The sequence below is a fragment of the Squalius cephalus genome (assembly GCF_949319135.1).
Source record: "Squalius cephalus genome assembly, chromosome: 15".
NCBI classification, from domain to species: domain Eukaryota; kingdom Metazoa; phylum Chordata; class Actinopteri; order Cypriniformes; family Leuciscidae; genus Squalius; species Squalius cephalus.
In genome coordinates this window covers 14,855,105-14,926,004 of record NC_137136.1, presented here as the reverse complement: position 1 = coordinate 14,926,004, position 70,900 = coordinate 14,855,105, and the positions used below count along the sequence as shown (strand labels likewise).

At 36.7% G+C, this 70,900-nt stretch overlaps 5 protein-coding genes and 1 long non-coding RNA gene across 14 annotated transcripts in view; 2 read left to right on the top strand and 4 right to left on the bottom strand.

The window, feature by feature from the left end:
* abcb4 (ATP-binding cassette, sub-family B (MDR/TAP), member 4) overlaps positions 1-9,497 on the bottom strand; it is a 19,394-nt gene extending 9,897 nt beyond the window's left edge. The window contains exons 1-18 of one of the 2 annotated variants that reach the window (XM_079895020.1): positions 9,363-9,497; positions 8,604-8,740; positions 8,211-8,274; positions 7,785-7,953; positions 7,628-7,679; positions 7,320-7,511; positions 7,064-7,235; positions 6,377-6,501; positions 5,920-6,091; positions 5,573-5,686; positions 3,784-3,894; positions 3,559-3,684; positions 3,268-3,471; positions 2,990-3,160; positions 2,687-2,848; positions 2,147-2,308; positions 1,643-1,786; positions 1,415-1,519 (exon numbers count right to left, since the gene is read on the bottom strand). In XM_079895020.1, coding sequence (XP_079751146.1) covers positions 1,415-1,519; positions 1,643-1,786; positions 2,147-2,308; positions 2,687-2,848; positions 2,990-3,160; positions 3,268-3,471; positions 3,559-3,684; positions 3,784-3,894; positions 5,573-5,686; positions 5,920-6,091; positions 6,377-6,501; positions 7,064-7,235; positions 7,320-7,511; positions 7,628-7,679; positions 7,785-7,953; positions 8,211-8,274; positions 8,604-8,665 — 2,307 coding nt within the window. In that variant the 5' untranslated portion in view covers positions 8,666-8,740; positions 9,363-9,497. The remainder of the gene's footprint in view (positions 1-1,414; positions 1,520-1,642; positions 1,787-2,146; positions 2,309-2,686; positions 2,849-2,989; positions 3,161-3,267; positions 3,472-3,558; positions 3,685-3,783; positions 3,895-5,572; positions 5,687-5,919; positions 6,092-6,376; positions 6,502-7,063; positions 7,236-7,319; positions 7,512-7,627; positions 7,680-7,784; positions 7,954-8,210; positions 8,275-8,603; positions 8,741-9,362) is intronic. The other variant, XM_079895021.1, reaches the window with a different exon arrangement.
* Positions 9,498-10,540: 1,043 nt separating this feature from the next.
* adam15 (ADAM metallopeptidase domain 15) lies at positions 10,541-37,823 on the bottom strand. Of its 6 annotated transcripts, XM_079894278.1 has the most exons (25): positions 37,134-37,735; positions 35,132-35,223; positions 29,643-29,719; positions 29,491-29,569; positions 29,307-29,383; positions 28,107-28,311; positions 27,950-28,015; positions 27,659-27,730; positions 24,088-24,257; positions 23,907-23,991; positions 23,672-23,820; positions 23,408-23,585; positions 22,592-22,684; positions 22,304-22,499; positions 22,099-22,207; positions 21,662-21,857; positions 20,574-20,651; positions 20,365-20,476; positions 20,135-20,282; positions 18,257-18,365; positions 15,565-15,630; positions 15,361-15,441; positions 12,457-12,525; positions 12,139-12,293; positions 10,589-12,017 (listed from the first exon to the last, which is right to left on the bottom strand). In XM_079894278.1, the coding sequence occupies exons 1-25, from the start codon at positions 37,306-37,308 to the stop codon at positions 11,948-11,950; spliced, it is 2,907 nt and encodes a 968-aa protein (XP_079750404.1). In that variant the 5' UTR covers positions 37,309-37,735; the 3' UTR covers positions 10,589-11,947. The 6 variants fall into 6 exon arrangements, with proteins under 6 accessions (XP_079750409.1, XP_079750404.1, XP_079750406.1 ...); XM_079894280.1 differs by lacking the exon at positions 12,457-12,525; XM_079894281.1 differs by lacking the exon at positions 15,361-15,441.
* An 836-nt stretch (positions 37,824-38,659) lies between these two features.
* On the bottom strand, positions 38,660-53,732 carry dcst1 (DC-STAMP domain containing 1). Of its 2 annotated transcripts, XM_079894891.1 has the most exons (17): positions 53,666-53,732; positions 53,219-53,295; positions 53,000-53,125; positions 47,597-47,671; positions 47,305-47,433; positions 47,036-47,175; positions 46,777-46,948; positions 46,540-46,683; positions 46,321-46,442; positions 45,774-45,928; positions 43,716-43,815; positions 43,548-43,643; positions 43,018-43,144; positions 42,752-42,868; positions 41,279-41,421; positions 39,785-39,895; positions 38,660-39,078 (listed from the first exon to the last, which is right to left on the bottom strand). In XM_079894891.1, exons 2-17 carry the CDS (start codon positions 53,259-53,261, stop codon positions 38,842-38,844), a joined length of 2,037 nt encoding a protein of 678 aa, XP_079751017.1. In that variant the 5' UTR covers positions 53,262-53,295; positions 53,666-53,732; the 3' UTR covers positions 38,660-38,841. The 2 variants fall into 2 exon arrangements, with proteins under 2 accessions (XP_079751017.1, XP_079751016.1); XM_079894890.1 differs by lacking the exons at positions 47,597-47,671; positions 53,000-53,125; positions 53,219-53,295; positions 53,666-53,732 and having other exon boundaries at positions 46,624-46,683; positions 47,305-47,428.
* On the top strand, positions 52,745-64,376 carry dcst2 (DC-STAMP domain containing 2). Its single transcript, XM_079894889.1, has 16 exons — positions 52,745-52,805; positions 53,698-53,975; positions 55,374-55,544; positions 55,911-56,012; positions 56,119-56,313; positions 56,877-56,942; positions 57,091-57,304; positions 58,254-58,411; positions 59,344-59,508; positions 59,802-59,969; positions 62,439-62,539; positions 62,800-62,930; positions 63,462-63,592; positions 63,699-63,786; positions 64,025-64,120; positions 64,221-64,376. Exons 2-16 carry the CDS (start codon positions 53,699-53,701, stop codon positions 64,297-64,299), a joined length of 2,142 nt encoding a protein of 713 aa, XP_079751015.1. The 5' UTR covers positions 52,745-52,805; position 53,698; the 3' UTR covers positions 64,300-64,376.
* On the bottom strand, positions 62,449-65,518 carry LOC307172481. 2 transcript variants are annotated; one of them, XR_013823718.1, is made up of 4 exons: positions 65,246-65,518; positions 63,639-63,784; positions 63,451-63,521; positions 62,449-62,525 (listed from the first exon to the last, which is right to left on the bottom strand). It is a non-coding gene; the product is annotated as an uncharacterized lncRNA (long non-coding RNA). The 2 variants fall into 2 exon arrangements; XR_013823719.1 differs by lacking the exon at positions 65,246-65,518 and adding an exon at positions 64,739-64,813.
* s100v1 (S100 calcium binding protein V1) lies at positions 64,566-67,839 on the top strand. The gene is made up of 3 exons (XM_079894892.1): positions 64,566-64,866; positions 66,541-66,672; positions 67,111-67,839. Exons 1-3 carry the CDS (start codon positions 64,789-64,791, stop codon positions 67,282-67,284), a joined length of 384 nt encoding a protein of 127 aa, XP_079751018.1. The 5' UTR covers positions 64,566-64,788; the 3' UTR covers positions 67,285-67,839.
* Positions 67,840-70,900: the final 3,061 nt, after the last annotated feature.

Sequence of the window (70,900 nt, the reverse complement as noted above, 5' to 3'; positions counted from 1 at the left end):
TATATGAAGCTGATCCTTTTTTACAGGACTCTTTATTGTTGAGGAACTATTTTTAAATATAAAGCTTTTGCAACATATATTAATAATGTATATTATAATACACTTTTTAGTACATATAAATTTACCTTTTCTAATAATTTCTGTTCTTTTTACTTTTTTTTACTTCGACAAAAGTTAAATGTAATACTCAGCATTTCAAATCTTTAACATTGGTAGTTTGAAGAAGCAAATAATTGACAGCTATGTCTGCTATTCATTGGCGTAGACAAAGTGGTATTTCACAACAGTCATCAGCTTTTAGATAAGAAAGATCACAAGAACTTTTTACCTTCTTCATCTCTGACCTTTGAATTGAATATGTACAATATGTACAATTTTTGTAATAAAATATCCAAAAATCACTTGCACAGTGTGATATATTTCCTGCAGTTGTGTACTTACAATATCCCAAAAGTTCCCAAAGATTTTTAATTCAGAGAAATTCCAATTTTAAATAATGGCTTGTCCCTGGTCATTGTCAATGACGTAATAGCCGCTGGTTTCCGCTCGTACTGCCATAGTAACCATGGCGACAGACGTGGACAACTTGTTACGTCTAGCGGCACGCTCACACTGTTGTTGTTTCGTTCAAACATTATGGACCATGGCAAGCAGACTTTGGGACAAAAGGAGAACTAAAACTTGGATCAATATCAGCGTGGCGTTTTCGAGATGCCGAGAGCTCCACATCCGCAACTAACTTCGACTTGACAAAGATGCCACTCTGAGCAAATGTACATAAAACTAATCAATGTTATATAGCTCAACATGATGAAATGTTAGAATATGATCAGTATGTTATTCTAATGTTGATCTAGCTTACTGCTAGTCTCGTACAGATGAACTAACACATAGAATAACATTATAACTTTCAACTCACTCAAATGCAGTTTAGTGTGATAGTGTAGACCAAATGAAACAGCGCTGTATTACCTCAAGTTTAATTCGCCAAATAAACTGACCTGTGTGAGTAGTAATTCTGCAATTGTGGGTAGTTCGGTAGAATGAAATGTCCTAATTCCTTTATATCCGCGGGCGAGTGTGGCGCTGATATCTGTCTCTAATTATAATCGTGCCATTCTTTATACCAGAGTCATGTTAAAAACATCAATGTATTCACTCATCCATAAACATTATTAGATCCATTACGACAAGTTCCATAATTCCGCTTATGCGTCATCAATCTACTCCTTTGTTATTGTAAGAGGTTAGCAACCCCTAGCGGCAAAACTATTACATATTGTAGCTTTAAGATGGCACCCAAGAAATGTATTATATAGGGTGTCTTAGGCAAGTTCTACAATTTTCATTTTGTGTGAAAGTTGGTTAAAGTTCATTGTGTGTATTCAGATGTAAATATTAACACAAAACAAACCTGTAAGAACAGAGTGAAAAGGGACACAACCCCAATGCCAGCAAACAGCAGAGAGTAGAGTTCAGACCTCTGCCTTACCAAATTCTGATCTGTCTCAGCAAACACCTATAGAAGAAAGAGGAAAGAAAGAAGAGTTGGGCCATAAATGTATGAGGAGTAATGTCTCAATATTGTTGACTGTCAATAATGGTAATTATTATTGATATTTCATTTTCTTGTACAACATACAGCAATGATTTTAGAGAAAATGACTGCAAATGCGGGCTGAATGCCTCCGTTGATGGTGGCACATAAAACTCCAACCACCATGTACGGCCATTCCGGTTTATTCAGTTTCAGGACTTTCAGGAAGGAAATGTCTGGAACCTTTTCCTATAGAGAAAATGTAAAATACAAAATGCAAAAAAAATAAAACATGGAAAAAAGTATGTAAAATAATTACAATCAAATCAAATGAAGAATTTCAATTGAATCTTGATCGTAATTTGAAGTTCTTTATAAAGGAAAGAAAAAAAAATTTAATTTATGAAGATGACACTCACAGCGAAATATATGAGCAGCATATCTACATAATGTCACCAGACAGATAGATTTATGGACCTTTTTTAAACTATCCCATTTTTGTTTGATTTGAATTGAATTGGATGTATAAAAATAAAGCTATTAAAGGGAATTAAATGAATGAATTAATTGATAAATGTAGGCAATTATAGTATAGCCTCAGTTTCTTACTTCCTCTATCTGTTTCTCTTCATCCTGCTGATCTTTTTCTGAGCCACTTCTGGATTTCTGTCTGAAGAGTGTGTGATCATTTAGAGAGGTGACTGAAGGACTCTTCTCATCCATAGTCATCTCCTCTTTGTCCTCCTCTGTGTCCTCTGAGCTCTTAAACATCTGTGATGTAAATACAGGAACTCAAATTGGACCCCATTTACATTTTGAACACATTTACCTGTGTTATCATGCATCAGTATGTTATCAGGAACAGAAGTTCAAGTTATGACATTTTGATTAGAATTACAGACTCAGTGTGATGTTAATGCCGTTTCATGTTTAAAATAGGCTTTTTTAACCTTTAATGTAAACAGTAGGAGGAGAGAGGAAACACTGGGAGAATAGAGGGGGAACAGGACCTGGAAAGGACTTGAACTCGGGGTGCAGCTACACCATATGTAAGAGTGCTGCCACAAAGCTCCAGTGTTTCAACGGCAACGGGCTTCAGTTGCATATGGAGCTCAAGTGTGTACATGTGTTGTGTTATGGGTTTCTAACCTGCATAGTAACAAGAGTATGGTAGATTCCCTTTCTCTTCATCAGTTCGTCATGTGTGCCCAGTTCTGCTATTTCACCATTCTGGAATCCAGCGATGACATCAGCATTCCGAATAGTGGACAGCCGGTGAGCCACTATAATGGTAGTTCTGCCCAGCCTCACCTTTTCAGATGTAAAAAAAAAAAAAAAAAAAAAAAATTATATATATATATATATATATATATATATATATATATATATATACACACACACAATTTTCAGTGTATTTCCAGACTTTTCTGGACTGCTATATTTTTTTATTACCTTATCTAACGCTGCTTGCACGATGGTCTCACTCTCTGCATCCAGAGCAGACGTAGCCTCATCAAGAAGGAGGATTTTTGGATTGCGCACAAGTGCTCGTGCAATAGCAATACGCTGCTTTTGTCCACCACTCATCTGGGTGCCCCTGTCTCCAACCAGCGTCTCAAATTTCTGAAAATGAACAGAGATATTGGTCAGAAACAGACCTGATCAATCTTTGTTATCAGATCAAATGATCACCTTATACATAATAATTATTTTGCAACATCTTATCCTACATCAGGGAGCTTCATGATGAAGTCGTAGGCATTGGCTTCGCGTGCAGCCTGCTCAATCTCCTCTTGGGTGACATCTTGGCGACCATAGCGGATGTTTTCTGAGATGGTGGTGGCAAACAGCACTGGCTCCTGACTAACTACCCCAATCATCTCTCTCAGACTTCGAACGTTCAGAGAGCGAATATCATGACCGTCAATAGTCACCTGATGAATTAGAGGAAAAGAAAAAAGTTTGGATGAAGGACAGAAAGTTCAAAAAGTTCATACCTCTCTGCCTCTCTTTCTACTTACCGTTCCTTCTTGTGGGTCATAGAAGCGTTGTAGCAGCTGGACTGTTGTGCTTTTCCCACACCCACTGCTGCCCACCAAAGCAATGGTCTGTCCACTCATGACTTTAAGATTCATTCCATTCAAGACCTACACAGCCAAAAGAGAGCCATAGCTAGAGTCATTTCATTCTGTCAAGTTATTTTGTTCAAGTTTATTATTATTTTTTAAATCATTTGATGTTCCTACTTTAACATCCTGTCGTGACGGATATTTGAAGTGAATGTTTTTAAACTCTATGTTTCCTTTTACAACATCAAGTTTGTAACCTTCCTCTGAGAAACTGTTAATGTTGGGTTCCTGTTGGTGAAAAAAAAGGATTGTGAGATTTAAAATACAAATTCCAGTAAGGGATAGAGGTAAATTCACAATCAAACCCCATTCAGACTAATAGACGTCAGTAACACACTAATTGCTCTACACAAGAGAAAAATGATTCCCCGTGGTCTTCTATTCATTGCATCTCAGCAGGGAACCACCTCTGATCCTGAGACCTGGCCATATTTCATGCTGCTAAAACAATTAGGGGAAGTTATGCAACTTGGCTCTGGATTATTTGTGCGCACATTTTTGTCTCTGGATTTTATCTCAAAGCGGTTGTCTGCTTACCGTGTGTGTGGTGTTTGTTTAAACTTGACCATCTTAGTCTAAATAAAAGACAAGTTTAGTGCTGTGTGTATGTGTTTTGATTGTCCAGGATTTTCCTTCTTGGAAAAATGGACAGGAGTTAAATATAAAACAGTTCTGATGTTCTGTCATGTTCAAATGTTCAAAACACTAAAGTGAGCTAAATGAGCTGCACTTTCTGAAGGAGAAAGGAGACGTAGATTTACTGTACTTTCACATGGGTGGGATTGGCTGAATGATTTGTACTGTACAAGACAGGACAGGACAGCTTAAAGGATATAAAAATGGCCAGAATACATCTGGAGCTATAGCACAATAAAGTCAGGAAACAATACAATAAGCTTTAAAAGCCAGGTTTCCCAACATTTCGACAAATGGATTTTCCACAACTTTTCCAGGGATTCAAGATAGCATAAGTATCTTTTAATTCATTGGCTGCAAAGAAATGGCTGCAAATTTGTATGGCAGGTATCAATTCTTGAAATTAATAAATGTAAACATTTGTACTTATTTACACGACCCTTCAAAAGTTGGGGGTTAGTAAGATTTTTTTTTTTTTCTGTAGAAGTGAAAGTAAAGACATTTATAATGTTACAAAATATTTATATTTCAAATAAATGCTGGTCTTTTAAACGTTCTATTCATCAAAGAACCCAGAATGTTTCTTGAGCACCAAATCAACATATTAGAATGATTTCATAAGGAGCATATGACAGTACTGGCCATTGAAAATTCAGCTTTGCCATCAAAGGAATAAATTACATTTTAAAATAGAAAAACAGAAAAAAGTTATTTTAACTTGTAATAATATTTTACAGTATTACTGTTTTCACTGTATTTTTAGGAGAGACTTCTTTCAAAAACATTATAAAACCTTACCAACCACAAACTTTTTAACAGTAACACATGTACAAAATGGCCTCAGATATGAATGTGGCTCATAAACATGGGAGCTCCATTTATATTTATACCATCTTATTCTTGGCCTCAAGCCTTTTAAACGACATGGATGGATATATTATGTTAAGACAATTACTGTAGGAGAATTTAATCTGAACAAGACATGAAACGTCAAAAAGAGTTTAGAAGCTATAAAAATGCAGTGCTATTTCTTTTAAAAAGGGGAAGTGTTAGGTTTAGATCATGGGAGGAACGGTCAGAGTTCAGGTTTAAGTTTCAAGTTTTTTTTTTACTCCTTAAAGCAGAGAATAAAATATTAATATCCTGTCTAACACCCCAGGTAGCAATTATATTATGGAACTGCTTTGAGGACAATTGTTTTTTCTTCCAACATTATGAATTATAATATCCTAGAAAGAATTTATGATTAGCTAACAATGAGTTCACTCACATGATCAATGATCTGGAAAACTTTGTGGGCGGCCCCTCTTGCACTAGAGAAGGACTGGATGTTAGGAGACGTTTGACCAATGCCGAAAGCTCCAATTAGGACGGAGAAGAAAACCTGAAATAGAGGAACAGAAAATTCACTCGTGAAACAGACTCATGCATATTTAACAATCTGCTAAAGTTCCCATAAAGAAAACATAACCACTTGCTATTTATGATGTAATGTTTTTTTTATTTTTTATCATACAATATTTGACCGAATTCTGGACCAATGTGACTGTGGGCTTTAAATAGAAGACCAAAGAGTTTCTGAAGTAATGTGTTTGACATAACCCTGCTGTGACTCACCGTTAATAGTATACCGACATCATACTCATTAGCCAGGATAAGAGTGCTGCCATACCAAAAGGCCAATGCATAGGACATATAGATCATGAAGAATGTGAAGCCCATAGCAATGTTCACAATCATGGCCTTCCTTATGCCAACGTTCTTGGCATCCTCTAAGTTTTTGTGATACCTTTGAAAAACAGATAAAAAGGCACATATTTATTATCCGGATGCAAAAAACGTATGATGATCACACTGAATAGAAAATTCCCCACCATCTTCCCCATAATTTTTCCTATTCACGTTTTGGGACAAAAATAGACTAAAAATGAATAGATAAAATGAAACTTTTAGGACCAAACCATAAAGTGCTAAAACTGGTTTGGCAGGTGAGCTGGTTTAGGTTCAATTGAAATTGTTTTAGGATAAATGAGTTCATATCTGACATTCTCAACAGGATGATTTTCAAAAACACCTCTGTATCTCTTTCTTTTGTCCACCAAAGGCAAAGACAGTTCTGATGGCTGACAGCACTTCCTCAGCCACTGCTCCAGCCTTGGCATAGGCCGTCTGCTCCATCGATGTGAATGATGTCATCACCTAATGAGACAGAGATAAACTGTTGTTTTTTCATTGATTTAAAATAATATTATTAACCATTTTATTTTTAGCCCATCAACTTTATCTCTCTTTGTGACAATCACATACTTCCATGACATAAAATTTAAGCCATAAATTTTGTTTTGTATATATATATATATAGTGTTTTTGAAAGATGTCTCTTTTGCTCACCAAGGCTGCATTTATTGGGTCAAAAATGCAGTAAAAACATTAAGAATGCAAAATAATATTACAATTTTAAATAACTATTTTAACATATTTAAAATGTAATTTATTCCAGTGATGGCATTTGAAATTTAAATTCAGTATTTGAAATAGAAATCAAATAAATGCTGTTTATAACCCCCCCCCCCTCTCTCTCTCTCTCTCTCTCTCTCTCTCTCTATATATATATATATCCTTGATTGAACAAAATTAATTGTATTTTGTATTCTCTTTTCTAGCTAGTTAGAAAAGTACTATAATAAATGTACTTCAACATGAGTCATTGTGATTGTGTTGAGGGGCACCATGTGGGTCTCTATATTCCTTTTCATCCCACCTTTGCGATCATAGCGGCTGAGATCCCGAGTAAAGGGCTAACAGCGAGGATGACGAGGGTCAGTTTCCAGCCTTTGACAAAGCCAATGATGATGCCAACGAAAAAGGTGGTGAGATTCATAAGCAGCATGCCAAGCTTATCTCCAATGCCTTCATTTATTTTGTAAACATCACTGGAGAGGAAAAAAAGAAGAGTGGTATATATATGCCATTGTGTGTGTAATATCTAGGTAAATGACTTTTATTGCATGTCATACTCTGTGAGGCGTGTGTTGAGCTGTCCTGTCTCATTGACATCAAACCAGCCAATCTCTTGTTTCATGATAGAGTGGAAGAACTTCTTTCTAAGTCTCTTCACCTGACGTCCTGCTGCAAGAGTCCAAAAGGCCACCTGCATATATGCCGCAAACAAGACTACAAATCCCATGATGCTGTAGTATACAGCATGCCTGAGAAGGAGAAACACGACTATCAGACACTTTGAAAGACTTTTATATTACTTAAATTAAAAGATGAAATATGAAGGAAAATGGCAGTGTTCCAATACAAAGCACATTGGTCTTACCTTGTCATCTGCTCCCCCAAAGTCTCATTACTGGTCTGTGGGAGGGTGAAGTCTAGAGATTAAAAGACTGCATGTTATTGTTAGTTTTTATAAAAAACCTCACAGATTCCCTTTGTAACAACATTACAGTGATGAGACATACAAATTATACACTCACTGGGTGGAAGGGTGGTATTCTTTAAATTCTCTAATATCTCATTTTCCGCAAAGCTGTTTGTCATATCTCCAAATACAATAACCATGAGAGGAAGTACTGCCCCATTGGCCATGGACATGATTGTGCCAAGCAGCATCAGAAAAATATCGACACCATCTGCATAACGAAACTGACAAAAGGACACACTTCTTTGAGAACAAGTTATTCTTTGAGAGAAAATTTAATTAAATAACAAAAATTAAACAATTACATAATCAAACAAAATGAATTATCCATGCATTTTTAAGGCTTATGCAGTTCAATTGTATTGTTTGGTTGTGGTTACATATTTAGTCTTAATGTATTTAAAATTTAGTGTATACGATAGTGACATTATTATTCATTTCACAAATAATAATAACAATAATAATAACATATTCCACTCACTATCTCTAATGGTCCCACCATCTCCACCTTTTCTTTCTCCTCTTCCTTTCCATTTTTCTCACTGCTGGAAGAAAAAAACACAATTAAGTTTTAAGAATTAAAAAAGTAAACGATAAAATAAAAAATGAATTTAATTCAATTAAATTTGAAATTATATGCATGTAACTAGTTACCACATACCACAGATGTACTAGTTACAACTAGGTAGGTTTTTTTTTTTTTTTTTACTTTTTTTATACTACATAAATGATCTAGCCTACCTCTTGCGTGAGAAGATAGGACATGAGCCATAAACCATGATTAGAGCTCAAACAAATGTATTTGTAAGAACAAATGGCTGTTGAAACATCAACAAAACATCAACATAACCTTTATTATCACAAAAACATTTACCTTCCATCTCCATTTTCCTCCTTCTTGCCATTTGACAGTTTCAGTTTGGACTTCTTGCCCATTTTATCTCCGATGTTGATAGTCCGGGTAAGTGTTAATCTTAAGTGAATGGTACGGATGGGGCAGGTGGTTTTGTGCTGTTATATAAAAACACACTATAACACACTGCGCAATTACAGACAATAAAAACTCTGTAACATTTTGAGTTGACAGATTGAATACATATTAAACCTGGTGGCATACACAGTTGATTCCCTCCTATCCCATCAACAGCATTACACAAACATTTCGCTTAAATTTTAACTTCAAGGCGTTATAATTGCCTAAGGGGTCAGAGAACTGAAATTCTAAATTTCGTCGGTCCCACACTGAAATACGTGCGCTTTTAAACATTCAAAGTTGGGGAGCATTGACGAGCCTAGAAATTACTCATGTTGCTTTAAATGCTGTCGCTTTAAATAACGTTTACGACCCTTAAAACGTATCAGAATGTCTCAAATATCATAGGTAAAATCATCAAACTGATTTGTAATCTTATTGCGATAGTATACGTTATTCACATTGGAAGCTTTCAAAATGTTTGTCATTTTTGTTGAATCTTTTTTTTTATGACAGTGGCGGCTAATAGCCTACCGAGTCACCACAGGTAGGCTAAGTTAGTAGTTTAAAATAACGGTAGTCGTGACTACTATTTTGTCCGAAAACGACAGTTACTATGGTAAATTCGAGGATATGATGAGCATAATGAAAGATACATACCGCTCAGACGCTGTCGTCCCACCCTACTGTCCCACCACTGGTGCTCTGCTGAGGCGCGAGAGCGCAGAGAGGACCTTCTGCTAGAGCGCAGTCGCGCGCGCGTTTATACAGCCTTGAGTTTATTATGTTACTGCGTATTACATCATTTACAACCTCCATGTCTCATTGATGTCCTCCCTAAGATGCTTTAATGATTGAAAGGCCATTAAGATGGATGTATGAGATAATCTTCAGAATTTGTCACGTTCTACCAATACGCTGTAGCCTATAGGTCTCCAATTACGTTTTTAGTATTACAAGCACATTTTTTTGTTGTTGTTGTGAGATATATTTGTTTTATAAACTAAAATATAATATAAAATTACCCTGGCACCAACAGTAGCTAGTTTTAAACCCATTTCATGTCTGTATAACCCCCTCCCCGTATAGGGATTTTGGCCTGTCCCACGTCAGAGGTCTGACCTTCTCAAATTTTATCCAACAATTGAAGTCGTCATTATTTTGACGTGTCGTGATATAGCCTAAGTGATATCTAATGAATAATAAATATATAATTTAGAAAATAAAATATGTTATTATTAACTTATTTGAATGACAAAAGCAAAAACATTTGTGTCCCAAAATCTTGTTACCAAATGGTTCTCCTAATTACACAAAATTCATTTAATTTTATAAATTTGATCTAAAATTTAGTAATTAAACAATTTCACCTCCCTTCCCTGTTCATTTATTGAAAAAGAAGAAAAAACATTTTCTGTTTAGTTATTTTATTATTATTTACACTTTCAAGCCATTGTTTGTACTGTTTTTGAAATAAATGATATGAAGATGGCTTTCTGGTTATTGCTGAGATGGGTCATGGGTTCACTTTGGTCACTCAAAGTAAAAAAAAAAAAACGACAATACAAACTAAAAACTATTTTGCGTGGTTAGAAACCGGACTGAAAATGTCTGAGTGGTAATTTCAAATCCCTTTTTTGGTCAGATACAAGGAAGTTTATGCGAGTTGTATATGTGAATATAGTACCACGTGTTCCAGTTACATAACATGCAATAAAACTCAATAGTGGCAAAGGTGACATTACGAAGCATATATTGTCATGATTATTGTCCAGGTTTGATGCTTTTTACCATATCAGGTTGTCGTCACAACACAAAACTTGTGTTACTACCAAATGGCATATTGATATAGACGATTTTAATTTAAACATTTTTTTCTTTTTTTTACAAAACTTAATTCTTTCTTAAAAATGTTCTTTTCAAAATTAAATTCACAATGACCCTAAACACACTGAGGAGCATCAATACATTATCATCACAATAATTAACTTTATATGGCCCACACTCACCACCATAAAAGCAACACCATAAAAGGATGTGCTGTCACATACCTCTGAGATGTTATTTTACATCTTAATGTTGGTAGTTAGCAAATGGTCATACGGTCATAACCTCTGTGATGAAGCGGCATAAATAAAGGATGACAGTTCTGGATAAATACAGGAATTAAGACAATCAAATCGGCATTCAACTGTAAAAATAGATCCCATGTTTATTGCATTAAAAATACTGCATTATTTCAAAATACACTTAAATATCTTCATATACCTTCTTCAGTGCTCGAAAAGGTGATCTTCATCTTCCAATCAGCCAGCTTTGTCCCTGCAGCAGCATTTACGGTCAAAATTTGCAATCTGAGTTGTCTTGATATCGATATATAAGACATTCTATTTATATATATATAAAGACTTTACAGAGACCATATGTGTGTTTGTGTCCAATGCTGATGTCTGTACTGAGACCAGCTGATGTTAAACGGAATGTAATACACCAGAGTTTTCAGCTCTAGATAAAAATGAAGAGTTCTGAATTTCAGTTTCGGTGTGAGTGTATTAGAACCATCCTTGATGAAACGTGTGGCAAATTAATTAGGCACCGAAGAGATTCTGTAGGAAAAGATCAGATCTTCTATAGGCAGGCAAATCGAGCATGCATACAGCATCTCAGAGAAAGAAATCAGGATTCCTTCCTCAAGGCATCATCTCGTCATATCCTATTTCCATGCATTGAACTGAGCATCTGAATCACAAAAGGAATGTACAGTATATCCACTTTGTTGTTTTTTTGTCTTCAGAGTTATAATATCCTTTCACCTTCATTGGAGTCTGTAATTCCTCCGATGGCCCAATGAGCCTCATAATGAGTTCGAAGATGAAGTTCTGATCCAGATGCAGAGCAACAGAGGTCTGTACAGATGTTAATGTTCACCCTGCAGAAGCAACTCCTCACTCATGGTCAGTGCAAATAGAATTGTGCAAATCTACGTCACATAGTGTCCCAAATCTTTTTCTTAATCAGTGTTTTTGTCTTGTTTCCCAGTAAAAGTCGTTTTCGCATTTTATTACCCTATTAACAAAATGATTTATATTTAAATGTACGTATATTATCTTAATATTTATGCCATTTTTATTCTCAAATATATCTCGTTTTATAGAAATTTTTGGGAAAACCAGACAAAATACTGAGAAAAAAAGTCCAGAATTGCAGTCCAGAAATTTGCAGCCAGGCCACTGTTTCCTTCCTGACTATACTGGGTGAGGAGCATGGGGTTTCCCGTGGTACTGCTGTCTCCGTAAAGGTGGATGAGGAGCAGGTCTGTACATATAAATAAGACTTTTATCAGATTACACTTTTTCCCAAAGACAATGTTTTACTCCATTGCCTGTTGAATTTTATTCATTTGCATGAAAATGAAAAAAGCATGAAGTCCTCTCACCTGGCAGGAGCAGCAGCTGACACAGGGTTACGCGAGTAAATTGATGAAGATGCAGCAGATCCTGAATGTCCCAGCAGTGGGGATGGAGGAGGGTGGGGTGAAGGATCCACAGGCAGTGGTTTCTTGGGAACCGGAGGTTTGGGCGGAACAGGGTTCTGAAACAGGACGAGGTGATACAGAGTCAGTATGGACTTTTGTCTTATAGGTTAAATTTGCAATTTATTATAGTTCAAAATAGCACTGCACTGAGATTATTAGATACAAGAGCACATTAGTGTTGTTAATAGAGGGCTACACTTTACACGCCTGTGGTGATACCTGTCGGGTAGAGAGGACAGGGTCAGGAGGGAGGGGCTTGCTTGGTGCAGCCGGTCGCGTTCCTGTGGGCTAGACGTACAGTCGCAGATGCAGCCATGTGACAGAGAAAAGCAGGTGCTCAGTGAGACTAACTTGTTGTACAATTTTTCAAATCATTGGGAATCAAATTATTCCATCATGATTTCCCCTTGATCGCAAGAATAATTTATCTGAGACCGGACTGAATCACAGGCCATGCACTGCACAACTGATTCCTCTGATTTATTCCAACAAGATGCTGCTCAAATATTTCAGTTTTCACCTTGCAGAGAGACTGGGAGAGATAAAGCAAATACAAACTCATACATTTTGATGGGGGGAGGGAAAGGGGTCAAAGACCTCTTTACAGCACTATGATGTTTTGCCACCATCACCTATTCTTACATAATGCTAGTACACAATGCTTAGTAAGTATTTCTGCATAATGTACACACTGTAAAAAAAAAAAAAAAGTTGCTGTCTTAAATTTTTAAGTACAATCAACTTGAATGTTTAAGTCATTTCAACTTAAATTACATTAAACTGACTTTTAGTTGAATCTTGTAAAAAAGTAGAAAATTGCTTAACTTATTTTGATGAGTTAAAGCAATGTAAAAACATATGTTGTCATAACTTATTGATCATATAATTTTTTACAGTGCAGGGACTGACATTAACTTTTTTTTCAAAGATACTAGCCACTCAGAATTTTCACTGGCCACAATTTTGACATCGATACAATGGGGAAAAACTATAGATATTAACTATAGAGAAAACCATATAGATATTTTTTATATTATCATCTCATAATTTGGCAGCAGGTTAATTAGGCTGCTGTCACTTTAATACCTGATGCAAAGATGTTCACTTAAAACATAACTGACTGTGTTTACGTGAACACTTGCCAAGACCAGCATTTTGAAATTATTTTGTGTGTATTTGACTGTTTAAGCACAATAAGCATTTCATTTCAGATGCCTTTTTAAAAGACTACAATTGAAAATTGTATATGCGTTACACACCACAGTTGAAATCCACCCCCATTTGGCGGGTTGGCGGGTGTTAATGTCAAGCCTTGATAATGTATCACCAAATATTTGTATACTCCAGTTATTATTAATAGTGATGTTATTCGACTCCTTTAACTGGTCAGATTTCATCGTGGAGGGTGGTAATATATATATATATATCTTTGATATTCAAAGTTTCAATTAATCTATCTTCAGGTGTGAAAAAGTGCTTGAAACATTTATAAATAACTACAAGAAGTCATTGCTTCTAGTGTTGGTAGATTATTATAACTAGTATTGGTGAGATAATAACTCTACAGGAGCAGATTATTTTTCCACATAAGAACACTAAGATTGGTTAAAGATTTGCTGAAATTCACTGTATGTGATTTATTAATATTAATTGGGGGGGGGGGGGGGATTAAACAGGATGAATTACAAATGAATATTAATGTATCACATAAAGTAAATTGTGTCTATTGTGATACTGTCTATTGTGGTTGTATGAAAAATGTGAAAAATAAAAAACCCTAATTATTCTAAAGATATTAAGCATGAGCATTCAAGTCAACTGAACTCAATTTTATTACTAGAAATAGTACTAGGATTGTATGTTATGATGAATTAGATGTTGATGAAACTTTTTCTTTATGGTGATATTTGAAAATATTCCAGATTACATGCTCTCCCTCAGTCTGATCTCTACACACTCCATTTACTCCAGAGGAACCATCAGCCCATCCACATGCACAAAACACCAACATCTCACTGTTAAACCCAAATGACAAGGACACAAGCACAACTCCACATGCAAAACCACACAAAGACTTGGGCCCGTATCCCTAAAGAATTTTTGTGCAAAAAGTGGCTCCTAGCGGCCAAATTCTAAGAAAATTCTCAGAGTCATGACGTTTTCTTAGAATTTCCCTTAAAAGTGACACGAAAATCCCAGTTAATATAAAAGCTATTCCTCAAGATTCCTAGCGCTTAAAAGGGCTCCTAAGGCGAGATCTGCTAAGAGCAGGGAAGAGGACTTTTAGTGGCTTAGGAGTTCCTTTTTTTTCTCCATTTTCTGTGTTTGTAGGATATTTGTTAACAAGCCTTCATAAATAGACCAGCCAGCAATCACAGACATTGATAAAAGCTGAGCCGTGTTACCCTCGTTAAGACCACACTGAGTTGTAACGTTGCAATTTCTACTTCATTAAGGACAGCCCCTTGAGATAGGCCATCTTGTTTTCAATGGGGTCCATATGGGAGTGAAAGTACAAAATATGCCAGCTAGGATATTAATATGAGCAAATAAGACACAAATCATTATTTGAACAGGGTGTAATGAGCTTAAGTTTTCACATATTTTAGATTCTAATGTTAGGCTATAACCCCTACAGCTTACTATTCATTTTCCAGATATTTTCTTGAATGTGAATTGTGAAATATTATTTACAATTACAGTCTGCATAAGATTAGAGTGTATAATTATGTTTATTGATTTGAGGGTACATCCTTTGCTCATTATCACCAAAAGTTCATTTTCATCAAACTTGTAGGATCAACCAATCACGGCTTTTGAAATGATGACTCATACCTAGCAACGGGGTCAACCACACCTCCTCACTAAGATAGGATTTTCCATGCATTCCTTGCTCAGAGTTCACTGAAAATATTCTGGAATCACTTCTAAGCTAAAACTCCTGGCAAGGAATTTTTAGGTTAAGTTAGGAGCTCTCTGAGAGGATTCTCAGAATCTTTAGGGATACGGGCCCAGGACCACGACTAGGAACATGGAGTGAGTTTCTAAAGGTAGACACTTTGGGTCAAGACAAAATAACAGACAGTTAAACATGGCAGCTACAGCAGCAAGTGCTCCCTCTACCTTGCACTGCATCTTGCTCTCTGAGGGGGCAGGGTCAGGAGGGAGGGGTTTGGTGGGAGGGGCGGGCCAATGCCCTGCCAACTGAAGAACCAGAAAGAGCAATAAAACAGTAATGGTTTGTATTTATAACACACCGCTATATCCACCAGATCAGCTCTATACGTCTCTATTCCTCACAAGCTTGGTGAGCATGATGAGAGTTACCTGAGCGGGTTTAGAGACAGGATCAGGTGGAAGAGGTTTAGTTGGAGGAGCAGGCCTGTGCTGGACCTAACAAGACAAAAGTGTTGTGGAGGGGGTAGTAGAGAGGGAGTGAACTTTTACAGTACATGCACGTTATAATAAGAAAAGTTGGTTAGCTGTTTTAGGCATAACAGTAAGCCAAGAAAAAAATGTCTGGTATTGTTACGATGGCAGCAGAAGCAAAGGAGACTGGAGCTTCAGTTAACTAGTTGCTGTAAGATATTTTTGCAATTTGTGTAGGAACAAAAATTCATGCAGGGAAGGTTCGACGGAGGAGCAACATATGTTACAAACAGTCACCAAAAGCATTTGGCCTTTGGTTTTACTGCATCAAGCACATTTTTTTGTCATTCATCAGATCTTTTTTAGCGGATCGATCAAAGAGTCAACCAGACCCCTTTTGGTACCCCTCAGTAGGTCTCACCCCTCAGAAGGTTTGCTTGACCTTTCAATGGTTCTCCTTAAAGGCACAATATGTAGGATTTTTGTAATAAAATATCCAAAAACCACTTGCACAGTGTGATATATATTTATATCATCATCATATCAGTGTAGATGTAGATGGACCAAAATAAAACCATTAAAATATCAAGTAAATAAGTATTGTGATACTTGGTGCCACAGTGACACTCTTGTCCCAAAAAGTATTGCTATACCACAATACTCAATATGTTGTCCCACGGTCAGTCATTTTTCCCTGTTGCACCTACATAAAATTTGAGGGTTCCTCCACCTGCCAAATCCCACTTTAACCACTGTGTATATATAGATAGATTCCATAAGCCGCTAATGAGACATCTATGACACAGAATCTAGCACGCCACTGTTGTGTCATTCAGTCATTATGCATCACGATTATTTATTGGCGAGTAAAGAAAATCCCCAAAAAGTAAACATAGATCAAATGAGGCAAGCAGGCTTTGGGACAAATGGAGAAATAAAACAATGATCAATATCAGTGTGGCGTTTTTAAGATGGAGAGAGCTTCACGACAAACTTGGACATGACAGAGACTCCTCTCGCGTGTGTTTTAATAGACAGGTAAGCAAATATATATTAATTATTGTACACATACAGTTATACTGCACTTTCTTTGTATGTCAGTAACACTTTTAATCAAGTCTGGTGACCAAGTCTATGGCAGTGAAATTAAAAACAGTATGTGTTGCACAAAAATATTTAGCCATTACTTACATTACTTTTAGTATGATTGTTTTAAACACGTAAAACTGCGCAGCATTAACCCACCAAATCATTTGACAAATAGTTACATATCAGTAACAGGCTAATATAGCATTACATTGCACGTTCCTTGTAGCTAATTCATTATGATGACATAAAATAGTGTGATCAAACGTACAGGTAATACAAAAACTAATTCATTACCTCATCCGTGAACATGATTCGAGAATTCCATACATCTCTGGATGGGGAAAACAACATCTCCCATCGTTCCACTCTCCTTCATAGCGTCATCAAGCTTTGCCTTTGTTATTGTTTTGAAAATGCGACATCTGGCGGCGAAAACTTACATATTGTGCCTTTAACTAGGAATTTTCCTCTGTTAATAATCTACCACAAAGGACCATTGCATACATTCTAGAGCTGGAACAAATCCAGAATTTTGGCTTTGATATAATACTAGCTTTGTTATCTCAGCATTGATACCGTATCTGTACCCGAGGCAACAATTGGCAACTGATGAAATGAGACTAGGGCTGTAAATATATTCATATAATAGATTTAATAATGACAAATATTATTTAACTTATATTCACTTATTTTACCAGTTCATTAGTTAAACATTTTGAGGTTTAAATCTTTTTGTTTTAAAGTGTTGGGTTCAACAATTAATTTTTTTGCTATTATATCATTTGATTTATAGATAAATTACAGAATTTACACTACCATAGAAAAGTTTGGTCAGTACTTTTATTCAGCAATGACGCATTCAATTGATTTCAGATTTCAAAGTCTTCAAACTTTTTATTCAGAAAAAGTTCATTTAGTTTTACGCAGAAGAACTGTTTTCAACATTGATATTAACAAGAAATGTTTCTTGAGCACCAAATCATCATATTAGAATGATTTCTGACGGATCATGTGACACTGAAGACTGGAGTAATGGCTGCTGAAAATTCAGCTTTGCCATTACAGCCATAAATGACATTTTAAAATGTATTCAAATACAAAACAGTTACTTTAAATTGTAATTTAAATTGTAACTTTTTATTTACTGTATTTTTGATCATATAAATACAGCCTTTGTGAGCATAAAATACTACTTTCAAAAAGATTTCAAAAATGACTGACCCCAAACTTACAGTGGTAGTGTTTGTCAAAATCTTCATCACACGGTACTAAATGATACATTTTTTTATAGGTACCACTGTATGTTTTTTGGTACCAGTATACATACATACTGTACAACTATAATACATTTCATTGTGTGTGATCACCAGCTACCAGCAGCTTGCTCGGATATTATTTCCTCTCTGGACATAGTGACCCTCACTGGGGGCTAATTTCTCTACTTCTGACTCTCAGTAACCCTACACCACATTATAGGAGATCAAGCTCCAGTAATCGTATCATCGAATGGGCCAGATGCTCGGGAGCAGCACTGTTTTTCTGTAGAGCAGATTTACTGTACCTTGCTGATAGCCTGGGTGAGAGGGATGTCGCTCTGGGGGGGCCACTGGTACCTGAGCGGTTGCACCTGATCTCCATTTCGAGCATTTGCTAGCTCCATGGCAGGAGTTCTGTGAGGAAAATACAAGATATTCACAATATTACACACATTCATACATTTTTTTAGACACTCGATGAGAACATTGTTGGTGATCAATTTTATCTCACTATATAAATCTACTTCACATACACCAGTACTGTTGTGTAATAGGGAACTGGAGAACTGTGTGGGAAAGACAGCTAGCAGGGAAGCACTTAACATTTGAGACTAAACAAACATTTTTTCTTCCAGCAACACAGACCTCTGGTGTGTTAAAGAAATTGAAGAAACTCTTCATTGTGATTATTTTGCTGGAAGTCCCACAACACACAACCAGAGAGGAGCTTGTCAATGACAGCCAATGTTAAGCCAAGTTTTATATTCAGTTTTTCATTGCCATTCAAAGCCCTTGCTGGTGAGAGACAAATGTTCAACTAATGTTTAACCAAGTATAGCTACAGCTAACAAACTGAAGCACAACATTCACAGATACCTCCGGTTTTCCTCCTTCACACAGTATTCAATATAGGACACCGAGACCCCACTGCATCATGGGTAAAACACAGTAAAACATTATCATTAATAATTTATCATATGATCTATGACTCTTATGAAGGATCTTCTCTTTTATCTCATATTAACACTTCAGGTTGTCATTTCTGGCTGGCTGTTGTTTTTATATCACCAGTGTTTTTTACACTATGCTGATTGAGGTGGGTTTATCGAATTACAATGATGGTCTGATCATTTTTTTCCAAGGGTCAATGACAAATAAGTGTCCACAACAAAGAAAAGGAAACATCTTTTTATAATCTAGTTTAAAACACCCAAATTGTTAGAAATGGACTAATTGTATGTATGTTGGTTTCATTTGTTTAAAAAAAAAACTTTATACAGTTTTTAAGAAAAGTTTTAATATAATGACTTTTATGGTGTAACCATCAAGTAATATTAAAGGGGTCATGACATGGATTTTTTTTGTATACAGTATGTTCCTTGAAGTTCACTTATAACGTTAATAAAGTTTTTTGCACAAAAAACAAACAAACAAATATATATGGAATATATATATATACAGTATATATGTGGAAAAATGGTTATTTTCAACCCTCATTCCGTAATGATCCGTTTTTAAGGGGCGGCTCATAGTCATTGCATAGGAAACAATATCAATGTCCACTGGCTATTGCATGTGAGTATGTTTTTTGAGAACATTATATATATATATATATATATATATATATATATATATATATATATATATATATATATATATATATATATATATATATATATATATATATATAAGACTGTCATTTACAGACAAAGCATTATGACATCTCTTATGGTTTGCAATGCAGCTGCTATCAGATCCAATATAGCTGACTGCTTCATCTTTAAACAAACATTTATTTGCAAACTCTCCATTACACTTTGCCTAATTTACAAAACTATCTGCAGGCAAATTCTCCTAACTAACATATAATCCTCAATCCACACAAATCCCACAATTTCCGGAGCTTATTTAAATAAATCCCTGTTTATAAGGACTAGGATGTTTTAAGCTCTGTAACTTGCAGGATGATTTAATGGTAATGAGACCTCTTATATGTCAAAAGATCAAGGCAAATTTGAAAATAAATTGAATTTTTAATGTACTATTTAATAAATTATTATAATTATTATATCTTATGATATTGACCCTCAATGAATCATTTCGGGCATACACAGTAAAGTGAGATAAATTGCATCAATAATGTATGTCATCTCTCTGTCCCTGTGTCTTTTGATCAGTCTCACCGGCTCTGTCGGGTCTTGCTGAAGGGGGTGTGGCCGAGGTAAACAAGACCTCGTCGACAGCGGGGGAAGCGGAGTGCGACAAACAGCAGTGAGACCGGAAACACAAAAAGGAAAATGACCAGAAGAGCCACCCGCGCAGGATCTGAATCTGTATACAGACAAAAATGAGGCTAAACACAAGCACGGCAATGTAATCAATGTAATGATGTGGTAGTGTGTGTGTATAGTACCTCTGGACTCTCGAGCAGGGCCGCTGTCCACACTGCCTCCGCTTCCAGAGTATCTGCAGTCAGGAGGAGCCCAGCCCTCAGCACAGTGACAATTCTTATTACTGTTACACACCTACATATACAAAGACAAAATAGAGAAGGAAAAAGTGAAACTGCAAGTTTAAGTGACTCATCCCTCTTTGTCTGCTCCTCCCCTCCCCCCTCCTCACCCCGTGGCCATTGCACTTCCTTCGACATTCTTCAACACCAAACATGGACACGTTCCTGCATCGTTGGTCCACACATGCCTGAGAATACAATGTTACAATAAATCAAACTAATTTTTAATACATTTAAAAAAAAAATGTTTTAATAATTTTTACTAGGACATACATATATATCTATATATTATTTAATATTATTAAATATTATTACAATTTAAAATAATTGTTTGTATTTGAATATTTTTTGAAATGTAATTTATTTCTGTGATGGCAAAGGTGATTTTCCAGCAGCCATTACTCCAGTGTTCAGTGTCACATGATCCTTCAGAAATCATTCAATCAGCATTCTGCCGATTTGAAGCTCAAGAAAGCTTAATATTTTTACGAATTTTTTTAGGATTTTTTGATGAATAGCGTTTATTTGAAACAGAATTTGTTTACAACAATGTAAAATTCTTTACAGTTACTTTTAGATCCTTAATGAAAATGTATATATATAAATTGCTAGTGTAAGAAAAGCAAAAAAAATTTATCACATTGTTTAAAAAAAAAATTAAACCCACTAAATCTGTATTAAATGTATTAAAGCAACACTAAGGAACTTTTCCACTTCGGTCGCCCTACAGGTTGGAAGGGGAATTGTCCATTACCGCTGTCGTAAATAATTCCGCCGCCCACAGCCTACTGTCGCACGCACGCTCGCTGTTTATCCAGCACCGGCTTTGGAATGAACGATGTCCACAGACAAGGTAGAGTATGTTGCATGATTTCATGAAAGTATGATGTATTGCGACATCAAAAACGAAGAAAAACTAAATAATGACTATTGTAACGCTTGAAGTAAAGCAAGTCAAATTAGTAGTTTTCTTATGTCTCATTCGAACTACAGAAACGCGACCCGGTTTGGCAAACTTGCATAGTGTGGTTATAGCAGATATAGGGCTGCAAAGCAAATCCAGAAGTGCCTTTCACACTGTTACGACTTGATGAACCACTGATACGATTTTGGAAACATTATTTTAAGGTAAAAAATGTTACTTAGTATTGCTTTAAATTAACAATCCTAAAAAAGTACACATTTTATGGAGACTCACCTTGTTGGGCCCACAGGTCGTCCCCTGGGACACCATGGCTGGGTCAGAAACATCATCACCCAGATTAAAATAGGTCCCCCGGCAGGTAAAGTCACTTTGGTTCAGTATGACTGTTGTGGTCAGAATCTCAGCGTTGGAGCCCAGCAGGGGACGTTCACTTCCACCCTGACACTGGATCCTACCACAGTGCACATCCCTTAGCAAAATAGAGCACATTTTAAAACAAAGATTACAGCCATATCTTCATAAAATGCAATGTAATTAAACAACATTCCTGCAGAGTTTTTTTGCACAATTTGTTGGTAATTATGCTTATTAATTAAATGCACAAAAAAAAAATCCACAACCGGACTACTGGATACTAAACATTTTAAGAAACAATCATGATCATGTCTGTGCTTAAAAAAAAAATCTCATTCAAGGCTACAACTCCTCACCCTTTCAAACAGGGGATGTAGGATCCGTTGGGCATCTGGCCACAGTTTCCGTACTTATTGCCCTGCTTGTTCACAGATGAGAAGCAGATAGGTGGAGCGTGGGTGGAGTCTTAGAGGGGCAGAGAGAACAGAGAACGAACCACAATAAATCTAGACACTAGTTGAGAATTATCAGAATCATCATTGTGGAGTATGTGACACTCACTCGGTCCCCAGAGCATTTGGCACTGCTCGTCCAGACTGGCACACACGCCGCTATAGCAGTAGGAGGAACCGTCCTTGCATGACTCTCCATTCTGCAGAAACACATTGGGAGGACAGTAGGGGGAAGTGCCGGTGCAGTACTCTGGCAAATCACACTCTCCCAACGGCCCCCGACACACCGACCCGGCCACACGCAACTATGGGGAAAGAGATGATTGGGATGCAGTGAGAGAGTAGAATCAACGGCACATGTCTAAGTGAGTAATTATTTATAAGCAAACTTACAAACCTTGCAGTTCTCACAGCAGATGCCATCAGAAGAGCACTGGGCCCCGGGAACCAGTTTACATGTGCTGGCATTGCAGCAAGGATCGTTGCATTCCTGAACAGACACAAATGGGAAGCAGATTACAGAGGTGAAGAGCATATTACATTTTATTGTTTTACAATCCTAGAAATTATGATTAGGGGTGGGAATCATTTGAAATCTATTGATTTGATTTAATTCAAATCTTGGGGTCACCATTCTTGATTTTGAATCAAATTTTTAATTTGATATAATGTAGTAAAACTTCTCAGTTTTTTTCACGTGTTTCATTTCCGGATGATAACGTGCGGTGGGAGTCTCAATATTTTTCTAAACTTATTAAATGCATTATCATCATCTTTTATGTAAAACTCAATAAATTCGTACAGTTCTGCTATTTTTGCTCTGAAAACCTTATGTTATTAACTAACATTCAAAATTAGATTTTTGAGATTTGTGAATCGGTAGAAGATAGAATCACGATTATTTAAACCTATCTGATGATTTATTATTTGTGCCTGTAATGTTTGCTGTCAGCTTAAAGAGATAGTACACCATTTTTTCTTTTTTTACAATTATTTACTCAAAACTTTATGACTTTCTTTCTGCTCTGAAACAATAATGTAATATTTTTGTTCCACAGAAGAAAAAAAGACATGCAGGTTTGGAAAAATATAAAGGTAAGTAAATGTTAATTTTTAGATGAAATATTCTTTTAAGTTGTCACATGCACTTTGTCATAAGCCACCGGTAAATGAAGTAGAACCAGGAACCAATAGGCAGGAAGCGGTTTCTTACATCCAGCAGGCCGCAGTCACACTCTTCTCCTTTCTCCACATACAGGTTCCCACAGCGCGGACCTCCCAGAAGGCTCTCTGGCTGAGGCACATTAAACAGACACATACCGCCACCGTGCAGTAGACTGAGAGAGAGATCCCGTTCGCTGCAGCTGCTAAAGAGCTGACCGGGCATAAACCTGCACATGAGAGCATTTACTTCACACTGCATGATTTATCACTAGCGATATAATATCAAATCACAGACACACATTTTTTCACTCACCCAGTGGAGGGCTCCATGATGCAGCCCCCAAGCCGAGGCTCGTTCTGGCACTGGCAGCGCCTGTCGGCCGTATCGTGACTCATTCCCAGGTTGTGACCCAACTCATGAGCCACCGTTGATGCCACACCTAACACACTAACAAGGTGATCCTACAGTACAGGAAACACAGGTGAATACTAGAACAAGATCTAACTTATTGCATAAAGACAAAGATTAAATGAACGACTTCTCTCACCACATTCACTCCTCCTGACCGATCCTTTGAGCACATGGAGGACTGAGACGCCATGCCGACTGTCGTCCCATCAAATGGCTCACCCCTAACATATATAAGCACATATCGCAATTCTGAATTATTTCCTTGTCTATTAATACCCGTTCATACTGTGCACATATTTCTGGGAATCTCGACCTACATGATCAGCTGTGCATTGTCATGCCGCAGTCGTGGTAGTAGCTCCCTGGTCCTCCAATCCAGGAAGCGGTTTAGAGTTTCAGTGGGACTTTTATCCACTTGAATCTTGTCCTGGTCACTCCAGATCTCCAAACCCAGCAGAGCCACACGTACATTCAGCGGCCTGTAGAACTGAGACAGAGGGCCAGGCAGAGATTTAGACAGAGGCTAAGGCTATATAGGCAGTCGGCCTGCCTGTTTTGGTGGGCTGAAATGCCATTTGTCTGTGCTCAGACATGAACCAATGTCTGAACCATGAATCAATACTGAGGCTTCAGTATTCTGAGAAAAACAGAGTTTTCTCCCATTCACATCAGTAACTGACACAATGCGAAGTGAACCTTGTCTAAAGGGAATTGTTTTCTTCAATTGATTGCTTTGGCAACTAAAGAAAACTTAAAGTGTAAGTACTAAAATGACTAAAAATTAATAATTAAATTAAAGCTAAAATAACTAGGTAAATATAACTAAACTAAAAATAATAAAAATGACAAAAGCACAATGAAATTTTTTTTTTTTAAATGAAAACTCAAAATATAAAATTAAAGGCCAATTCAAAATATGAATAACTTCTACAATAGTTAACCCCTTAAGCCCTGAAGTCATTTTTAGAGTTGTTGTTTTTTTGTGTGTGACATAGACAAAAATGAAAGACTCTAGCAAGGACCCTTGCAAGGAGAAGGAGAAGGAAATTAAAGAACCTAGCAAGGAGAGTCAAAAGGTAGGACTTGTTTGATAGAACACTTTTAAACATTTTATAAAATAGAAATTACATGACATTTGGACATTCTCATGCTTATATATGACAATAAAACGACAATATATATGTGTATATATATATATATATATATATATATATATATATATATATATACATATAATGTTTTTTTTTTTTTTTTTTTTGCATATCTCTCTTATTTGACATGCAATATCTCAAGAAGTAAATAAGGTAGGAGGAAATTTTTTGGTTAAGTCCCTCTACATGTGAGCTGCATCTGAATCAAATTTTGTGGTTATAAATGGTAAATGGACTGCATTTAAATAGCGCTTTCACAGACCTATGGCCACCAAAGCGCTTTACATATAGCCTTACATTCACCCATTCACACACCGACGGCGGTGTCAGCCATGCAAGGCGCCATCCAGCTCGTCGGGCCACCGTTAGGTCATGGACATCTCGACACTTGGTCAGGTGGAACCGGGAATTGAACCACCAACCTTCCGGTTAGTAGACAACCTACATGAACCACTGAGCCACTTATAGAATAAGTAATCAAAAGTATGATATTTTTGACACATTGCAGTAATTTTTTATGATATTTTTGACACATTGCATACAGTGCTTAGCATAAGAGAACACACCCATGCTAAAGTTGACTAAAAAGAGGAATAAAAAAATCATCTTTTTGAAATTGCTCTTAATGCCTTAAAGTCTGAACCGGAAGTTGCAAACGACTTTTCTCCAGTGTTGTGACGTATTTCCAAGTGAAACGGAATAATAAACAGAGGGCAGGGTTTTACTCTAGCGCTCCTCCTCTCCATCTCTGCTCATAGCAGACTAACGGTTTGAGGGGAGTGGTTAAGCGTTTCAACCCAAGCCGTCAAACCTACATCATCAGAGAAGGAACGCCATTCCAGACCGGAAGTAACTTTTCAGATTTTGATTAAAGATTACCACGGCAAACAATTTTTTTTCTGTGTATTACCTTGCACGGATTAATTGTTCACCACAAGACTAGTAATATGCACTAACAAAGTAAATAGGATCAATTTTGATTTCACGTCGATTGGCATGGTTTTATTTCAGTTAGCCTTATAGCTGGTTTGATTTGCATTGAGAGATGATCTTATGGAAAGTACCCCATGCCAGTCTCTAGGTATGGTGAAGGCTATGTGATGATGTGGGGCTCTTTTAATTCCAAAGGCCAAGGGAATTTTATCAGGATGCATAGTATCCTGGATCCATGAAATAACTAGCCTTTAAAAATAAAAATCTGCCTGCCTCTATGGGAATTTAACATAGGGGTGTCCTGACTTACGTACCCTGTATTTTAAGGAAGAACATTTATTTATTTACGATACATTATTCATTCACAAAGAAAATTGGTGTCCTTAAAGGTTGCAGTTTTCCTCATTTTTTTAAATTAAGACATTAAGATCAATTTCCAAAAGATGATTTTTTTTATTCCTCTTTTTAGTCAACTTTAGCATGGGTGTGTTCACTTATGCTAAGCACTGTAGTACAAAAAAGTATTTCATAGATTGATTATGTATTAGTATTTCTATGTATCAGCTAATAACTCAGCACTACTTAGGACTTAATCAAATTGGCTACTCTAAGTTCAGACTCTAAGATTTCAAATGACACCTATTTTGTATTGATCAAGGCAGTAGTTTTGAAAAATATGATTATTCATTTTTTCGTAGCTAGGTGGCGCCCGCGGGCGGTACACTCCGTTTTAGAGAGACTACTCAGCACCCGTTAAGAGTTGGTCAAAAATGGTTAGATGCATTGAAAAGCTTAGTTTCTAAACCTGGGTTAGGTTTAAGGGGTTAATAAATAATACTAAAGTAACACTGTTATAGTGAAATTCGAAAAGACCACTAGTGGAAATCCTTCTATTTAGCATTTTACTAATTAAATGGGGTTTTTTTTCACTATAAATACTTTATGAGAAGCACTCAAGCTGGACTCCACAAGTTTGTGTAAAAGCTGAGGATCATGTTCTCCAGCATCATTTGAGAATTGAAGTGCTATAATGGAAGCAGGCACTTAAAGTCTGTACAAAGAGTCAAGTGATCAATGTCAACTAATTTGCTTAATTAGTGATCTAGAAGTAGAGTAGATCTGAAACATTTCTTATTCACTTTATATCAAAAAAAATAATTGCAATTAACAATTTGACATTGTTTTTAAAATTCTAAAACTTTTTGAATGTATTGGAAACTGTTTATTTCCAGGTTTACAATGCAGTGTACTGCTCTGAACGCATGCTTTGATATTTACACTACTGTTCAAATGTTTGGGGTCAGTATGATTTTTTTAAAGCAAAATTAATACTTTCCTTCAGCAAAGGAATATTAAATTGATCAAAAAGTGACAGTAAAAATGTATATTCTTATAATATTACAAAAGATTTCAAATTCAAATAGATAAGGTTCCTTTCAACGTTCTATTCATTAACGAATCCTGAAAAAAAAATATTTTCTACAATAATATTAAGCAGCACAACTGTTTTCTTCATTTAATAAGACATTTTTGAGCACTAAATCAGCATATTATAATGATTTCTGATGGATCATGTGACACTGAAGACTGGAGTAATGGCTGATGAAAATTCAGCTTTTCATTTTTTTCTATTCAACAAAATTACTGTTTTAGCTGGGTTTTTTTTGTTTTTTTTTTATCAAATTAATGCACAGTAGCCTTGGTGAGCATTAGAGACTTCTTTCAAAAACATAAAAAGATCTTACCCAACACAAACTTCTGACTGCCAGAGTACATGTACATTTAAATTAGATATAAAACTTACCCAGTCTACTTGGTTTGCCACATCCAACATGCGGTAAATCATGGTTTTATTATTCTTCTGATAATTCATATACTGTGAGGAAGACACAGAAAAAGAATAGAAACAGATTCAAAACTAAAGTCTTCAATATTCAGATATATGTAAGGTAAACCAATTAAGAGTAGATGTGATACAGTATATTCACCAGTAGAGGGCGTAAGTGTCTTATGACTGTGTGTGTGCGTGTGTGTGTGTGTGTGTGTGTGTGTGTGTGTGTGTGTATGTTCGAAAGAGATTCCTCTACTCTCTTACCTCCTTATGATCCGCCACCAACACCAGCTCAATATATTTGGTCTCTGAAAGAATGTCTCTCTTACTCTGTCACACAACAGCAGAAATGGATCATGAGAACAATCAGATAAATATGCATACCTATAAATACACATATGCACACAGCTCACATGCTCACCCTGTGTGTGTGTGGGATGATCTGAATGGGAGGAATAGAGGTGTGTGACAGTCCACAGTCTCTAGACTCAGATGTTTGCGAGTTTGTCGGGTAGATCACGTGTAGCCATCCTTCCATTTCTCCACTCCCTTCCTCATCTTTTCCATGCTCTTCTTCCTCAGGATGTAGCTCAAAGCTCAGTGTGGCGTTAATGACTATCACTCCCCTGTGGAGAGAAAAAGAAGTGTCATTACTGACTAACAAAGACTGAACATGATGTTCATACACACATCTGATACAAACATATGATAAATGTATACTCAAATTAGATGTATGGGCTATAAATACATTGCAGTTCAATAGTGGCGGTCAGTGGGATTTTTATTGAAATAAATAAAAATAAATAAATGATGCATTAAATTGACCAAAAGTCACAGTAAAACTTAAAATTGCCGCAAAAGATTTCTATTTAAAATAAATGTTGTTTTTACTGAACTTTCTTCATCAAAGAATCCTTTTTAAAAACATATCACCATTTTTACATAAATATTAAGCAGCACAACTGTTTTCAACATTGATAATAATAAGAAATGTTTCTTGAGCAGCAAATCAGCATATTAGAATGATTTCTGCTGGATCATGTGACACTGAAGACAGGAGTAATGATGCTGAAAATTCAGCTTTGCATCACAGGAATAAATTACACTCCAAAATGTACTAAAATAGAAAACATTTATTTGGAATTGTAGTAATATTTCCCAATATTAGGCTACTATTTTACTGTATATCACAGTAATGCAGCCCTTTAAAAAAATCTTACCGACCACAAACTTTTGAACAGTAGCGTATGTGGTCAATTTAGTCATTAATATGATACTAATAATAATAACATCACAAAACTGATCTCAAACCCATAAACAATCTGTACTAATAATTCTGGTTAAGGTCAACAGTCAATGATAATCTGTTAAAATATACAGATTCCCTTCTCATATTTCACCCATTGCTTTCTTTCATGCTCCTTCTGGCATACTAACAACCCCATGACCTCTGAAATATAAGATGGTCTTACAGTTTACTAATAAATTAAGCCACAGCATTGTTTAAAGTTTAGCAATGACCATAATTCAGTAGAATCTCTCAAAGGAAGTGGTCAGTGAGGTATATGACTGCAAGAAAGAAACACATCTGTATATTTGACAAAAGTAAAGCAAATATTACCGTAACCCAGAGCAGGAGCTGAGAGCCACGCGGGACTGAGGGAAACCTTCCACTGAACCGTGATAGTAGCAATGTGTCTGACAAAGGAACGGATAAAATGTAAATTAAGTTGCTTCAATAAGAGTAACATTGCAAAAGGCGCAATGAAATAAACATGCGCTTGTGTATGAAGGACTCCACTCACCACTAGGCTCTCCTTCATGGATACCCCAGTTCCATTTGGCAGATAGTAGAACACATTAGGCGGCTTTGGCAAAAGATCTCTGCAAAAAAATGTCCATATATTATGATTTTATATTCATTAGCTGCTAATTAGACTCACAGGAAATTACTTACTGGTTTTTTTCCAGGTTCAGTATATACAAGCTGCTTCCCACTTGTAAACCACACTGCAATCTGTCAGGGTGACCATTCTGGAGAGAATGAGAGAGAAAGAGAGAGATTTCATGTTATAAAAAGATTATCTGAATAGTGTATTTGTTAGATATATAACAAACTCATGAGCCTATTTATGAGTCCTACTGCTCCACCTCAGCAAATGTTACAAACAAATGTCTTTATTCAGATCAGTCCAGATATGATCATGTTTTCTTTGTGAAAGAAAACACATTTTATGTTAAACCTGCAGAACATCAGAGTATTTTTATTTATTTCTATAAATGTTTTGGCCCCTAAATCAGTAAGGCAAGTATCCCTTCTTTGAAAAAATATTATTAATTACATATTAATAGTTAAAAAAAATCATCATACTTAATTATGTAATTACATTATTTATTATTACAATAAAAAATAACTGTGAGTGGACAAATGGACATACAAGTAGCACATACATTCTGCTACTGTATGAAGGTTATTTATCTAAAATGATATCATCTATTTTATAGGTTTAACAATGTAACGTCTTCCCAAGTATCCATACGCACGGTGGTTTGGAATCACTGCATCAGCACATGACCAGAAGAAAAGATGGGTTCTCTGAGAGGACAAAATAGCTTCATTTTAGAGGGTGAACTGGGCTATAAACAGACTTCCCCCTCCTCCAGACTTTTTCTGTGCCTTTCTCTCATCTCACTTCCTATTCTAAACACCTTTTCCTGCCATTCTATCACATCCCCTTGGCTCGCACACACATTCAGCAGCCTGATGAAAAAGTGAAACGCCACTCAGCTTCCTGTTAATACCTCTGCTACCGTTTCCTGCTTTTCTCCAATGTGCTAATGGGAACAGCTCACTTTATTGACCACTCCTTCTCTCAGTCAATAAAATCAGGTCTATCTGACCATTCAGAACAGGTTTAACTGGCTGCTCTCTTTCCCTGCCAGTCAAAGCAAGTCGGCATCTCTCATAGCAAACTCACTTTAAAAGTAAAGGTTACATCTGTTCTCTCTGTTTTTCTGGAAGTCCAAGTCTTAATTCTCAAAAGCATGCAGAGCAACCATGCAGTCCAATTTAAGAAACAAATAACTCCCTTTTAATAAATCATTCAAAAAGACTCTGTTTAAAATTATCTGTTTAAAAAAAAGAAGCAATTGAACTGGACTCTAACATCTGTTTATGCAATGTACCAAGTTAGAAGGCTTTCCGTAATAATTATAGCAATAGCTGATAATGTCTTTCATATATAAAATAAATATGCACATTATAGGCTTAAATACTCAAATGAATCAGAATCGAAATGGTAATTGAATAGAGAGCTTGTGATGTTTCTTTTTAAAACTTTAAAATGATCGTTCTTTGACTTGAAGCAGCGCCGTGCAGACCGATCGGTGTATGACATCAAAGTACAGCGAGAGCGATTCACAAGCATATGGAGACGCTCTCTAATCACTATCGCGGTACTTTGATGTCATTCACCGATTGGTCTGCGCAGCGCTGTTTCAAGTCGAACACACCTATTATTGCAGTGAGCTTATTATATTGATGTAAACTGACATTAAATGACTGTTGGCTGCATCACCTACAAGCCTAAAACAATGCCGGTTTGTGTTCAGTTACTAGTTAACGTTAATTTCCGTCTACATGTGATGTCAGCTGAAAAGCTGCAGAGGTGGAGCAAGTTATTATATTTTGATGAAAGGTTAAGACGACAGACCTTTTCTTATATAACATGGACAAAGGAATTATGCACAAAAAGACCAGGAATGTGTATTAAATAAGTAAATTGCGATAGTTTTCATTTCCTGTTTCAAGTACGAGACAGTTTTGTCAAATCCGGCATAATCATAAGATAAAATGTGAAACCTCTTAAAGCTCTCTCAGATCTCATCCAACCTCTTAAAAAAAAAAAAGTCCTATAAAGATAGGGGTGAATTCAGGTTGATTGGGATACTTGGGATACTGTGGAGTTTGGTTCACCAAAAGGTCTTGAGACTGACATCACAAGAGCATCACTCTTTTTCCCACATCTAGTCATTTACCAAGCTGCACAACTATACATACACACACTTTCTTCCAGGATCGAACCACAAAAACTGAAGCCCACATTCAACCATCAGATACTGTTCCAGCATTGTTCAGGTTTCCTTCATAACCACAGACGTCTATTGTAGGCTATATGTTTATTACTATCAGATGGTTCTGGCGAGCGCTTTCATGAACTCCTGGGAACAGACTGCAATTCACTGGGAATGGGTGGATCGCTTGTCTCTGAACAACCATGGGCAAGTCAAACTAGTGTCTGAGGCAAAGATGAAAAAGAGTGTATGCGTGCATGGTCGCTGCCAGGACCCACAAAACTGGTAGGCATTTTGATTTTTTCAGGAAGACATTGTTCATTTACATTGACAAATTATTTATATAAAGATATAATGCATTGCAATGTACATTATGAAAAGTCTACCTTTATAATGCATTATGCATAAAGGCTTCAAGTAGTGTTACCGAATATTTGACTATTGACTATTCATTATTGTTATGATGTACTCTCCTTTATGTCATCCCAATCTCATGTGAGTCTTTCTTTACTAAAACTAATTTTTCCATACAATTACAATGAATGAGAAGTCAGGTTTTCAAGCTTCAATAAAAGACATGTTAAGCACCATATTAAGTCTTTGTGTGAGGAACATGAAAAACTTGTAACTGAAAATCTTGATATCTGCCCTAGCTCTTTCTGATATGTTCATGAGAAAAGACTAATTTGTGAACGAATTATTCTTTTGAGTCAAATATTTTAATAAAACCAGTATGAATGATCTGTTTACTGATCTAGATATTCAAAAGACTTGGAAAATACAATTTCAGGACCACTTTTTTGAAACTGTTATGGTGCTTTTTGAAGCTTTAAACCATCCGTCCTTTTCAAGACTAATTGCATTAAATGAGCCATTTGTGTTCTCCAGAAGAAACAAAATCACAGTAAATCATTACAGAATTTTCTTCTTTCTTTTTGGTGAATTATCCCTTTAACCACTCCATCCCTGAATACCCATATCTGCTTCTCTCTTTCCCCTCTTTCTCTCTCTGCCTCAGCCAATCTGTTCTCCTGTTTCCTCTTTTTCCCTCTATTCTGTTATTGCCTTCTGCTCTGGCCTCTCTTATAAGCGTCTCTTTCTGTCTGAGGTAATGTCCCTGAGCACATGCAGTATGCAGCGCGATGACCTCAGCAGCAGATGAATGCTGGGTGGGGTACTTTTACTGAGGCTAGCTGAGGGTGGAGAAAAAAATAGTGCGTAAGGGAAGGGGAGAATGGGTGGAGGATGAGGATTGTGCCAGATATCACTGTTTGCATGGGCCTTAACTGCTCATATGGTTATTATTATTATTCATTTCTAGATGTTTCTAAAATTATTCTAATGATAAGTGTGTTCATTTAATTGATTTATCCTTTATTTTTTGCACAATTCCACCGACAAACTGTTTAATGTATATCTTTAACTACAGCATTAGTTCTTGGATCATGGAGTCGCACATGATAAAATGAAAGATGTGCGGTTGAGTAAGTGAGTCAGATTAATTATGAAACTGATACAGCTGATTCGTAAGTGTTGGCGATTTGCTAAAAAGAACCGGCTAATAAGAGGCTCATCATTCTCATAAGAATTCACTGGTCATGCTGTATATTTTTGACTCTCTGAAATGTAACGACTCACAGAGGCGGACTTATCATTAGGCAATGGTAATGGCCTTGGGCCTTCAAAAGCCAAGGGACCCACTAAAAATGCTTTTTTGTATATGAGATGAGAGTTTAGCACGGACGCATAAGCGGTTTGTTATCACAACAATCGTCTGCTTGTAGCAAATTAAAATATCATGCATCTGAAGCAATAACTAAATATTGAGCAACTGCACAGGTGTGAAAATTATGATATGGCAAGTGGCCTACATATGGCCTACTCTTGCTATTTCAGGGGTCTAAAACAAGAATAACACAGTAATTGGCCTTCACTTATCACACCAGTATGTTTCTGACTTTCTGAAAGGGCTGAAAGAAAGGGTTCATAAAAGTAATTTGCTCGAGAATCAGTCTTCACTGGTAGCAATGTATGATTCACACTACAAAGCAGTGGAGAGAGCACTTTCAGAGTCACTTTGAATCATTTTGTATCAGTACATTTTTAATTGAACCTGGTCCCTAACCTTAGTAGCCACCATTTTTCATTGTGTGTGAATGTAAATAAAGCTGTGTGGCATATGACTACATGTTAAACTGCATTAAAATGTGAGTAGATTGTATTAGAGATAGAATAGCACTCAAACAATATGTGACCCTAGACCACAAAACCAGTCACATGGGTCAATTTTTTGAAATTGAGATTTATACATCACATGAAAGCTGAATAAATAAGCGTTCCATTGATGTATGGTTTGTTAGGATAGGACAATATTTGGCCGAGATACAATTATTTTGGAATCTGAGGTGCAAAAAGATCGAAACATTGAGAAACTCGCCTTTAAAGTTGTCCATTTATGTTCGAGATTGTGCTGCATTCACTCACAAAAATAAAATGTTATATATTTACGGTAGGAAATTTACAAAATATCTTCATGGAACATGATCTTTACTTAATATTCGAATTATTTTTGGCATAAAAGAAAAATCGATAATTTTGACCCATACGATTACGATGTACTGTTGGCCATTGCCACAAATATACCCGTGTGACTTGTGACTGGTTTTGTGATCCAGGGTCACATATATCACTGTATAAAAACTCTTTCTTAATTGCTGTACTGATTTAGATGAGCTCCAGTTAGTGGGTGGTGGATGGTTTGAGGACACCGATTAAAATCAACAGACTGTATTCATAAAAATGCACACACACCCAAGCCATCACCCGCCTTTCCTCTTGATGGGAAAACATGCTAAAAACAGACCATCGTTGCCTCGGTTTCTGCGATTCAGCCAGGCACAGAGGAGCTGCTTTACTGTGCATGACAAAATAAATGAATCAGCTTGTAACCCAGGGATCATTTCTTATATCACACTGTTGAGAGAAGTGACAAAGAGAATAAAAATTATGAGAGAGCGAATGAGTAATTAAAGGTTAGGAGAGGGGGATGGGTTTGGTGTCCATATCTGTCCTGGAGGATGAATGTAGGTGTGTTGACACATTCAGTTGGAAACTTCCTGACATAAAGTATGATCTGAGAGGAGAGGAACTAGAGGCAACATTATGGGGACGGACATTTCCTGTGCAGCTGAGAGCAACTGAAGTCATGTCCTGCTGAATTCCCCCACTCCTCAGTCCACACACACACGTTGTATTACCAGTTCCAGTAACAAGGAATGTTATCCACACAGGCATGAATTATGATGTGATGTTAGTCAATTTAACATGCTATTTTAGTGCGATTAATTATTAATTAGACGGAGCAAAACCTACCTGTAAAACTTCACTCAGGCTTCTCCTAACTCCATCCACCACAGCAAATGGCCTTGTCTTCACTAGAGGCTTTAGCTCTCTCTGACTTGTGACTGTAGAAAGAGATAAACTTTAGTTCATAAACTTCCTATTTTATGAAACGTCACCCACATGTGCAAAAATATGTCAATTTCCTGGTTAATTTAAATCGCTTTTCGCATCTAAAGTATTTAGTATATAATGTTTTATTGTTCATCAGCTAGAAAAAGATTGTTCTGAAAGTGATTCCAACCATGTTGTTCATTTGTTATTACCATTATCATTATAATGTGGACTTTTCTATTCTCACAGCATTAGAATGATTATTAAAACTTATAGTCTTTAACTATTCATCCTTTACAAAAGAAATCTGATTTTATATATTTATTGTGATAGCTTAAAAATTATATGATCAATAAGTTATGACAACAAATGTTTTACATTGCTTTAACTCATCAAAATAATTTTATGTTATACAAGATTCAACTAATTGAGTTAGTTTAATTATGTAAATTAAGTTGAAATTGATTGTTGAAGTCCAAGTTGATTGTACTTAAAAATTTAAGGCAGCAACTTTTTTTTTTACAGTGTGACAATTTCAAAAGCTTGTTTCCCCTGCAAATTAATTTCATATTGTTTACTGAAAATAAGTCAAAATTACAGGTGGTTCAATTTGTTAAACAGAGAAAAGTGTTTTGATTTTTGTCAATGCAACCCAAATACTTGGTTATTCATTTGGCTAACATTGCCCAAAGTTATTTTTCTTTTCTTTTTTTCAGACCTGTAATATTGTTCCATCTGTCTTTCAGTCGTGTAACAATCCACCATTTTAATTTTATTCTTTTGCAAAGTTGTGTTGATGAGATTTTTGTGGTGTTTTTTTAATCAGATTCAGGTTTTCCTCAAATGCGCAGGTTTCCTAAAAGGAACACACTGTGAGCGAGCAAAAGAGTGAGCTGTGTTGTGAGGGCAGCTGTTGTTTAGTCCGTGACTGACAGCTGTGCTGGAACACACATTTACAGCACTGGTTTGCATGGCCTCTAAACTCCATCAGAAGCATACGGTCAATCTGCCTCAGAAAGCTACGAGCCAAAAATGACCAAACTTGCTGAGACAACATAGTTCTAGGATTCTCAACAAACTGTTCAAATTATTTGGAAACAAGTCAGAATTGGAAATCCTGAAGAATGAGCAAGTATTTTGGATGTGAATGGCTTTTATAGAATGAGCTTCCTCTCCAGCAGCCCAGATTGAAGTTTGCAATTATTTTCAAGAATCAACAGTCCTACATTATACTCTAAACAGTTTACTAACATTGAGTCTATGATTAGGTGGGTAAATGACAGTATGCTGAGCAGGCTCTTAAATAACAGAGCCTGTGACTTATCTAGACTAACTAAAATAGCTGAGCTGTCCTCTGTGTTTCTCTAAGTAGAATGTGATGGGTCAAACACTAGAGCATGGCACTAACAACACCAAATTCATGCGCTGAATCCCATAAAATGGAATGCAAATCACATATAAGCGTCTATAGTATATGCATAAATGTAAATCTTGCTTTCTTCATGTTTCTTCACCCTCTGTACTTTTTAACAATAGTGAATAAACTGAAAGTATAGCCTGCTAAGATCAGTGTGAAGAATATGAATAATTTAAAGATCCTTTTGTGTAGATATGTTTGATCAATTATAAATGTAAACCAGCATAAACAGCTAAACACATCAAATCCGCAACACCATTTGAAATGGGCATTTTTTTTTGTTTGTTTTTTGCCCTGAACTTCATATGAGACTGTTAATGTTAGTGACATGTAAATGACTGGACACATTGTAATGATGACACACTCTGTGCGCAATACAAACATAGAATAGAGCGCAATCTGTACATCACAAAAACCTCTAAATAAACTATTAACTGCTTGGACGCAATTTTTGATGCAACATTTCTTCAGTGCAATATTTAAAGCGGAGTAGCTATTCCATACCACTGTGAGAGGAGTGAGTTATCCGCGTGTCCTGCTGCAGTGTGAAACTGCTGTCATCCTTGTTTAGGGTCAGAGTGAGGGACCCCCTAAACATCACGAGAGGATTGCCTTCAAAGAGAAGAAGAGTGACGAGAGTTCGCCAAAAACATCTAAACAACTGATGGTGGTGCTTCATGGTCCAGTGACGCACTGATTGGTCTCTTCTTTGAATTCAAGTGGAGTAGCGGATCGACACAGTTCTTAAAAACAGCACGCTAATCACATTAAGACGGCCAGCAGCCAGAGGATCCGTCACACGTGAACGAGCACCTGGCCATTCACCTGCTGGACGCCGAACTGCAGTCCGTTCTCAAAGCGTGTTCCCGGCCCAGTGTGGGTTCTGTCAGGGGCAGCCGAAATCCTGCTGAAAACATCAGTTCTGTCCTAGCAATAATAATGGCTTCTCTATTTTGCTCGTTTAGTTTGGAGATCAGCGGAATCGCCTGTAACCGTGTAGAATAAGCTTTCTCTATGAGAAGGATCGCATAACGTTAGTGCGCAGTCCGTCCGCTTGCCCGCCCGTGTTAAACTGAGGCAGTATAATCGCATTTCTCAGTGTGACCAACCAGATAGGATTTCCTCAGTCACGTTAACTCTTTGCTGTCCGGGCAGGGTGATTATACGCATAGGTTTTTCAACAGCTGGTATAATGAAAGATCCTATAAAGGGCGTAGCCTACTATTATTTAACCATAGAAATTAAAACAGGGGGTGGGGGATGTAATAAAGGAAGTCAAAGCAGGATTGGGAGGGATTGAAAATATGTAAGACTATATATTAATTTTACATTTTGAGTTTTCAAAAAATTTACCGCAAAAGTTTAATTGCAAGTTGTCAGAGCGCTCGTGTACAGAAATCGCCTGAAGTAACCATAGCAACAGTATGCCGCTAGAGCTCTTAGATCTGTAGCTCCATAGACTGTAAACAAAAAAAAACAAAAAAAACAAATATTAGGTGAAGACCTGTCGGGACCTATGGTCGGGACCAGTAGGCTCTATGAACAAAACACAGGAACTCTAACGTTACTACTTATTCAAAACTTTAAAAGCTCTCCAAAATGACGATGGGCCTATTTGGTGAGCCGGAAAACCCATTGCATTGGGCCAGAATAGATTACGAAAATTACAAAAAACATTATTGAAAACGTTGACAGCTGCGTCCGAAATCACATACTGTCTGAGTACATTTGATAAACTGCTTACTTTACTATCGTTAAATAGTATATTCGTTAAAAAAAGTATGTATGGGACTGGGACACATTTCGTAGTCAGTTTGCTGTCTGGGTATAGGCATCTATAGGATGTGCACTCAAAAATCTAGGTAGAATTACCATCCGGGTATTTCTCACATATTTAATGAATAAAATTCGTAGGCCTATATATCACATGTGCTGCTTTATATGGTTTCCACTAATCCACATAAATGACCAGTGTATATAGTGTTTCAGACATAGTGTAGGGCATGGGACACCATGAAAGTCATTTCTGGGTAAAAACCTTGCTTACATAAACTTGATTGAACCAATTCCAGTTGTTTACACTTTAGCAAAGCCACTTTAATTGTCCAAAGAAGACATGTTGAAATAAAAAAAGTTTTATCAGCCAATGCAGTTTGAGACTGTGAAAACTTTACATGTTAGCAGCTGAACTTTGAAGGTGGAGTGAAGTTCATCAGCAGCCGTAGTACACAGAATCAGAGCCGTTATCTTGTGGTCCACACCGGTTATGAGGGAAGCAGGCGTAGCAGATGTTGCCCAGGTCTGTCCAGCATTGCTGGCAATAGATCACTGTGCAGCCCACAGAACTGCACTGCACAGCCTGCTTCTGCTTCACAAACCTATCACACACCCAGCACCAGTGCAACCTACAGCCCACACGCTTTAGAAGGGCCAACAGAACCGACAGCACCTGGCAGAGAAGATGAGATCATAAATATATATTTTGACACTCATTTATCAAAAGTATTAAATCTCTTGACCATTTTGGCATGTGACCCTAAGAAAGGCCATTGTTGTGCATTTACTGCTACAGCTGGAGAGGTGCAGCTATTGAAGAATGATATGATTGTTTTAGTTTGCTTGTCAGATAGATGATCTTCCACAAAATATTTGGCAGTTTTTATAAGAAGGGAAGTACTTCCAAATGAATCTAACCAAGTTTTCAACTTATGCTGCATCTGAAATCCCATACTCTTTTGAGTAGATACTTATTTTAAGTAGTAATTACTTTGCAACCTTTAAAAACAAATTCTATATAGTATGAATGTAATCTGGACGTACATTTGTCATATCAGTTGCGTCACTTCACTGCCTGCCATTCACAAATCCTCTCCTGTGGCCTCAGGATACAATCTCATTGGAATTAGTAGGTCATTCGGGAACATTACATTGTCAACTTTGACATATTACCCTGTTCACATACTGTTTTCGGAAATATGCAATTTCTTGGTCTCATGCTTTTTCTCAGATTTTACTGAATGTATGACCTATGGAGTGCTTAATTCTGCATTTTTAAAATTCAGATGTGAAAATTCTAAGGTTGCAAGCTGAAAATCCACAACAACAGAAAAAGTGTGTTTTCTCTGTTGGGTCCTATACCAATGTATCATACACACCGTTATAAAAGTCTGTTTTTGATTTCTCAGCCGATGACGCTGTCTGTTGATGAAGGAGATGCGTTTCTGGATCTGTAGGTTGTAGAGGAAGAGGATCCGTTTCTTTTCTCTCTGAAAAAGCAGGACGGATCAGATGGATTTCATCCTGAGAAATGCTGTAGATGGATTTCAGATTATAGGAATAAAGACACTAGTGTTCTCCGGCAGGATTATAGGGATAAAAACACTACCAGTGTGCACCTCTTCATGAATGAGGTAATACTTGTGGCACTAGCTGAATCAGGGTTCACAGGGGGCCTGTAATCCTCCTCATGCCGACACGGGCCCACAAAATGCTGCAAATCTAATGCTATTACTTTAAAACCCTCTTATCTTATTAGTGCTTTACCCGCATACACACTAGAGAACACAGATTTCACTCAGTATGTGTGTGAAAGTATCCTCCCTGTACACTGCACACCGTCTCAGGCGTTTTGAACCTGCTGAATCAGGATATCGGTTACAATCGTGACCAAACCGATTAAATCGCATAAGGGTTTTACTTCACTGGACTAGTCGCACACGTTCAACAAAAACAGTGCAGGACTAAGCCAAGAACCCAAAGATGCATTATTCAAGTCAGAAAATGTTTATTATGTTTACTACACTAGAAATTGTATTATACTACACTAATTTGTTTAAAACTTTTTTTGCAATCTGGACCCCATCTCAAATAAAATGAAAATGCAAAGTTTATTTTAATTGGAGAACTGACATCAGAGGACGTCATTTTGCCTATTATTGTGCTTTTTGTTTGTTTCAATTATGCTAGGAGACCTTTAGCATTTGTTCAAGCCTTCCTGTGCCAAGTGTACAGTGCCAAAACAACAGCCTGCGAAATAATAAATATTCTCCTGCTGAGCGAATTCTTTTGGGAAATGTCTTTGTGAAATGCACTGCCAATAAAGTTACCCATTACTTGTTTTACTTTTAATTAAAAAATATTAATTGTTGAACATACTTTTATAAAATTTCATTTAATTAAAGAAATGTGTTAGTAAAAAGGAAATATTATTAAAAAACTGAACATTTAATCACACAAACTTTTATGTTTCAAAAAAAGCCTTTAGATTGTATGAGATCATCAACAGAGCATTAGCTTGATACTTGACACACATTACCCACAAGTCCAACAGCTATTATTCCTAAATCTGTCGCAATATTATACGTGATCAGCATTAGAAAGCAGCAGCACATGCAGAACAGTGAATCTTAAGCTCCTTAGTCAAAGAAAGCATAAGGAGCTTCTGATGTTTATGACTGACCAATATTGTTAATGATAAACACGCTGCCAGGAGTACTAGTTTCTGTCTCTCGATCCAAACAAACACAATTAGTCATTCATAGGGTATTGTTCACTGTTGGGTTGCTGAACTGAATGGGACTGTTTGACCGAAAGACAGGAGTGAGTCAGTGAAAATGTGTTACCTGGGCTAACAGGGCAGGTGGTCTTACCTTTGGGAAGTAGAAGGTGGTGAGGACCCGGCGCAGACGATTGGTGTATACCTGCAGGCAGCACATGAGGCACATCAGTAAAAGGGGGAGGAAGATCCACAAGTAGTTTGACTGGCTCAGAGAATGTGGCTGGGGCAAACAATCTATACACACATAAACATACACACGAAAGAACAAAAATGATGCAAAGACGTAAGAAAGGAGACCAAAACTACAGCAAAAACAGCACCATTGTGAATATTATTACAATTTAAAATAACGGTTATTTATTTTAAAATGTAATTTATTCCTGTGATGGCAAAGCTGAATTTTCAGCAGCAATTACTCCAGTCTTTAGTGTCACATGATCCTTTAGAAATCCTTCTAATATGCTGATTTGGAACATTTCCTATTATGATCATGTGGAAAAGAGTTGTGCTGCTTAATATTTTTGTGGAAAAAGTGATATTTTTTTCAAGATTCTTTGATGAATAGAAAGTTCAAGAACAGCATTTACAGTATTTGAAAACTATAATAACCCTTTAAAACATAAATGTCTTTACTGTCACTTATAAATGAATAAAGGAATTCAATTCTTGCAAAAAAAAAAAAAAATCTTACTGACCCCAAACTTCTGAACATATAGACAGAAATATCCTATTAATGGATCAGGTTACATAGCAAGTAAACAGAATACAATGGCTGCCGTCTAACTAATGTAGCGTCATTATGTTGTCTAGCATGCATGCTGTCATGTTAGTGTTATAAATAGTCCTCTCATCAGCTGTCTTGCATGTGTACTGCCGTGTGGCGACCGGTCTAGTTTAGACCTATCTGGATGAGACAAACAAGCACAATCAGAGCTTTGAGTTTAACTCTGATCAGATTAAATAGACGGCCAGACCGTAGACGTCACTTGGCCTCAGAAAATACCGACTGTAACATTGAGCCACTCACAAGTACACTCACAATCTCTCTAATACTAAAGCTGGTGCATTTCTCCTCCAGTAATCTCAGTGTAATCTAAGATGAAACCAGATATTTTTGAAATTGTATTTTGAAACAAAAACCAACAGAATAGAGAATTCATTTAATAGATTTTTCTTCTCATGAAATGAGCAAACAGTTTATTAATTAAAACCCACATTAGCTGAGATCAGTGTGGGGGTGCTGTGGTACATGGGCTGCTACAACAAACAGAGACCTTTGAGTGATCTTGAGACATCAGGGACTTACAGGGCAATACAATATTATATCGATATCTAGGCCATGATCCGATAACATAAGAGAAGTATAGTTCATCCAAACTGTGATGTATTGAGATTATTTTATTCTAGATATTTTTTTCTCTTTCTGGGCTTTTGTGCCTGAGCAGTTATTCTTAACTTGCTCTGAGATTCCCCCGAATTATGGTCATCTCTTTTGTCCAAAATTTGTCATGTAAATTTCTCACTTGCAGAGAGAACATTGACACTCAAACAGTAGATAACCTACGCAAGTTACTTGATTGCACATCAAGATTGGAGGAGGTGTTGAAGGCCCCAATGGTTTTCCGCAGAAGTCTGGCTAACATGGAATCTCCACCAATTACAATGTCTGCATGTTGAACACCTTCAGAAGAAGAGATAAAGAGAGAAAACATACTATTTACATCAAATCAATGAGAGGCATTAAAGTAGAGGCACATGTTAATTCCTTTAATCTTGAAGGAAAACACTGCTCATGCTCATGCATATGTACAAGTCTGTATATGTGCTCACTAGTAACAGAGTAAGTGGTGAAAGTGTGTCTTCGGATGAGGTCAAAGATGTTGTACAGGATTCTATCAACAGCCAGCAGAACACACACAAACAGAGCCAGAGATGCAACTTGCAGGAAGGCCACAATCTGCACGAGAGACATTGTTTCAGAACAACAAAAAACATCAACTTATTATAAAATACATAAATGCTTTCCTGTTTGCAAAGTAATAAGCCAGCCATTATTTCCCTGAAAAGCACCAACACTTTGGCTCTGTGGCACCACCAAAACATTGCTGTTTCTTTAAGGCTCCTCACCAACCCAACACAGCAGTGCTGATTCAGACAATGGCATGAGTTATCTGTTTGAGTGTTTGAAAAGCCTGTTTGAAAATATTACATTAGCAATTCTGTTTGGTGCCATTAGAAGAACAGAAAAGGCACACTTGACCTTTAACTCTGCTCCATTTTTAATACACAATCTGACTATCAGAACATGAATTAAATGCTGAACACAGGGACCATAATATCATAAAGCCCTAAAAAAGTACCACAGGCATGAGCTCGCTTGGGTGGATAAATAAGCTCCATGGGTTGATCAAACTCTCTTGCTCTGCTTTCTTCAGTGGTAGCAAATGCCTCTTCCCCTGAAACAGAAGCTCAAATTAGTGCAAACACGGATATGAATGTGTAAGTGTACGTTTAAGATGTTAACTTACAGCTCTTATTCTGCGAGCATCAATCTGTCTGAAGTAAGTAGTTATGTAGACATTGTCAAAATGAATGTCTCTGCAAAATTGACGAACATATCCAAATGCTCTGCAAAAAAATAAAAAATAAAAACTGAACATCTCCGATCACCTGCGGGAACATGCTATAGTCCTGCTGCAGGGAGGCACGAGACTGCAGGTGTGGCCAGAGCAATAATTGCAATGTTCATAATGTAAGATGTCTGCGACAGTGCTACAGAGAGAAAGGAAGGACAGTTGATCGCCCTTGCAGTGCCAAACCATGTGCAACCATACATGACGTGTTCGAGAACTTGTAAGTCCCTTGGTGGAGGAGTGGAGTAACATCTCACAGCAAGAACTGGCAAATCTGGCTCAGTTCATGAGGACGAGATGCACTGAAGCACTTAAAGCAGCTGGTGGACACTAGGGCTGTGACGGTATGGGATTTTTTCTTACTGTGGTGTAGAATCAACAAATCACACGGTTTGTCGGTTAAACGCTCCAAGTTTCGGTTCATTTATGAGATGAGCTCCAAGTGATCGTGCCGGCGCCTCCATGTCCTGATTATATTGTCTGCTATATTTAAATCCAGGCAATTGGTTGATGAAACATTGATTTAAAATTAAGATACAATTTATACAAAATGAAATTCACTTTGAAGAAAGGCTTTCTACAAAACAAAACTTGTGGTCAAAATCATGTCTGACCCACTCCTTATGCTGTTACTCATGCTGTTCACTTTTCATATAATCAAAATAAAAAAAATAACTATATTATTTAAACATAAATATGAAACTAAATGCGTTTTCTTTAATGGCTACAACACGTATAGTACAGTACATAGAAATTTAATGTCGGAGCAGGGTTTGAGCGAACGCCGTTTTACCGGTAATAATTGCTTTCGAATAATAATTGAATAATTCCCAGCGATCATTGAATGTAATTTTTGCTTGAAATGCCCATCCCTAGTATCCATAAGTTTTGCTCAGTTCTTAACAATAATAACACGAAATAATATTTATTTCTATAACTTTGTTTTTTTTTAATGATATCTTTTGAGTTTAATAGGAATTATGGAACAGTTGTCATAGTTTGTAACCCATTTTTTGTACAATAAATTATTCAAAGTTTCAACAAGTTGCGTAAAATCTGTAAAAAAAAAAAAAAAAAGTGCGGTGATGACCTCTACACTGCGTAGGCATCTCATTACTGCGGTATTGCGGTTATCATCACAGCACTAGTGGACACACCACATACTGCCTGCTCTGTTCAGGGACTCGTTATTCCATTTCTATTCATCAAATGTCTCTGAATATATATATATATATATATATATATATATATATACACAAAAATTTTTTTTTGAAAGAAGTCTCTTATGTTCTCCAATCTGATTAAAAATACAGTGAAACAGAAATATTATGATTACTATTACAATTTAAAATAACTGTTTTCTCTAATAATGTTTTAAATTGCAAAACTTTATTTATTCTTGAGATGGCAAAGGCTGAATTTTCTTATGAATGTTGAATTAACAATTATCAACGTTGAAAACAGTTGTGCTGCTTAATTTTTTTTCTCCAGGATTCTTTTACCAATAGAAAGTTCAAAAGAACGGAATTTATCTGAAATAGAATTCTTTAGTATCAATGTGAAAGTCTTTACTCTCACGTTTGATCAATTTAATTCATCCATAATTTGAGGAAAAGCAGAAAAAAAGTCTTAAATTTGTGTAAGATTTTTTGGAAATAAATTGTCATGAATTCTATAACTAACTAATAACTTGTAAAACTACATTATATCTACATACGATAAACTATACAATATAAAATACAAAAATAAATATTTTCTTGGCAGATACTTTCTAGTAAAAAAAAAACATACATAAATATTAGGCTATTTATAGAACTACCTGTTATTTTATTTGAATAATTCAGTAGATACACTGTACAAAGTGCACATATATCTTTTTTTTGACAAAGTTGTACCTTTATTGGTAAGGTCACATGTAGCACAACAGCGCTTAAGGAAAGAGTGAGAACTTACGAGGTGAACACCGTGATGAAGGTGAATGAGAGAAGGAAGTTAATCACCCCAGCTATCTTCTCAGCAATTTCCATTTTCTCCTGAAACACACGGCTCAGCTCCTTAGAGAAATTCTGGAGGACGTTCACTCCAAACACTGACTGCTGCTCCAAATTCTTAAAGACAAATCATAAGAAGAAATGTTTTTTTAAATTTAAAGATAGGGTAGGTAATGTTTTTCACAAACACTCTGCTATACTGGTTTAAACTCTCTTCACATCCTGTTAGCAATCAATAACAGAAGTGTTCTAAATATAAAAAAATTACATACTGAATGCCTAAATGAATATGCAGCAGTCAGGTGGTACAAGTCAGAGCTCTGTAAATTGTTTACGTTCATTATTATTGTAATGTTATGTGCTTTAAAACATGAGGTAATTTAACGCCGTCTCTCTCTCGTGACTCTTTGCACTCGGCTCTGGCTGTGTGCTTTCATGTGTTTTGGAGGAGGTGTGGCAATCTTAAGATTTTTACCTTTTTATATTAAAACTCGGAGGGTTTGCAATACCTTAAGCACTACATTCGTGGTGAAGTGTTCTGCAAGCCTGTTAATGGAGTCATTTAGTTTGTCGAAGGTCTGACCAAAGTTTCCCTCAACTGGGATGTTCTCTGTGCACCATGATGTCATCACTGAGAGAGAGAGAGAGAGAGAGAGAGAGAGAAAACTCAATAAACCTGGGATCCTGATTTCTAAATGTAAAGATCAGATCCAACATGCAAATATTACCTCTCATGATATCACACAGAAAGTGGAATTGCATAGGTATGCAGAGAAAGTTGTTTATAAGAGGGGCTTGAATGGTATTCATACACTCTTTCCACTTAGCACTGAACCAATCCTGACATCGGCTAATTCCCTGCTGCACCACATCTGTTACACACAACATCATTTAGACAAAGCTAAGCATAAAACCTCTATCATACACAGTCTATAATAGCTTGTTTTCTTCTCCTTTACACTCACAGTCACAACGTCCTCTAGTCTTCGCTACATACTCCTCCTGAGTGCTGTTGGCCGTATGGACGGACTCCTTACCAAGAGAGTCATATCCGTACCGACCCATTACCTCATCCTGGATCTTCTGGAACTTTTTGCTCACATTTTGAGACATTTGTTGAAATTCCTCACTGTCATTCTAAGAAGAAAGATGTTTGTGGAACAGATTTCCATGACTCATACAGTATGAGCAAATTTTACATTCACACTCAGTGTCAGGACTCACCACTATCTCCTGCACTACTTGCACATAAGGCTCTGTCAGCATTCTCCACATCACCTTGCTGTGTGTGATCTGCAAGTCTATGTTACAGCCCATGGAGGAAGCCACATCCTGCACGTTATGCTGGATGTTTGCAATGGGGCCTGATGGGATAAGCACAGGAGATGGGTCAAAAACTAAAGAAAGCTCATGAGTGACAACATTTGAGATCTGTGCTTTATAGTGTCATTGTCAGTCACACAGTTGAATATTCCTGCCCCTTAGATTTTTACCGTGGTAAAGTCCATGTAGTACAAAAACCATCAGGAATGTCCGACCTTGAGATCCAATCATACTAGGAAACATCAGGAGAACGGAGCAACGGAACAGTGAGGAAAACATGCCACCAAGACTACACAGACCTACACAAACACAACATGCAGGACACATAACGCAAAGACACCTGTAAGTAAAAAAAAAAAGCATATGCCACTGAAGAATATCTTTTTTTATATGACTGAATAAACCTGAATATATTAAATACCATTTTGAGGGTCAAATGTTTACTTTCTGCAGTGTACTTGCCTATGAACACACATCCAACAACAACACGTTGTACTGCTGTCATGACAATATTGTGCATGAGTCCGAAAAATAAACCTTAAAAACAGGTTAAGACAAGATTAGCATCACATGTGATTATACAATTCATGAAACAATCATTTATAGACTACCATTTAAAAGTTTGGGGTCAGAAAGACTTTAAATTCAGCAAGGATGCATTAAATTAATCAAAAGAAAGAATAAAGACATTTATGTTACAAAAGATTTCAATTTCAAATAAATGCTGTCCTTTTTTGGGACCAAATCTTTGTGCTTTCCTTATGAACAAAGTTACCAGCATTAATATAAAACAGATATACACAAGAGCAACAGATAAACATACATACAGAAGAATAGCCTAAATAAAATAAAATGACTAAATAAATAATGTCAGAGATAAATGATTAACAGGAAGTAAGTGTCCATTGAAATAAAGGTAATAAAGGTCAAATTTGGTAATTTCTATCAAAATAAAACGAGGAGAAAAAAAGAAACAGATCAAACAAACAAAAGGACCCACAGACTGTTTTAAGCTGTACTAATATTTAACAATATTAGTGCTTTATTGTATTTGCAGTTAAAGGTCCCATTGCATGAAAATGTCACTTTATGAGTTTTTTTTAACATTAATATGAGTTCCCCTAGCCTGCCTATGGTCCCCCAGTGGCTAGAAATGGCGACAGGTGTAAACCAAGCCCTGGGTATCCTGCTCTGCCTTTGAGAAAATGAAACCTCAGATGGGCCAATCTGGAATCTTTCCTAAAGAGCTGGTAAGTCCCGCCCCTTCCGCTAACCCCACTGGACCTCTAGGTTGAAAAATCGTCAATGCAAGTGAATGGGAGAAAATAATTATTTTCTGGTCCCGTTTGAATTTTGCCATGAATGTGAACATATGTTGTCTGTGAATTTTTAATATAATTTTTCGTGTAAAGAATGCTACAATTTAGCTGGTAGAAGTTTGATACGGTTAGACTTTGTGTGAGAGCACGTTGTGGACTACAACTCTTCGCTGCTTTCGACGCGAATCTGAAGAAAGAACAGCCGATTTGGTTTGAATGTTGACATTTGGGTACAAAACACACAGGCATCTCAATCTGTCTCCATATATTATCGAGCATTAGCACCGTGATTTGACAAGTGGAGGGAAATGTGTTATGGGGTGACGTCACATAGGCGACATGTAGTCTTTCTCGTTATGTCTTTTCCACAACTGCTAGCCAAAGAATCATACAATATACTGTCAAACTCGTAACATGAAAAATTATATAAAAAATTCACAGACAACATATGTTCACATTCATGGCACAATTCAAACGGGATCAGAAAATAATTATTTTCTCCCATTCACTTGCATTGATGATTTTTCAACCTAGAGGTCCACTTGGGGTTTTACGGATGGGCGGGACTTACCAGCTCTATATGTCGTCATACGGGGAAAGGTTACCTCCCCTTTCTCTGCTTTGCCCGCCCAGAGAATTTGGCCTGCCCATGAGAAAATGAGCTACAACCGTGCAAGCGTGATATTGGTTTTTCCTCGCAAACGAGCGAAGCATGGCAGTTGCTCAGTGTTTGGATGTACAAATGAACACAAAAGTCTTTTTTTAGTTCATATATGCTTTTAAACCATTCAAGCCATATATCTTACTTATTTTATAAAACTTTAAAAGCGGAAAGCGCATCACTCATTCCTGAGAATACATTTGACATCACAGCCTGACATTGACGGAAATAAATATCCTATGCCAAAAGTAGCCTACCAGAGAAAAAGTCTCAGCTGTGCTCAGATTTGTAGACCGTACAGTTGCTTTGGTTTTTCAATCCGTACCCGTTTCGCCCCGTGGCTCAAAAGGGACACAACAAAAATAGGGACACCCGAGAAAGCCAAAATAGAACTATACAGAAAAAAAAAAAAAACTACGTACAAGGTAACATTGAACAAATTCATAATCCGTGCACGCTTTCGCAATCGTTGTTTTGTAAATCGTTCTTTCGCAATAGTTGTTTGTAATATTCCGTTCCTGTGAAAAATTGTGAAATACTGTTCCAATAGGTAAAGTTACACAACAATATGCTGACTGATTACATAATATTTGGATGTAATATTTAGTTCCAGTGAAAATCTGTTCTAGTTAATGGAGTATACACAGGTGATGTGTAATATTCAGTACCAGTAAACTCCACCCGCTGGAACAGTTTCTCACAATAACTGAATATTACACAACATCACCTGTTCAGTTTTGCAAACTGTACTCACAGATTTGTGGCCAATACCTTGTTTTAGAAATCTGTTTTTCTTTATATTGATTTGTTGTGTATTGTTAAGATGAATACAACTGTCTTAACTGAATTTTTCTATGATTTAGTCAGGTTCACTATATATTTTTGTGGGAATTTTTGGGGGATTTGCTAAACTATACATTTTTGGAAAGGTTATTGTGTAAGGAGTCAGAAAATCAATGTTTGCATTTGCCCAGATGTCTATGTGGCGGCCATATTGAATTTTTAAAAAATAGCCGCCGTAAAACTTTAATTTGTAATATCTCGGCTTCTGAATAAACTGGAATGTTGATTTTAACTGCTAAACCCACATTTTCAGGGTCAGGGAATCCAATGGTTATAGTTACAAAGCTACAAGACTTTGCCAAATTAACCCATAGATGCATAAGTGGGTCAGAAATGACCCGGTGTGGTTGTTTTCTTGCAATATCATTGTAATGAAAAATTGTTTGCATTTAATATTCCATGTTCCTCAAAAACCATGTTTTTTATCATCCCATTGAAATACATCCACAATATGGGTAAAAAGACTAAACATCACAAGCAGTTGGTCAGATAACTCAGAGTTCCTTTTATTGAAGAGTTTAAAATTAGCTAATGTAAAACATGGATGTTCGGGAACTATCGACATATGATTAAGCAACCTTTATAATTAGACAGTTTCTCATAATCATCATCGCTTTCATACATCACGGCTTGGGAAGTGTCATCGTTCTGGCACTGGCTGCTGCACTGACACATGTCAGTACAGGCTAAGTCCTTAGTTCTGCAGGAGCACCTCCCAGAAGAGCAGTCAGATTTACACTTGCATTGAACCAACTCAAGGATGGCCTTTGGGGCTGGGAGGACCTCTGTGGTCACTGGTTTGAGCATCCGAGTGTTTGAAGTATCCGTTTTGCAGAGGATCCAGCTGTGGATCCTGCAGAGCAATGGCTGCCTGTGCCCATACTCTTGTTTGGGTATGGACTCTCAAGATGTGTTGCTTCAGAGCTCCAAGTGTTGGAGGGAGCTAGTCACTTTCTGCCCTATGTTTGCAGAAGAGATGCCATCACTTATCCAGTGGATTTGTATGGGATCATGTGAATGGCAATGAAGAACCAGATGTTGAGGGGTCTGACTCAGCCGTTTCTGTGCTTCTTCTTTTCTGTCCACGCTTTTTGGCAGTGTAGTGTCCTGTAGCTAAAGCATGTGCATTGTGGTCTCTTGCACGTTGTATTTCAACCTTATTAGTTGCACTTGAGGGACAGGAGCGATGCCAGACTGCATTCTCTGTGCACTGTTTCTGGTGTGCAGTTTTGCAGTCACCTTTGTACTTGGACATAGTTCCCATCATTCAAACTGGCCCTCTCTTGAACTACCTGAAGAATGAGACCATAGGAATCTAATCTAGGGCGTTAGACCAGGACTCCTTTCTTTTTATCATCAGACTGGCAGAAAATGCACTGCTTCCAGTTAATGGACTCCTCAGCTTGACATACCCCTTCTTAAATATATCTTAAAAATATATCTAAATTACATCATATGCTCTCATTGACAAATGCGGAACAATTAGTTAATGCGTTCATGACATCAAGGCTAGATTATTGTAATGCTCTACTGGGTGGTTGCCCTGCACACTTAATAAGCAAACTATAGCTGGACCAAAATGCCGCAGTTTGAGTTCTTACTAGAACCAGGAAGTATGACCATATTAGCCCAGTTCTGTCAACACTGCATTGGCTCCCTATTAAACATCGCATACATTTTAAAATATTGCTGATTACTTACAAAGCACTAAATGGTTTAGCTCCGCAGTACTCGAGCAAGCTCTTAACGCATTATAGTCCTTCACGTCTATTGCGATCTTAAAACTCGATAATACTTGATAATACCTAGAATATCAAAATCGACTGCTGGCGGTAGATCATTTTCCCATCTAGCACCAAAACTTTGGAACAGTCTTCCTAACATTGTCCGGGAAGCAGACACACTCTGTCAGTTCAAAGCTAGACTAAAAACACATCTCTTTGACCTAGAATACACATAATACATTATAGACTTCTATAATTCAATGTTAGGCTGCATAGATTAGGTCAGCCGGAACCGGGAACACTTCCCATAAATCCTGATGTACTCGTTACATCATAAGAAGAATGGTATCTACGCTAATTTGGCTCGAAACATCACTGCAAATAAAATCTTTCAACAGGAACTACTTTGTGTGTGGATCACTCTCAGCATCCTTTCTAGTAGGTTTGCAATGTGCATGTCTTTGTAATTCCCAAAATAAATATTAAATGTTTTAATGAGTGATATAAAAAAATCTTTTTTTGAAGAACAGCTGGAACATGAAATGATAACTTTTCATTACAAAGATATTGCAAGAAAACAACCACATATTCCTACTCATTTTTTTCCTACTCATGCATCGAAGGGTCAATATGGTAAAGTGTAACTAGCACCATTGGATTCCTTGACCCTTACAGTGTGAGTTTAGCAGTAAAAATCAACATTCCAGTTTATTCGGAAGTCGAGATATTACAATTTTACATTTTACGGCGGCCATTTTTTTTACTTCAATATGGCCGCCATATAGACATCTGAGCAAATGCAAACATTGATTTTCTGACTCCTTATACAATAACCTTTCCAAAAATGTATAGTTTAGCAAATCCCCCAAAAATTCCCACAAAGGTTAAAATCTGAATATAATGAACCTGACTAATTTGTCGATGGGGTGTGTAATGTATAGATGACATGAAACCGCATGTGGTTGAACTGAAACCCCCCACCCAGGTTGCCTCCCCTCTATCCTCCTCATTAGCATTTAAAGCTACAGACACAGAAATGGTGTCCTAAGGAAAGCTCAACGTGGGACTGGCTCGTAGTGGCTCTAAATCTGCACCAAGGCTGAATTTCGGGAAAGGGACTTCAGGTACAGTATTAGGGGACCACTAAGGCCTATATAAAAGCATCCAAAAAGCAGCATATCATAGGACCTTTAACGTTAAATAAATACAGCCTTTGTGAGCATAAGAAACATCAGATGTTCAAAAACACTTTAAAAATCTTACAGACCCCAAACTTTTGAATGGTAGTGTGTATACCAGGTTTTGCAGAGTTTCTTACCCACACCACTCAAAGCTCCAAACACAGCGCCCGTGAGACGTCGGACCACTGGGAACTCTGACAGGGGGCCGAACAGGAACCTTTGAACTCCAGGTGGCAGAATGCGCTTACACACCTGCTCTAAAGCTGCAAATTCACACAAAAAGTCAAATCTATATGCTGGACAGCAACTAATAAATTTAAATTCTTATCTAAAAACAAAATGTAAGATAAACACACTTGAGTGGGGTGTTTTACATCTGGTTTCCCCGAGACACTCCATTACTGGTTTCTTCTTCACTGGTACACAACACTGACTGCAAAAGAAAGCCGTTTTAAAAGATGCAACAATGAGTCAGTTGACAGTTAGCATGGATTTGGTGTAAAAAAAAAAAAAAAACCGTCTTGACATTTTTTTTTTTTTTTTACAGGACAAAGTACTAGCATGAGAGTATTTGAATGGGTCCTAGACCACCCCTTTACCTGTCAACATATATAAAAGTGAAACTTTGATTTAAAAAAATTGAGTACTATATTTTGCATTGAAAAGCAGTTATTCTTATTACCGCAAGCTCTACAGTGGACAGGTAACGTTAGGCCCAACTCTAAAGCAGCGACGTTTTTGGGGTTAACCTTAGTTCATATTTCTCTTTTTTAAATCGCTAAACATCTAATAAAGTTGCTTACTTTTTTAATCTTTTTACTCCCTTTCTCTTTAGGATGTCAAAGGGATCTTTTTTAAAGTCTCTCGGTAGGAAAATATCGCGTTTGCGCCGTAGCTCGGCGACGCGTCAGGTGAAGCGCAGCCTAGCTGGGTTTACTCTGGGTCTGTTCCTCGCTTCAGTGTACGGTATGACAGCGCTGTTCATCCAGAACAACGGTCTCTGGTTCTGCGTCACCACTACCGGCATCCTCGCTGCTTTTGCGGGGTTTGGAGCGGGTCTCTCCGACCGCGTGCGCACCAACGTCATTCTGATGATCCCAATGCTGTGCTCAAGTAACGTTAACTAAACACCTGTCAATCTCTTTCATAAACGTATTCTGTGTTGGTACATGTGAACATGTAAATTAATAATTTGCTGAATATAATTTAACATTTAAGCCTATAATAGGGGAGACCTGGGCTATTTGTCACGCTTTCTTTCGGTTCTTTTTTTAACCATTTCTGTGTACTAGAGTAGATGCATAGTTTAAAGCCTTTGGGGGGAAAAGATAGAAAGATAGAAAGGAAAGAAAAAATAGAAGAAAATAATGAATATTTCCACTTTCACCGTCCATGGGGAAAAAGTTTGTTGAACACCCACTTTTACGTTTTGAACATACTGTCACACAACAGCCTATACAAGCTTTTCAGCTAAATGTAAACATTAAAAACAATTATGAAACACACAGCAATTTCTTAAACTGTAAAAATGTAATAGGTAACGTGCAAATATCTCAAAACATAAACATGTAAAATATAAAATATTCCTTTAGTTTGCACAGACAACACAAATTTGAGTTAAAATTCACCTTTTGTCTGAATGTATGCCAGTGTAGTTTTAATGTTCTCTTGTTAACTCCACAACTATAGCAAAACGGTGTCGAAAAAAGGGGTTTAAAACTGTATGTTTAGAACCAAATTACAAAACCATTGCTAGAGATTATTGCCTATTGGACTTTTTTATGAATTTGGATGGATCTAGTCTCAAAAATGTACAGATACTGAGATACAGCACAATCTTACGTGACAAGTCCAACGCTGCATCCCCAATCGCATATTGTAGGCTACATGTAGGCTACTACATTTGGTTTGAAACATACTTTGCATATGTTTTATATAGTATGAATATGTGTAGTATGAATGAAATTTGGACGTACTACAGCCATCATGTTGTCACTGCCATGTGACCTTCAGTGTCAGTCGCATTGGTTCACTGCCATTCACAAATACTCTCCTGTGGCCTCATGGGAAAGTAAAGTGTCCAGTGGATGTGCAACTGTTTTTCGAATTCTATAGGTTCATCTCAATTTGCATACTTATGCACTATTCTATTATGTTTTGTAGTAGAGCAAGTATTGTGTTCACTCTTAAAATTTACACACTTTAAATACCCGGACGACATACACTACACGACTGAGTACATAGTGCATTGTACATCGTGTATAGTGTGTCATTTGGGACACAACTTATGTTTTCGGACATATTACTCTGTTGGCGCGGTTTTTCGTGTACTTAATAGTAGGGAAGTATTCGATTTTCACTGCGCTAGTCTTCTCTAAATCTCCTTTGAATTAACTTTAAAAGCACTGTTAAATCATCTGTATTATCAATAATTTATCACCTCTCAGTTTTTCCAATTGTATTGCTCATCATAACACCTCTCTCACACATTTTTTTTTTTTTGCCTTTAAGTCAGGGGAAAAAAAATCCTTCTTTTCCTCATCTGTACCTTGGTTATCCATGGCCCCGTGAGCAACACAATGGAGAATGTTGAACGGGCCGCAGACAGTGTGATCTGTGGTGCAGAACTTGCCATGAATCAGACCCAACAACTCCTGCAGCGTGCCGCCAACCCACTGCTACGTGAGTACATCTGCAAGATCATCATGTCAACAATGCACCTCATTCAAAAACACCAACATCTGCTCAAAACTAAATAGTGAATATTTAGAAAATAATACCCAATTCACTTGAAAAGATGTGGTGTACAAGTGTAAATTCTCATCATTTATTCACCCTCACCTTTTTTTCTGCGAAACACAGTAGATGTCTCTGTATTTGTTTATTTTTTTGTCCATATGATGAAACTGACATTTACTGTGTAGACAAAATCAGTTCTTCAAAATGTCTTCTGTTTTGCAGAAAAAAAGTCTTCTGGTTTAATTAAAAATACAGTTGTATGTTGTACATATTTTAATATTCTGAAAATGGCTTCTTTCTTTTTTTTAGCGGCCCTGAGTAAGATTAAGGAGATGGCGAGGAATGCTTACTCAATGGCAGGTCGAGCACAAAACCTCATCAGAGCTCTGACGGAATCTGTGCGGCATGTTGGTGAGTGAATCAGTCGACCAAACATCCGGTAACACCATCATCTGGGCTTATGCTCTTTCATGTTTACTGAGCTTTGAGTCTCTCTGTCTCTCTATTTCCTTTTCAGCTCGTGTTCTAAGAAAGGTACTGCACTTCTTGGCAGATATTGGTGATGTGTGTAATGACAAGCTGGGTCTGCCGTATCAGAAGTGCACTAAGCTGTTCGATGAGGCCCGTGAGAACTGCATGGAGCTGCTCTCTGTGTTCTCGTTTCTCTGCCACATCCTAGATGGATTCCAGTCTCTCTGCGGGCTCGCACGCGGTGCGACTCTGGCATATGATTAGTCCCTTAAAAGCCCTGTCATTACCCTCTTTACAGGAAGCCATATATCCACAGCACGCTGATTCCTTACTGCATTATTTTCTGTTTTTTTTTGGTTTTATTATATTTCTGTATATTTGATCTATTCTGCCATTGTAGAAACTGTGAAAAATGGTTCCTGTGACAGAGCTGTTCATCTCACATGCTCAATATATACAAAAGTTTATTTACAGTGTGTTCTTGTGGGAGCAGTTTGTCACGTTTAAGTACCCTAAATGTTACAGTATGAGTGGGGTGGTTGTGTTCCCATGTGTATGCATCTCTCACATTTCTCAACAGGCTGACTGCAAATCTGCAAATCACATTTGACAGCAAATCCAAACATAACCTCTCAGCGCTAAAATGAATCCTATACAGCCTTACTGAGCAAAGTTTTGCTGTTTAGTGCAATTCTTTAGTGGATAATTAACTTATGAAAACTGCATGTTATTACTAAATGTATTTGAAAAAGAACCCATTTTACAGATTTTAATTAATGCCTATTTTTTTACCTTTTCGCTCAGTGGGACAGCTATTCTGCATCTTACCATCATATATTGCTGACCACTTGAAGACTGCTTTGGCTTATCGTAAGTAAAATTCACATTCACCTATGTTAAACAGAACTGGGTGATTTACTGGCATGCATGGAGTGATTCTTCAAAAACTCTTAAAATTTCAGTTCAGAAAAATACTTTTTTTTATTGTTATTGCCATTTTTGTTGTTGTCACCTCTAGCAACCATTGTGGCATTCGATCGAATTAAAAAAGAATTTGAATTCAACATTTCTACCTCCTTCGACTTTGATCTGCTTCTGAACAACAGTCAGTCCATGCAGGATGCTGCTCAGGAGATGATGGAGGAGGTGTCTGAGCAGATGGGCCTCCTCCTGGAGCTCAAGGCCCTACTTGCATACATGGGTTTCTTCCTGCTTCTCTACATGTATCTCCAGTATGTACTTCCTGTTAAATACAACTTGCCATAGTCAATAAATCACACACATTTAGATATCTTCACATGTCGGTACTGTCATGGAATTATTTTATTAACAAAATCTGTTTGTTAACACTTTGTTTAGTCAGAACTGAATAAAGCTGTTAAGATTGTAGTCCTAAAATGAGAGAATAAGGATTTTTGAGCCATGAATTGTCGCCTTCTGTTAACATAAAAAATGTACATAATAATAATAATTATATCAACAACAGTAATAATTAGCCTATAGCGATAACAATTAGTGTTATTATAAATACTAATAGTTCATTATTGTTGTTGTTAATAGTATAACCAATAACTATCACAGTACTTTGATACATTATGAATATGTATAATAATAATAATAATAATAATTATAATTGGTTACACTTTATTTTAAGGTGTCATTGTTACAGTGTAACAGTAATATTAAGCAACTACATGTACTTACTATAAGGTTAGGGTAGGATTAGGATTTGGTTGAGGGTTAGTTGCATGTAATTATGCATAATTTACTGTTATTACTATGGTAAGTACATGTAACATATGTAACACTGTAAAATAAAGTGCTACCCTATAAGTATTATTATTAAACAATAATTGTAAGCAAAATTGAAAACATTAATACTAATAGTATTATTATTATTAATAAATAAATTATTTGTTCATATTCATATAAAAATAATAATTATTGTTTCTGTTATTAAGTACATACATATATTGCAATACAATTTATAATAAATTCTAAAAAGGATTATGTATGTTAACATTTACCAAATTTGACACTGAATTGATGTTTTTATAATATCACACTCAGATGGTCCCTCACAATGGGATCATCATATTTTGGGGTCCATCCAAAATTTGGAAGAGTATATCCATTTGTATTTGTGTAATGCTCATTGTCCTTTTATGTGTTTGTGTACAGGGCCGTTCTGTACAAACATCGATACCTTCATAATGATAAATTTGAGAACATCTACATAACTGACCAGTTCATTGAGCTGGACAGGAAGTTCTCCAGACAGGGCAAAGCAGCAGTACTTCCCCTCAGCCACAAAGAAACTCTCACCTACATCAGGCCCTGTGAGTGTAGACTTATAAGTGTGTGTGTGTGTGTGTGTCCGTTAGCAGATAGATGGTGTAGGGTGAAGGGTCAAGAGGAAGGAAGAAAGGAAAGAATGTTCATAGACAGTTAGATAAGAGAAATAGAGCTGAAAATGTGGAGGAGGACCCTGAGCTGAGAGAGATTAACAAGGAAAGATGAGAAAAAGCTCACAAGGGAAAGGTCATCAACAAGTACCAGAAAACAGGGAATGTTTCACACTCTGTTTGACAGGACATGTCAAAAGGTCAAACTGCTGTAGTAAAGCAAACTGCTCTAGGACACTTCTGGTGACCCAAAAAAATGTGTTGCACGTCTGTTTTGGGAGAAACTTTTTCTGTCAAAGGTCGTACATTCGATCCAATCAAACTCTACAGTACTTTGGCGTATTAACCAATAAACATCACAACTGGTCAAATAGATACAGTAAAAACAACAATATTGTGAAATAGCCTACACGTTTGCTATTTTAATACATTTTAAAATTGTATTTATTCCTGTGATGGGAAAGCAAAATTTTCAGTAGTTATTACTCCAGTCTTTAGTGTCACATGATAGTTCAGAAATCATTCTAATATGGTGATTTGGTGCTCAAGAAACATTTCTTATCAATTTTGATTTGGTTATTATCAGTTGTGCTGCTTAATATTTTAGTGGAAACTGTGATACTTTTTCAAGATTCTTTGATGAATAGAAACCTAAAGAGAAATAAAAGTATTAATTTTTATTAATAAAAGTTTGAAAACGAACTGACCCCAAACTTTTGATCGATAGTAGTGTACACTAGGTATAAAAAGACTAGGATGTGGGATCTGAAGCGAAACCAGTTCAAAACCTAAAAAGCTCCACAGAGATACACACATCTGGCTAAGACCGAGAATGACTCTAATAATGGCTCTCATGTCTTCCTCAGGCTCTCTGTATCTGACTGCGAGAGAGAGACGGACTATGGCAGGTCAGATGTTGTCTTTGTTCAGGTATATGGTCATGACAGTCATACTGATAGCTGTTGACCTCATGGTGTTCTGGGTGTTTGAGCTGGTACACCACCAGGCCCAGGGTGAAATCGTGACCCAAGGTACACAAGACGAAAACCATAGCATGGTTTCGATGCATGTTTTTGTTGAATTGCACAATGTATTTCACTAATATGCCACTGCAAACATAACTAACTATATTGGGACTTATAATATGGACATATCTTCATCATTATTTTCACATTACAATACATATTTACGCCAATTTTTTACATTTAAACATTTAAACTTGTAATAAGTCAATGGTTTGCTTACTTTCTATATCATTCTAGCATATTCTATTATATATTTTCAGTGTTATATAATTTTAATAAAAATTTGTGTTCACCTCCAGCTCCTATAGTGGTTGCAGTACAAGTGAATGGATCTGGTTACGCCTCAGATATCTTTAGGGACATTGCAGCCTCTTTTGACATCCTGCAGAAAGGAAACATCACTGTGCTTAGCAAGAAATGTCTCATGAAACCTTTGGAGCCAGACTACATGAGATACCTGCTCATTGGTACAACTACAAGTACAATTAGACATTTGTTTTAATAACACACTGTAAATGCAGTCTCTTGTTTTAGAGTGACTCCTTGTGGTCGACACTGGAACAGCGGATTGAACATTTGACCAGTTAAAACAGTTCAATCTGTTTACTCAAAAATGTGCTTTTGATATGTCAATTCAAAATGTTTTTAGGATAATTTTACTGAAACTTGAGCTAGAAAGCAACTACAGTTGTTTTTCTGAATCTTTCAATCTCAATAAACAGATTTTTTAACCAGACCTATTTAACAACTCAACTAATCACAGCTTTGAGATAGCAAAAACAATAGACATATGCCATTACTTGTGTCTTTTTATCTTATAACTTTAACCCTATGATTCTTCAGGTAGCCATAGTACTCACCCGCCCACAGGTTCTTTAGGAATGACGTAGAAGACAACCTTGTGGTTGTTCTTGTTTGAGACTTAGTTTGTAGTAATAAGTGAAGTCTCACTGGAGGCAGTTGTAACAAAACAAAAAAAAATTATTGGTTACAATACAAAGCAGTTAATGCAAAACTAAAACTTTAATTTTAAAGCTAAAATCTATAATCAAGCCCTAAACCAGGGGTTCTCAATATGGCTCTTGAGGTCAATTTTCCTTCAGCAATTAGCTCCAACCTTGATCAAACTCACTTGCCTGTAACTTTCTAGTAATCCTAAATATCTTGATTAGCTTGTTCGGGTGTGTTTGATGAGGGTGGGAGCAAAAACGTGCAGGAAAGTGGACCTCAAGGGCCACTGCTGGTTTAGAGCTTAATTATTGAGGGTGCTTCTCAATACTCAAGTTGACGCTTCCTCGTTTCCTCGCTCCTCCGTCCTCCAGCTCGTGGCCCAGAAACCGATGGAACTCAGCCATGTTGAAGGGCATCTCAATTCTCTAACTGCACCGCAAGGAGGCGAGGAACGAGGAATGAGCAAGCTTCCTGAGGAGTCATGAGTGTGGATACACAGGTGTATCCTTCCCTCACATCCTAAAGGTGATGATACACAGGGCAACTTTTTGAGCAATGTTGCTGGGCAATGTTGCCGTCAATGGGCAACCAGATGAGACACAGGGCCCACGACCAATAAAAATTTTCCAGATAGAAATGTATTGCCCATTTTCAATGGGAAAGTGCCCAAATAACAATCTCTCGGCAAGATTGCACAGCAACATTGCTCAAAAAGTTGCCCTGTGTATCATCACCTTAAGGGGGTGGAGCTAAGACGTGAGGAAAGGAAACGAGGATGCACAAATAAGAGATGAGAAGCACCCAGAGCTTTTATTTGATCTGATTTCCCCCCCAGTTTCACAGACAAGGCTTAAGCTAGTCCCAGACTAAATGCCAGTTTGAGCTGTTTCAACTGAAAGTAACTTGCACTGACATATCTTAAAATATGTCAGAGCCATTGCTTTGTCTCAAGATGCACACCAGTAATGTTTTTTTTCAAAGGCACTTTTATGAAAGCCACTTAAACTGACCTAAGACCTAATCCTGGCTTAATATAAGCCCTGTCTGTGAAACTGGGCCTTTAAGTTTTATTTTTGCATTAACTGCTTTGTATTGTAACCAATAAACAGCAATATTGGAGATGGTGTCAAGCATCCCTTGATAGGGTATCAGGTTTCCTTCAAGCTTAATCCAGGCATCATCTGATGAGTGCTTTACTCCTTATACCAGAGGTACCCATTCCTGTTCCTGGAGGTCTACCTACCTGCAGATTCAACCCTGATCAAACACATCTGAATAAATATAAATATAAATATGATAAACAGACTCCGAAATATCTTTATTAGTTGGTTCAGGTGTGTTTGATCAGGGTTGGAGCTGAATTTAGCAGGAAGATAGATCTCTAGGAAGAGGATTAGGCACCCCTGCTCTACTTTTTGTGGAAGTCCAATTCCATTTAATTCATCAAATCCTCTGTCATCTATGATCCAGTCTTTCTTTTGCAGGAGTATCAGTCTCTGTACCTCATGATGTCTATTATGACGGATGTCCTTCCACTGTCGCACACACTGTTGTTTTCTTCCACTCTTCCCCTTGTTCACTCACTGTAGTATTTGTTAGTCTTATCTCTGCGTGTGGTTTTATCATCTTCTCTTCACAACAGTGTGTCCTCTTGTTAACCTTTGTGGCCGGTTGTACGCGCCAAGTTTGTGAATTTCCTTTCTTCTTTTTTTTTCACACCTTTTGCTCATTTTATCCTGCTCAACATCATAAACAAAGGAAGTCAAGTGGGCCTACATTTGATTATACTCTACATCAAGATAATTTTACGTATTGCAGGCACTTTCCAAGCAAATAGCATTCATGCCTCTTTATATGGCATTAATGTAAAGACAAGTAAATAACATTTCTTTAAAACCCGGAAAAAAAAAGCTGTTTTCTTACAATGCAAACATTTAAATTTTATTTGGTTATATGCCTGACTTTTGTCTTCCCTCCAAACAAAGGTCTTCTTTATGGCTTCATGCTGTTTATTGTGATTGCTGGTGGCTACGTCAAACGTTTACAGAGGTTTGTGTGTGCCAGGTACCATCCTGAAAGAGAGAAAGTAAGATAGTTTCCTAGCACAATTACCATCAAAATGAACTTTACTAGCCACAGATATAAAGTATTTGTCACCTTTCTAATGCTTTTTTTTTTTTTTAAATGCTTGATAAAAATGCTTTTTGTCTATAAAGAGAATTATGTCTCATGGAGGAGAAACACAGTACTGTGCAGATGTGGCTTGTAAAAGGACAATGACTGAATTATTTTACTTTAAGTTTGCTTTTATTATGAATATTTATTCTAAATGTGTGCATGTTGCAGAAGAGGATTCAGTACCTCCACGGGCATATTCTTACTCATCGTGGGTCTTTGGGAAAAGCCCTACTATGGGCAATACAACGAAACAAGGTGGACCAGCAAAATAATGGCTTTATACAAACACTGGCCAAACAGTGAGTATAAACTGCTATGAAAACCACAATAACACACTCAATAGATACATTATTAGTATGGGATCAGTAATCATTAATTTTCACTAAAACTTTTACTCAGCAAGGACACATTAAATTCAAAGTGACAGTAAAATCTTTTTCAATGTTACAAAAAAATCTATTTTAAATAAATGCTGTTCTTTTGAACTTTCTACTAATCAAAGAAACCAGAAAAAAAATCATACTTTCCACAAAAATATTAAGCAGCACAATAAATTATATTAAAATATATATTTTAAAATAATTTTAAGTTGTAATATTTTACAATATTACTGTATTTTTAATCAAATAAATGCAGCTTTGGTGAGCATATGAGACTTCGTTCAAAAACACAAATCTTACAGACCACAAGTTTTTGAATTGTAGTCATCTATTATTAGGTATTATCTGAAGGTTAATGTTTTAAAGGACTTCCTCAGAATCTTCTATTTATCCTGCAGAAATATGGTTTTAAATGAAAATAAATTCACACACTCCTCACCTTTTTTGCAGCCTGCCGGGGGGTGTCATCATAGCCAGGCTCCTGGATATCAATAAAGAATCATGCATGGCCTGTGGGAAAATGTTGGAGACGAGAGGTCATGATGATGAAGTGCATATATGCCCTACCACTCACTGCACAGGTTGGTTTTCTCACTCTTGAGAAATTATTGATTTAAGATCATTTACCTGTCAAGAGGAAATAGACTGTTAGATCAACCTGCCGGGCAAATTTATTTCCTTTCACAGGCCGTTACTGCTCGCTGTGCTTCAGACTGATGGGGAACCTCTGTGCTATGTGCATGGGACCGCTTACGTTCCAGGAGGAGCAAGAGCTGTACGTCACATGACAGAACAATGATAGACACCTTGATATGATAGCGCAATGATAGCACAATTGTGTGTGTGTGTGTTTCTCACAAATTGAAATGATATAGTTTGAGGTAATGGACAGCTTAACTTTTATTTAACCTGGAATATTTAACCAAAAGAAATCAATGTTCAGATTAGCTTTTATTTTTTCCATTTTGAAAATGGACAGGAAAGTTCTAAACATATAGGCTTGTGAGTTTCAGAGACTCCAGTGATGAGGAGCAAGCTGATTTATTGGAGGCCGCTGTAACATCACAGCAGACTAGTCAGGGCCTAGAGATGAAAAAAGTTATGATCAGGTGTGTGTGCAGAGTAATTAAACAACTTTGTCACACATTTGAGTTATACAAATGCAAATGAGCAGTGCAGTAGTAACTTGTGTCTTTTTTTCTGTTTCAGTTTTCCCAATCAGGATCATTCTGTATGGCTCAATGGACAATCTAGCCATCAACATATAGCTGCCAATAACAGAGTTTGAGGCCAAAGCTTCTTTGTTTTAGCGAATTTAGATGTGCAGAGCACCGTTTTCTGTGGTGTTGAATAAATGTATGTTAAACCAGGTGCTGTGTGTGTTTTTATTTAATTATTATCCACCTTGATCAAACTGTAACTTAGGTATACGTGATGAAACTACAAATATTTTACAAATGTTACTCATTTGATAATCTCATCACATCTGTCACAATGCGGTTGGTCTGGTTACATTGCTGCATGGTTGTCAAAGAAATGTGGAGTATGAGCCACAGTGTCTTAACCGTAAAACAAATACTCAAGCCATTGAAAGCGTCTTTCAATGTCTTTTTTTAATACATAAAACTGAAAAATAGGCTAGTCTAATCGAAAATTAGCACACATTACGTACAAGACATATTCCCATATAAACTCCCGATACATTAAAAGCGAGGACATTAAGTTACCCTTGTGCACGTGAAGAGTGGGCGGGACACGGAGGCGCGCTGGTCAGGTGATGAAATGCCGTCACTTCACTTCACCTGCTCTAGTTTCCGCACAATCAGGACATGAAATAAGCCCAATGGATCCACAGGTAAGCTTTTGCTTTTGTTGTATTTAAATAGTTGGTTTTTGTTTACTTATATGATCCACCAATAGTGATATTTCACCTAGGCTCCCTTTTCGTCATAGTTCGCTTCAATACTTATTAAAGGAAATTAATTAAAGCGTGCTTTTCTATCCGTCTTACTGAATTAAATTTGATAATAAAAATATATAACTGATGTACTTAATTTATAATTTGTTCAATGTGAAGCTGTGAACTAGTGAACTAATTATCACTGCCGTTTAAATACATTTAGGCTACAAGTGAGGCCTAAATTATTTTAAACAATATTAGTAAGTTAGGCTACTATATTAATATTTTGATGGTTGTCTTTTAAAAACGCTAAGACTAAAATAACTTATTTTACCTTGTGTTTTGTTTCTTGTCTTTTTTTGTGGCCAACGCCCAGTGAGTAAGTAGATGTCAGTCATACTGAACCATAGATGTGTAAACATTGATGCCTCATTAGTGGCTGTTTATATGGGCCCTATACGTAAGCCGTCCGCCATATTGCAACGGTCAAAACACCGGTCTGTGAACACTCGAGAGCAAGTTGACTGTGCGTCTGCAACCGTAGTTAAACGCATGTATGAATATCTTTATCTATCTATCCTGTAATATTGAGTTAATGCATATAACAACACATTCTAACCTGTGAAAGGTTATTCCATTTATGCGGGAATTTAAATCTCGGTGGTTTCACAACCAGAAGCTACGCGCTGCACTAGTATTATTGATTCATACTGTGAGTGACGACACGCTGACCGTTCCAAGATGGCAGGCGCGCCAACGTGTCTGGAGCTATGTGGGATCTACTTATACAATCTAGGTATACAATCTATGTGCTGAACTGTCGAGCACAGGAATGCACTGTTTGTATAGAGGTAGTAACAGGTATCTGCAGTTCCTGTTCAACAGCAAACAGACGGATTACTTACAACAAAGCCTTGTCGTTATGTGATACATCAAAACTGTACATTTCAACCACTTTGAAATTCATAACTGATGAAGAAAACTCTGATACCTCATAAAATCAAGAAGCACAAAATGATTGTGACTTGTGAATATTATGATGACCCTGATAGCACACATACATCACAGAGACGTCTATTTGATGAGCGCGTTTACATTTGGAAGACGTTATTTTAGAGTGTTTGCTCATCTGCTATACGTCTATAGGACGTTTCCTGCCAGATGTCAAATAGACGTTTAGAAAATGTTTTTAAGATGTTTATGATTTAGGATGTATGTAAAACTGACATCTAAAAGACGTCTATCAGATGTAAGTTAACAGCAGATACTTTCCATATGAAGTGATCTTTAACAGACATCTTGCAGACATAGGCTATGTGTGCTATCTGGGAAACATGTTGGTAAAAACAAGATATGATTACAATGAATTAAATAATTTTCCCCCGGTCCCAGACTAAATTGGCAGTTTGAGCTGTTTTAACTGAAAGCAACTTGCACTGACACTGACTTAAGATGCACACCTGTAATGGTCTAAGGCACGTTTATAAAAGGTATAAATGCCCTGGTTGCACTAATGTTTAATCCTGGCTTAATCTAAGCCCTTTCTGTGAAACTGTTTACTCATTTATGGCTCTGGAGACATTATTTTTTAGCTCTACTTGAGTCTGAAACTGCTCTCTCTCTCTGTAGGACACAGATCTAGAATTGGCCATCAAAACCCTGGTGGAAAACTTCCACTCAGCATCATCAACTAATGCCAACACGCTCACAGCCCAGGAGTTCCAGAGCATGCTCTCCAAAGAGCTGCCCACCATGGCAAAGGTATGTCTGGATCCACAATCCAATCATCACACCACTTCACTACATATCAGTCTCTCAAAATAACTAATATCATCCATATTACATCACCAAAAGCCATATTTGCATAAGTTACAACACCTATGTGATACTATTTTGTCATAGGACAGACCAAAATAAGACTGAAAATAAATATGAGCCAAGAAGTAGCCTACATATATTGAATGAATACTGAATGAAATTTAGATTATGCCTCAAATATTTCAGTTTATTTTTTTATTTTTCAAAATACAAAATACAGACTCACTATATGTAAAACTTTAAGGTGAGACATTTATATGCATTATAAAGCCAGTATATATTTATTCAGACTAGTGAAAGAGTGAAAGCATTTGGTCACCTAAATACACAATAATCATGATTACGTTTGATAAGTTTCCCACATCCTCTATTCTCTTCCAGACAGCAGGGGACCAGGAAGGACTCAACAAACTCCTGACAGAAATGAGCGTGGAAGAGGGGAAGGGCGTCACGTTCAAGGATTTCTGGAAATTGGTTGAATCTCTGGCCAATGCTCAGTTTGGATTGCTGAGCAAAGAGAAGCAGGTGAAATGTGTGAAATGTAATCTTATGTGAAACCGGCCCTGAGCAAACAAGTCCAATCAACATTACGTAGGTGTCCACCACAGCCCTGAGAAAACGCGTTCAATCAGCCACTTCTATTTCCCATCACTTTCTGCAATACTGTACATGTCACTCTGCTGGTGTTTGGCATATGCGCTGAGGTCTTATCATATTATGTGTTGTTATAGAGCTTCCTGAATAAATATCTCACAAGCCTTTACAACACAGACTTCAAGTAATCTCTAACATCAGTGTAACCTGAGCCACACCTGCCTGGCCAGATAACGTAAGATCTAGTCGCTAATTTATTTCCTCATTTCCTCTGGTGCTGCAGGTTTTTGTATTATTGTGATGTTTTTAACCTGTCCAATAATTTTTACTTTCTTTTTGTTTGATGTAACAACTGTGATTATATTCGAAATAATGTGGGCCACATGTCTGTTTGTGCTGACTAACATAAATTGGAAAATATATAATGTGAGTAAAATATATTTTAGAAGGAAACCAAAGTTGTGACACCACACATTCTGTACTGTATTTGATGCTATTAAATGTGTGCTGAAGGTTTCACTGTCTGAATGATCTGTTAAGTGTAATGAAAATATTCTTGAGTTTGGTGGATGGTCTTTATTGATCTAGTTACAATTGAACCCTTTTGTTCTATCCAGCTGTCCAAGACCATTTTAATAGCTCCAAAAAATATATATATTAAAAAGGCATCAAGGTGAAACGTAATGATTATCCTAATCTTATGATTTAATAATAATCTTAACAAACCGTTTTGCTGTGGTGAACTCAGACAACATAGAAGAGAGAATCCAAATGCAGATATATTTTTAATAATAATTTGCTTAAGTTATGATGTAATGAATACTTTTTCTGGGTCCAACCAAGACTACTAGTTTCAAATGAGAATACCATTTTTGTTAAAACTATATTTATTCATATCACACATTTAAAATCACCATGAAATCAAAATGGACCATTTTTTAAATATTGCAATGTTTATTATAAATTATTTATCCGTGCACATTATTATTTATTTATTTTTTAATTAATGTGCCCTCGTAAATTTTAATCAAATTAACTTCCTCTCCCACTGGCATCTCTTCTCTGATGTGTTTACTGGCACAAGGGCGGGACAACCAGTCACTCACATGAAATTACAGCAATTGCAAACCTCAACAATCCAATCAATTCCCAATGGACAAAATCAAGTCCTTGTCTAAATTGTTTTTCTCATTCGTATATACGTCACAATAGGGAAGAAAAAACGATCGACTTCCATTTCACATCAACTTTAAGCTAAGCTTGTAAAAAACATTAATGGTGTGCACTACAGTCTCTGGGCTCACAAAGTCCCTGACACCGATATTTTATCAATTTGTAAGAGATAAATCAAGCAAAAGATACAAAACACAGGATCAGGACATGGACCATGGAAAACCAAACCCAACAAACCACCACAGAAGACCCGACAAATAGCCCTGTATAAAATTATCCCTACTTCCATATTATAAAGAAGGTGAAAAACAGTATCTTATCTAAGTAGTATGCATATTTCATAATATTCATAAAACATAGGTGAAACATACCCGGATGACCTACTGCTTCCAGCAAGATTCTGAAGAGCACATCCACTGGACACTTTACTGTCCCATGAGGCCACGAGAGAGGATTTGTGAATAGGAGTGAACTGACACCGTAGGTTACATGACAGTGACAATATAGTGGATGTAGTACATCCGAATTTACACAAATTCATACATAGAACATACTTTTTTTAATGGTCAGGAAGCGAGTTTCAAATCAAATGTAGTACCTACTATACAGTATACAAATTTGGATGCAACACAGGCCACACAGGTGGAATAATAATTATGAGATGACAACCAGTTCCATTGTTCATGTCCTTTGACTCAGAATTATGCATTTCTATGGCAACACTATCAATGCCAATATGAATTTGTAGTGGCCAGGTGGTACAGCTGTAATGTGCAAGTTGGAGCTCTCAGAAAATTCAGAGTATACAAGAATGTGAACACTTTTACAAATTGAAATCTTGTAATTACGGTAATTCTGACATGGCGTGAACGCACCTTAACACTAAACAAGGCAAACTACAAACTAAAAGACTACAAAACAAAAGCACAAGGAACAAACAGGAAATGCATGACAATAAATACATGCATTGGATTTTCACATAATATTTTATGATTGGTGAGCACTTTTTAACGGTACACTAATTCAATTTCAATTTCTTTTATTGTATTGTTTTACAATTGTATTGTGATTTTGCTGGGGTCAAATTGACCTCAAGTTGAAATTATGATTTATAGAATAAAAAAAAAAATTAAAAGATAAATGATTCAAAATTATTATTATTTTTACATGTACAACATAAAAAGTTAATTTAAACACAACATGAGGGTTTAAGTTAATGTTCAAACAAATAACAAAGAAAGATATACATTTAAAAAAAACTAAGTTGCTGAAATAAAGATACATTGTCTTCTGTGACTTCACACCTGTAAGGCGCCTCAGAGTTAGAGCAATGAGCTCCTAACCACAAATGCATGGCATCCATTTGCTGATGCAACTAATAACGGTTTGTGGTTACTCATCTGAATGCTAAGAGGTCCTGAATGCAGACAGCCCCTTACATTTGGTGCACCTTGCCTCTCTCTTGCCTTTTGGTCCTCATCCATTTCTAGTATCCATTTATATCCAGTATTTAACCACTGATTTTAAAACTCTATTTAGCACTAAATTAACATTTTTTGTATTCTGTCAAGTCAAGTCACATTTATTTATATATCGCTTTTTACGATACAGATTGTTTCAAAGCAGCTTTACAGAGATAACAGGAAAATAATGCAACAAAGTTTGTTTCCAGAAGAAAATAGCTTCACAGTCCAGCTTAAGTAAGTTCAGTGATGTTTCATTTTTGTTGTAAAAAAGTTATTAATTTAGTACATTTATATATATATATATAGTGTTGTGGCAGATGCAAAGTCTTTTGTTGCAAATTCAAAGTCTTCAGATCAGGTCTCAAAGAAATCTCTCAAGAGTCGAAGTTCCAGATCTTAGAAGAATTAACTTTATTGACAAACAACAAAGTGAGATGCAGCTGTTCATCTGACTTGCAATAGTCGAGCTTCAGGTTTTATACATTTTCTTATCACTAGGTAGCCAATCAGCTATCTTTTTCTTTTTTTTCTCTGCCTCGAGATCTCGTTAGAATCATCTTACCCGGAGACATCTTTTTATTGGTGGAAAAATCTTTGGCCACACCCACAAAAAAAATATCTTCATGTAACATTATTCTCCACACCTGCAGTGTCCGGTGCCATCCATTATCTTAATTAACATGTTTGATAGTACCATCTTCTCTCTGGGCTTGTAAGGTACTTTTCCATCCTCAAAGACCCTTTGACCTGGTTTAACCTGGTTTCTGTCTGAGACACAGCAATACTGACTTTTACATGAGGCAAAGGAAAATCCCCAACAATAGCCGCTCTGGAGAAAACCGTGATGATGTCATCGTCCAGCTCAGTTTAGTTCTCATGTAATAGTGTCAATGTAGGCAGATCAATAATATTGTTGAATATTAAATTAAATGTTAAAT

Bases quoted from the DNA above. Each gene is read 5' to 3' on its own strand.
- adam15 (XM_079894278.1), bottom strand. From the start codon at position 37,308: ATGAAGCACCACCATCAGTTGTTTAGATGTTTTTGGCGAACTCTCGTC. The intron at 18,366-20,134 runs GTGAGACTGATC...TTTTCCTCACAG, and splicing joins AGCAAGACCCGACAGAGCCG to AACTCCTGCCATGGAGCTAG. The intron at 12,526-15,360 runs GTAGAGGGAGCA...CTGTACGTCTAG, and splicing joins AGAGCAAGATGCAGTGCAAG to CCCACAGGAACGCGACCGGC.
- dcst1 (XM_079894891.1), bottom strand. From the start codon at position 53,261: ATGGAGTGTCTCGGGGAAACCAGATGTAAAACACCCCACTCAA. The intron at 45,929-46,320 runs GTATTGCAAACC...TTTGTCTTTAAG, and splicing joins CCACGAATGTAGTGCTTAAG to AATTTGGAGCAGCAGTCAGT. The intron at 43,145-43,547 runs GTACTTTTTTAG...TCTCTCGTGCAG, and splicing joins CAAGCGAGCTCATGCCTGTG to ATTGTGGCCTTCCTGCAAGT.
- dcst2 (XM_079894889.1), top strand. From the start codon at position 53,699: ATGTCAAAGGGATCTTTTTTAAAGTCTCTCGGTAGGAAAATATCGCGT. The intron at 56,013-56,118 runs GTGAGTGAATCA...TTTCCTTTTCAG, and splicing joins GGAATCTGTGCGGCATGTTG to CTCGTGTTCTAAGAAAGGTA. The intron at 59,970-62,438 runs GTACAACTACAA...CTCCAAACAAAG, and splicing joins CATGAGATACCTGCTCATTG to GTCTTCTTTATGGCTTCATG.
- s100v1 (XM_079894892.1), top strand. From the start codon at position 64,789: ATGAAATGCCGTCACTTCACTTCACCTGCTCTAGTTTCCGCACAATCA. The intron at 64,867-66,540 runs GTAAGCTTTTGC...CTCTCTCTGTAG, and splicing joins TAAGCCCAATGGATCCACAG to GACACAGATCTAGAATTGGC. The intron at 66,673-67,110 runs GTATGTCTGGAT...ATTCTCTTCCAG, and splicing joins AGCTGCCCACCATGGCAAAG to ACAGCAGGGGACCAGGAAGG.